The sequence below is a fragment of the Colossoma macropomum genome, unplaced genomic scaffold, assembly GCF_904425465.1.
Source record: "Colossoma macropomum unplaced genomic scaffold, Colossoma_macropomum, whole genome shotgun sequence".
NCBI classification, from domain to species: Eukaryota; Metazoa; Chordata; class Actinopteri; order Characiformes; family Serrasalmidae; genus Colossoma; species Colossoma macropomum.
In genome coordinates this window covers 5,104,972-5,156,196 of record NW_023494796.1, presented here as the reverse complement: position 1 = coordinate 5,156,196, position 51,225 = coordinate 5,104,972, and the positions used below count along the sequence as shown (strand labels likewise).

Genomic DNA, 51,225 nt, shown 5'->3' with positions numbered 1-51,225 from the left:
ATTTATGAATGGTCGAAAAACGCACACGAAGGTAAGACTATAGCCTTACGTATTTTGGCAAATTTGGCACTATATCAAATGTACATATTACATAGGAATATGCAACATATTTTACAAAATACATCATGTGGAGGTATTATCCAACAAATTTTGATGCCTTAGAGTGAATTTTACGTATTTTGGCAAATTTGGCGCAATATTAAATGTACATTTTATGAAGGAATTTGAATTTTTTGGACAAAGTACATCATGTGCAGGCATTTTCTTTCAAATTTATATGCCTTGGAGTGAATTTTAAGGGAATTTATGAATGCTCAAAAAACGCACATGAAGGTAAGACTATAGCCTTGCGTATTTAGGCAAATTTGGCACTATATTGAATGTACATATTACATAGGAATATGCAAAATATTTTACAAAATACATCATGTGGAGGTATTATCCAACAAATTTTGATGCCTTGGAGTGAATTTCAAGGGAATTTATGAATGGTCGAAAAACGCACACGAAGGTAAGGCTATAGCCTTACGTATTTTGGCAAATTTGGCGCAATATTAAATGTACATTTTATGAAGGAATTTGAATTTTTTGGACAAAGTACATCATGTGCAGGCATTTTCTTTCAAATTTATATGCCTTGGAGTGAATTTTAAGGGAATTTATGAACGGTCAAAAAAAACACACGAAGGTAAGACTACAGCCTTACGTATTTTGGCAAATTTGGGACAATATTAAATGTACATTTTATGAAGGAATTTGAATTTTTTGGACAAAGTACATCATGTGCAGGCAGTTTCTTTCAATTTTATATGCCTTGGAGTGAATTTTAAGGGAATTCATGACCGGTCAAAAAACGCACACGAAGGTAAGACTATAGCCTTACGTACTTTGGCAAATTTGGCACTATATCGAATGTACATATTACGTAGGAATATGCAAAATATTTTACAAAATACATCATGTGCAGGCATTTTCTTTCAAATTTATATGCCTTGGAGTGAATTTTAAGGGAATTTATAAATGGTCGAAAAACGCACATGACGGTAAGACTGTAGCCTTGCGTATTTTGGCAAATTTGGCACTATATCAAACGTACATACTACATAGGAATATGCAACATATTTTACAAAATACATCATGTGGAGGTATTATCCAACAAATTTTGATGCCTTAGAGTGAATTTTAAGGGAATTTATGAATGCTCAAAAAATGCACATGAAGGTAAGACTATAGCCTTGCGTATTTTGGCAAATTTGGCACTATATTGAATGCACATATTACATAGGAATATGCAAAATATTTTACAAAATACATCATGTGGAGGTATTATCCAACAAATTTTGATGCCTTAGAGTGAATTTCAAGGGAATTTATGAATGGTCGAAAAACACACACGAAGGTAAGACTACAGCCTTACGTATTTTGGCAAATTTGGGACAATATTAAATGTACATTTTATGAAGGAATTTGAATTTTTTGGACAAAGTACATCATGTGCAGGCATTTTCTTTCAATTTTATATGCCTTGGAGTGAATTTTAAGGGAATTCATGACCGGTCAAAAAACGCACACGAAGGTAAGACTATAGCCTTATGTATTTTGGCAAATTTGGCACTATATCAAATGTACATATTACGTAGGAATATGCAAAATATTGTACAAAATACATCATGTGCCGGCATTTTCCATCAAAATTATATGCCTTAGAGTGAATTTCAAGGGAATTTATGAATGGTCAAAAAACACACACGAAGGTAAGACTATAGCCTTACGTATTTTGGCAAATTTGGCACTATATCGAATGTACATATTACATAGGAATATGCAAAATATTTTACAAAATACATCATGTGGAGGTATTATCCAACAAATTTTGATGCCTTATAGTGAATTTTAAGGGAATTTATGAATGCTCAAAAAACGCACTCGAAGGTAAGACTATAGCCTTGCGTATTTTGGCAAATTTGGCACTATATTGAATGTACATATTACATAGGAATATGCAAAATATTTTGCAAAATACATCATGTGGAGGTATTATCCAACAAATTTTGATGCCTTGGAGTGAATTTCAAGGGAATTTATGAATGGTCGAAAAACGCACACAAAGGTAAGACTATAGCCTTACGTATTTTGGCAAATTTGGCACAATATTAAATGTACATTTTATGAAGGAATTTGAATTTTTTGGACAAAGTACATCATGTGCAGGCATTTTCTTTCAAATTTATATGCCTTGGAGTGAATTTTAAGGGAATTTATGAATGGTCGAAAAACGCACACGAAGGTAAGACTATAGCCTTACGTATTTTGGCAAATTTGGCGCAATATTAAATGTACATTTTATGAAGGAATTTGAATGTTTTGGACAAAGTACATCATGTGCAGGCATTTTCTTTCAATTTTATATGCCTTGGAGTGAATTTTAAGGGAATTCATGAATGGTCAAAAAACGCACACGAAGGTAAGACTATAGCCTTATGTATTTTGGCAAATTTGGCACTATATCAAATGTACATATTACATAGGAATATGCAAAATATTGTACAAAATACATCATGTGCAGGCATTTTCCATCAAATTTATATGCCTTAGAGTGAATTTCAAGGGAATTTATGAATGGTCGAAAAACGCACATGAAGGTAAGACTATAGCCTTACGTATTTTGGCAAATTTGGCACTATATCAAATGTACATATTACATAGGAATATGCAAAATATTGTACAAAATACATCATGTACAGGCATTTTCCATCAAAATTATATGCCTTAGAGTGAATTTCAAGGGAATTTATGAATGGTCGAAGAACGCACACGAAGGTAAGACTATAGCCTTACGTATTTTGGCAAATTTGGCACTATATCAAACATACATACTACATAGGAATATGCAACATATTTTACAAAATACATCATGTGGAGGTATTATCCAACAAATTTTGATGCCTTAGAGTGAATTTTAAGGGAATTTATGAATGCTCAAAAAACGCACATGAAGGAAAGACTATAGCCTTGCGTATTTTGGCAAATTTGGCACTATATTGAATGTACATATCACATAGGACTATGCAAAATATTTTGCAAAATACATCATGTGGAGGTATTATCCAACAAATTTTGATGCCTTGGAGTGAATTTCAAGGGAATTTATGAATGGTCGAAAAACGCACACGAAGGTAAGACTATAGCCTTACGTATTTTGGCAAATTTGGCGCAATATTAAATGTACATTTTATGAAGGAATTTGAATTTTTTGGACAAAGTACATCATGTGCAGGCATTTTCTTTCAAATTTATATGCCTTGGAGTGAATTTTAAGGGAATTTATGAACGGTCAAAAAACACACACGAAGGTAAGACTATATAGCCTTACGTATTTTGGCAAATTTGGCACAATATTAAATGTACATTTCATGAAGAAATTTGAATTTTTTCCACAAAATACATCATGTGGTGGCATTTTCCTTCAAATTTATATGCTTTAGAGTGAAATTTAAGGGAATTCATGACCGGTCAAAAAACGCACATGAAGGTAAGACTATAGCCTTACGTATTTTGGCAAATTTGGCACTATATCAAATGCACATATTACATAGGAATATGCAAAATATTGTACAAAATACATCATGTGGAGGTATTATCCAACAAATTTTGATGCCTTAGAGTGAATTTTAAGGGAATTTATGAATGGTCGAAAACGCACACAAAGGTAAGACTATAGCCTTACGTATTTTGGCAAATTTGGCGCAATATTAAATGTACATTTTATGAAGGAATTTGAATTTTTTGGACAAAGTACATCATGTGCAGGCATTTTCTTTCAATTTTATATGCCTTGGAGTGAATTTTAAGGGAATTCATGACCGGTCAAAAAACGCACACGAAGGTAAGACTATAGCCTTATGTATTTTGGCAAATTTGGCACTATATCAAACGTACATACTACATAGGAATATGCAACATATTTTACAAAATACATCATGTGGAGGTATTATCCAACAAATTTTGATGCCTTGGAGTGAATTTCAAGGGAATTTATGAATGGTCGAAAAACGTACACGAAGGTAAGGCTATAGCCTTACGTATTTTGGCAAATTTGGCGCAATATTAAATGTACATTTTATGAAGGAATTTGAATTTTTTGGACAAAGTACATCATGTGCAGGCATTTTCTTTCAAATTTATATGCCTTGGAGTGAATTTTAAGGGAATTTATGAACGGTCAAAAAACACACACGAAGGTAAGACTATATAGCCTTACGTATTTTGGCAAATTTGGCACAATATTAAATGTACATTTCATGAAGAAATTTGAATTTTTTCCACAAAATACATCATGTGGTGGCATTTTCCTTCAAATTTATATGCTTTAGAGTGAAATTTAAGGGAATTCATGACCGGTCAAAAAACGCACATGAAGGTAAGACTATAGCCTTACGTATTTTGGCAAATTTGGCACTATATCAAATGCACATATTACATAGGAATATGCAAAATATTGTACAAAATACATCATGTGGAGGTATTATCCAACAAATTTTGATGCCTTAGAGTGAATTTTAAGGGAATTTATGAATGGTCGAAAAACGCACACAAAGGTAAGACTATAGCCTTACGTATTTTGGCAAATTTGGCGCAATATTAAATGTACATTTTATGAAGGAATTTGAATTTTTTGGACAAAGTACATCATGTGCAGGCATTTTCTTTCAATTTTATATGCCTTGGAGTGAATTTTAAGGGAATTCATGACCGGTCAAAAAACGCACACGAAGGTAAGACTATAGCCTTATGTATTTTGGCAAATTTGGCACTATATCAAATGTACATATTACATAGGAATATGCAAAATATTGTACAAAATACATCATGTGCCGGCATTTTCCATCAAATTTATATGCCTTAGAGTGAATTTCAAGGGAATTTATGAATGGTCAAAAAACGCACACGAAGGTAAGACTATAGCCTTACGTATTTTGGCAAATTTGGCACTATATCGAATGTACATATTACGTAGGAATATGCAAAATATTTTACAAAATACATCATGTGCAGGCATTTTCTTTCAAATTTATATGCCTTGGAGTGAATTTTAAGGGAATTTATGAATGGTCAAAAAACGCACATGACGATAAGACTGTAGCCTTGCGTATTTTGGCAAATTTGGCACTATATCAAACGTACATACTACATAGGAATATGCAACATATTTTACAAAATACATCATGTGGAGGTATTATCCAACAAATTTTGATGCCTTAGAGTGAATTTTAAGGGAATTTATGAATGCTCAAAAAACGCACATGAAGGTAAGACTATAGCCTTGCGTATTTTGGCAAATTTGGCACTGTATTGAATGTACATATTACATAAGAATATGCAAAATATTTTACAAAATACATCATGTGGAGGTATTATCCAACAAATTTTGATGCCTTGGAGTGAATTTCAAGGGAATTTATGAATGGTCGAAAAACGTACACGAAGGTAAGGCTATAGCCTTACGTATTTTGGCAAATTTGGCGCAATATTAAATGTACATTTTATGAAGGAATTTGAATTTTTTGGACAAAGTACATCATGTGCAGGCATTTTCTTTCAAATTTATATGCCTTGGAGTGAATTTTAAGGGAATTTATGAACGGTCAAAAAACACACACGAAGGTAAGACTATATAGCCTTACGTATTTTGGCAAATTTGGCACAATATTAAATGTACATTTCATGAAGAAATTTGAATTTTTTCCACAAAATACATCATGTGGTGGCATTTTCCTTCAAATTTATATGCTTTAGAGTGAAATTTAAGGGAATTCATGACCGGTCAAAAAACGCACATGAAGGTAAGACTATAGCCTTACGTATTTTGGCAAATTTGGCACTATATCAAATGCACATATTACATAGGAATATGCAAAATATTGTACAAAATACATCATGTGGAGGTATTATCCAACAAATTTTGATGCCTTAGAGTGAATTTTAAGGGAATTTATGAATGGTCGAAAAACGCACACAAAGGTAAGACTATATAGCCTTACGTATTTTGGCAAATTTGGCGCAATATTAAATGTACATTTTATGAAGGAATTTGAATTTTTTGGACAAAGTACATCATGTGCAGGCATTTTCTTTCAATTTTATATGCCTTGGAGTGAATTTTAAGGGAATTCATGACCGGTCAAAAAACGCACACGAAGGTAAGACTATAGCCTTATGTATTTTGGCAAATTTGGCACTATATCAAATGTACATATTACATAGGAATATGCAAAATATTGTACAAAATACATCATGTGCCGGCATTTTCCATCAAATTTATATGCCTTAGAGTGAATTTCAAGGGAATTTATGAATGGTCAAAAAACGCACACGAAGGTAAGACTATAGCCTTACGTATTTTGGCAAATTTGGCACTATATCGAATGTACATATTACGTAGGAATATGCAAAATATTTTACAAAATACATCATGTGCAGGCATTTTCTTTCAAATTTATATGCCTTGGAGTGAATTTAAGGGAATTTATGAATGGTCAAAAAACGCACATGACGATAAGACTGTAGCCTTGCGTATTTTGGCAAATTTGGCACTATATCAAACGTACATACTACATAGGAATATGCAACATATTTTACAAAATACATCATGTGGAGGTATTATCCAACAAATTTTGATGCCTTAGAGTGAATTTTAAGGGAATTTATGAATGCTCAAAAAACGCACATGAAGGTAAGACTATAGCCTTGCGTATTTTGGCAAATTTGGCACTGTATTGAATGTACATATTACATAAGAATATGCAAAATATTTTACAAAATACATCATGTGGAGGTATTATCCAACAAATTTTGATGCCTTGGAGTGAATTTCAAGGGAATTTATGAATGGTCGAAAAACGTACACGAAGGTAAGGCTATAGCCTTACGTATTTTGGCAAATTTGGCGCAATATTAAATGTACATTTTATGAAGGAATTTGAATTTTTTGGACAAAGTACATCATGTGCAGGCATTTTCTTTCAAATTTATATGCCTTGGAGTGAATTTTAAGGGAATTTATGAACGGTCAAAAAACACACACGAAGGTAAGACTATATAGCCTTACGTATTTTGGCAAATTTGGCACTATATCAAATGTACATATTACATAGGAATATGCAAAATATTGTACAAAATACATCATGTGCCGGCATTTTCCATCAAAATTATATGCCTTAGAGTGAATTTCAAGGGAATTTATGAATGGTCAAAAAACACACACGAAGGTAAGACTATAGCCTTATGTATTTTGGCAAATTTGGCACTATATCGTATATACATATTACATAGGAATATGCAAAATATTTTACAAAATACATCATGTGGAGGTATTATCCAACAAATTTTGATGCCTTATAGTGAATTTTAAGGGAATTTATGAATGCTCAAAAAACGCACTCGAAGGTAAGACTATAGCCTTGCGTATTTTGGCAAATTTGGCACTATATTGAATGTACATATTACATAGGAATATGCAAAATATTTTGCAAAATACATCATGTGGAGGTATTATCCAACAAATTTTGATGCCTTGGAGTGAATTTCAAGGGAATTTATGAATGGTCGAAAAACGCACACAAAGGTAAGACTATAGCCTTACGTATTTTGGCAAATTTGGCACAATATTAAATGTACATTTTATGAAGGAATTTGAATTTTTTGGACAAAGTACATCATGTGCAGGCATTTTCTTTCAAATTTATATGCCTTGGAGTGAATTTTAAGGGAATTCATGACCGGTCAAAAAACGCACACGAAGGTAAGACTATAGCCTTATGTATTTTGGCAAATTTGGCACTATATCAAATGTACATATTACATAGGAATATGCAAAATATTGTACAAAATACATCATGTGCCGGCATTTTCCATCAAAATTATATGCCTTAGAGTGAATTTCAAGGGAATTTATGAATGGTCAAAAAACGCACACGAAGGTAAGACTATAGCCTTACGTATTTTGGCAAATTTGGCACTATATCAAACGTACATACTACATAGGAATATGCAACATATTTTACAAAATACATCATGTGGAGGTATTATCCAACAAATTTTGATGCCTTAGAGTGAATTTTAAGGGAATTTATGAATGCTCAAAAAACGCACTCGAAGGTAAGACTATAGCCTTGCGTATTTTGGCAAATTTGGCACAATATTGAATGTACATATCACATAGGACTATGCAAAATATTTTGCAAAATACATCATGTGGAGGTATTATCCAACAAATTTTGATGCCTTGGAGTGAATTTCAAGGGAATTTATGAATGGTCGAAAAACGCACACGAAGGTAAGGCTATAGCCTTACGTATTTTGGCAAATTTGGCGCAATATTAAATGTACATTTTATGAAGGAATTTGAATTTTTTGGACAAAGTACATCATGTGCAGGCATTTTCTTTCAAATTTATATGCCTTGGAGTGAATTTTAAGGGAATTTATGAACGGTCAAAAAACACACACGAAGGTAAGACTATAGCCTTACGTATTTTGGCAAATTTGGCACAATATTAAATGTACATTTCATGAAGAAATTTGAATTTTTTCCACAAAATACATCATGTGGTGGCATTTTCCTTCAAATTTATATGCTTTAGAGTGAAATTTAAGGGAATTCATGACCGGTCAAAAAACGCACATGAAGGTAAGACTATAGCCTTATGTATTTTGGCAAATTTGGCACTATATCAAATGCACATATTACATAGGAATATGCAAAATATTGTACAAAATACATCATGTGGAGGTATTATCCAACAAATTTTGATGCCTTAGAGTGAATTTTAAGGGAATTTATGAATGGTCGAAAAACACACACAAAGGTAGGACTATATATAGCCTTACGTATTTTGGCAAATTTGGCGCAATATTAAATGTACATTTTATGAAGGAATTTGAATTTTTTGGACAAAGTACATCATGTGCAGGCATTTTCTTTCAATTTTATATGCCTTGGAGTGAATTTTAAGGGAATTCATGACCGGTCAAAAAACGCACACGAAGGTAAGACTATAGCCTTATGTATTTTGGCAAATTTGGCACTATATCAAATGTACATATTGCATAGGAATATGCAAAATATTGTACAAAATACATCATGTGCCGGCATTTTCCATCAAATTTATATGCCTTGGAGTGAATTTTAAGGGAATTTATGAATGGTCAAAAAACGCACATGACGGTAAGACTGTAGCCTTGCGTATTTTGGCAAATTTGGCACTATATCAAACGTACATACTACATAGGAATATGCAACATATTTTACAAAATACATCATGTGGAGGTATTATCCAACAAATTTTGATGCCTTAGAGTGAATTTTAAGGGAATTTATGAATGCTCAAAAAACGCACATGAAGGTAAGACTATAGCCTTACGTATTTTGGCAAATTTGGCGCAATATTAAATGTACATTTTATGAAGGAATTTGAATTTTTTGGACAAAGTACATCATGTGCAGGCATTTTCTTTCAAATTTATATGCCTTGGAGTGAATTTTAAGGGAATTTATGAACGGTCAAAAAACACACACGAAGGTAAGACTACAGCCTTACGTATTTTGGCAAATTTGGGACAATATTAAATGTACATTTTATGAAGGAATTTGAATTTTTTGGACAAAGTACATCATGTGCAGGCATTTTCTTTCAATTTTATATGCCTTGGAGTGAATTTTAAGGGAATTCATGACCGGTCAAAAAACGCACATGAAGGTAAGACTATATAGCCTTATGTATTTTGGCAAATTTGGCACTATATCAAATGCACATATTACATAGGAATATGCAAAATATTGTACAAAATACATCATGTGCCGGCATTTTCCATCAAATTTATATGCCTTAGAGTGAATTTCAAGGGAATTTATGAATGGTCAAAAAACGCACACGAAAGTAAGACTATAGCCTTACGTATTTTGGCAAATTTGGCACTATATCGAATGTACATATTACGTAGGAATATGCAAAATATTTTACAAAATACATCATGTGCAGGCATTTTCTTTCAAATTTATATGCCTTGGAGTGAATTTTAAGGGAATTTATGAATGGTCAAAAAACGCACATGACGGTAAGACTGTAGCCTTGCGTATTTTGGCAAATTTGGCACTATATCAAACGTACATACTACATAGGAATATGCAACATATTTTACAAAATACATCATGTGGAGGTATTATCCAACAAATTTTGATGCCTTAGAGTGAATTTTAAGGGAATTTATGAATGCTCAAAAAACGCACTCGAAGGTAAGACTATAGCCTTGCGTATTTTGGCAAATTTGGCACAATATTGAATGTACATATCACATAGGACTATGCAAAATATTTTGCAAAATACATCATGTGGAGGTATTATCCAACAAATTTTGATGCCTTGGAGTGAATTTCAAGGGAATTTATGAATGGTCGAAAAACGCACACGAAGGTAAGGCTATAGCCTTACGTATTTTGGCAAATTTGGCGCAATATTAAATGTACATTTTATGAAGGAATTTGAATTTTTTGGACAAAGTACATCATGTGCAGGCATTTTCTTTCAAATTTATATGCCTTGGAGTGAATTTTAAGGGAATTTATGAACGGTCAAAAAACACACACGAAGGTAAGACTATAGCCTTACGTATTTTGGCAAATTTGGCACAATATTAAATGTACATTTCATGAAGAAATTTGAATTTTTTCCACAAAATACATCATGTGGTGGCATTTTCCTTCAAATTTATATGCTTTAGAGTGAAATTTAAGGGAATTCATGACCGGTCAAAAAACGCACATGAAGGTAAGACTATAGCCTTACGTATTTTGGCAAATTTGGCACTATATCAAATGCACATATTACATAGGAATATGCAAAATATTGTACAAAATACATCATGTGGAGGTATTATCCAACAAATTTTGATGCCTTAGAGTGAATTTTAAGGGAATTTATGAATGGTCGAAAAACACACACAAAGGTAAGACTATATATAGCCTTACGTATTTTGGCAAATTTGGCGCAATATTAAATGTACATTTTATGAAGGAATTTGAATTTTTTGGACAAAGTACATCATGTGCAGGCATTTTCTTTCAAATTTATATGCCTTGGAGTGAATTTTAAGGGAATTTATGAACGGTCAAAAAACACACACGAAGGTAAGACTATAGCCTTACGTATTTTGGCAAATTTGGCACAATATTAAATGTACATTTCATGAAGAAATTTGAATTTTTTCCACAAAATACATCATGTGGTGGCATTTTCCTTCAAATTTATATGCTTTAGAGTGAAATTTAAGGGAATTCATGACCGGTCAAAAAACGCACATGAAGGTAAGACTATAGCCTTACGTATTTTGGCAAATTTGGCACTATATCAAATGCACATATTACATAGGAATATGCAAAATATTGTACAAAATACATCATGTGGAGGTATTATCCAACAAATTTTGATGCCTTAGAGTGAATTTTAAGGGAATTTATGAATGGTCGAAAAACACACACAAAGGTAAGACTATATATAGCCTTACGTATTTTGGCAAATTTGGCGCAATATTAAATGTACATTTTATGAAGGAATTTGAATTTTTTGGACAAAGTACATCATGTGCAGGCATTTTCTTTCAAATTTATATGCCTTGGAGTGAATTTTAAGGGAATTTATGAATGGTCAAAAAACGCACATGACGGTAAGACTGTAGCCTTGCGTATTTTGGCAAATTTGGCACAATATCAAACGTACATACTACATAGGAATATGCAACATATTTTACAAAATACATCATGTGGAGGTATTATCCAACAAATTTTGATGCCTTAGAGTGAATTTTAAGGGAATTTATGAATGCTCAAAAAATGCACATGAAGGTAAGACTATAGCCTTGCGTATTTTGGCAAATTTGGCACTATATTGAATGTACATATTACATAGGAATATGCAAAATATTTTATAAAATACATCATGTGGAGGTATTATCCAACAAATTTTGATGCCTTGGAGTGAATTTCAAGGGAATTTATGAATGGTCGAAAAACACACTCAAAGGTAAGGCTACAGCCTTACGTATTTTGGCAAACTTGGGACAATATTAAATGTACATTTTATGAAGGAATTTGAATTTTTTGGACAAAGTACATCATGTGCAGGCATTTTCTTTCAATTTTATATGCCTTGGAGTGAATTTTAAGGGAATTCATGACCGGTCAAAAAACGCACACGAAGGTAAGCCTTATGTATTTTGGCAAATTTGGCACTATATCAAATGTACATATTACATAGGAATATGCAAAATATTGTACAAAATACATCATGTGCCGGCATTTTCCATCAAAATTATATGCCTTAGAGTGAATTTCAAGGGAATTTATGAATGGTCAAAAAACGCACACGAAGGTAAGACTATAGCCTTACGTATTTTGGCAAATTTGGCACTATATCAAACGTAGATACTACATAGGAATATGCAACATATTTTACAAAATACATCATGTGGAGGTATTATCCAACAAATTTTGATGCCTTAGAGTGAATTTTAAGGGAATTTATGAATGCTCAAAAAACGCACTCGAAGGTAAGACTATAGCCTTGCGTATTTTGGCAAATTTGGCACTATATCGAATGTACATATTACATAGGAACATGCAATATATTTTGCAAAATACATCATGTGGAGGTATTATCCAACAAATTTTGATGCCTTGGAGTGAATTTCAAGGGAATTTATGAATGGTCGAAAAACGCACACAAAGGTAAGACTATAGCCTTACGTATTTTGGCAAATTTGGCGCAATATTAAATGTACATTTTATGAAGGAATTTGAATTTTTTGGACAAAGTACATCATGTGCAGGCATTTTCTTTCAAATTTATATGCCTTGGAGTGAATTTTAAGGGAATTTATGAACGGTCAAAAAACACACACGAAGGTAAGACTATAGCCTTACGTATTTTGGCAAATTTGGCACAATATCAAATGTACATATTACATAGGAATATGCAAAATATTTTGCAAAATACATCATGTGGACGTATTATCCAACAAATTTTGATGCCTTGGAGTGAATTTCAAGGGAATTTATGAATGGTCGAAAAACGCACACGAAGGTAAGATTATAGCCTTACGTATTTTGGCAAATTTGGCACTATATCGAATGTACATATTACATAAGAATATGCAAAATATTTTACAAAATACATCATGTGGTGGTATTTTCCAACAAATTTTGATGCCTTAGAGTGAATTTTAAGGGAATTTTGAACGGTCGAAAAACACACACGAAGGTAAGACTACAGCCTTACGTATTTTGGCAAATTTGGCACAATATTAAATGTACATTTCATGAAGAAATTTGAATTTTTTCCACAAAATACATCATGTGGTGGCATTTTCCTTCAAATTTATATGCTTTAGAGTGAAATTTAAGGGAATTCATGACCGGTCAAAAAACGCACATAAAGGTAAGACTATAGCCTTACGTATTTTGGCAAATTTGGCACTATATCAAACGTACATACTACATAGGAATATGCAACATATTTTACAAAATACATCATGTGGAGGTATTTTCCAACAAATTTTGATGCCTTAGAGTGAATTTCAAGGGAATTTATGAATGGTCGAGAAACGCACACGAAGGTAAGACTATAGCCTTACGTATTTTGGCAAATTTGGCACTATATCGAATGTACATATTACATAAGAATATGCAAAATATTTTACAAAATACATCATGTGGTGGTATTTTCCAACAAATTTTGATGCTTTGGAGTGAATTTTAAGGGAATTTTGAACGGTTGAAAAACACACACAAAGGTAAGACTACAGCCTTACGTATTTTGGCAAATTTGGCGCAATATTAAATGTACATTTTATGAAGGAATTTGAATTTTTTGGACAAAGTACATCATGTGCAGGCATTTTCCTTCAATTTTATATGCCTTAGAGTGAATTTCAAGGGAATTTATGAATGGTCAAAAAACGCACACGAAGGTAAGACTATAGCCTTACGTATTTTGGCAAATTTGGCACTATATCGAATGTACATATTACATAGGAATATGCAAAATATTGTACAAAATACATCATGTGGAGGTATTATCTAACAAATTTTGATGCCTTGGAGTGAATTTCAAGGGAATTTATGAATGGTCGAAAAACGCACACGAAGGTAAGACTACAGCCTTACGTATTTTGGCAAATTTGGCACTATATCAAATGTACATATTACATAGGAATATGCAAAATATTTTGCAAAATACATCATGTACAGGTATTATCCAACAAATTTTGATGCCTTAGAGTGAATTTTAAGGGAATTTATGAATGCTCAAAAAACGCACTCGAAGGTAAGACTATAGCCTTGCGTATTTTGGCAAATTTGGCACAATATTGAATGTACATATCACATAGGACTATGCAAAATATTTTGCAAAATACATCATGTGGAGGTATTATCCAACAAATTTTGATGCCTTGGAGTGAATTTCAAGGGAATTTATGAATGGTCGAAAAACGCACACGAAGGTAAGGCTATAGCCTTACGTATTTTGGCAAATTTGGCGCAATATTAAATGTACATTTTATGAAGGAATTTGAATTTTTTGGACAAAGTACATCATGTGCAGGCATTTTCTTTCAAATTTATATGCCTTGGAGTGAATTTTAAGGGAATTTATGAACGGTCAAAAAACGCACACGAAGGTAAGACTATAGCCTTACGTATTTTGGCAAATTTGGCACAATATTAAATGTACATTTCATGAAGAAATTTGAATTTTTTCCACAAAATACATCATGTGGTGGCATTTTCCTTCAAATTTATATGCTTTAGAGTGAAATTTAAGGGAATTCATGACCGGTCAAAAAACGCACATGAAGGTAAGACTATAGCCTTACGTATTTTGGCAAATTTGGCACTATATCAAATGCACATATTACATAGGAATATGCAAAATATTGTACAAAATACATCATGTGGAGGTATTATCCAACAAATTTTGATGCCTTAGAGTGAATTTTAAGGGAATTTATGAATGGTCGAAAAACACACACAAAGGTAGGACTATATATAGCCTTACGTATTTTGGCAAATTTGGCGCAATATTAAATGTACATTTTATGAAGGAATTTGAATTTTTTGGACAAAGTACATCATGTGCAGGCATTTTCTTTCAATTTTATATGCCTTGGAGTGAATTTTAAGGGAATTCATGACCGGTCAAAAAACGCACACGAAGGTAAGACTATAGCCTTATGTATTTTGGCAAATTTGGCACTATATCAAATGTACATATTACATAGGAATATGCAAAATATTGTACAAAATACATCATGTGCCGGCATTTTCCATCAAATTTATATGCCTTGGAGTGAATTTTAAGGGAATTTATGAATGGTCAAAAAACGCACATGACGGTAAGACTGTAGCCTTGCGTATTTTGGCAAATTTGGCACTATATCAAACGTACATACTACATAGGAATATGCAACATATTTTACAAAATACATCATGTGGAGGTATTATCCAACAAATTTTGATGCCTTAGAGTGAATTTTAAGGGAATTTATGAATGCTCAAAAAACGCACATGAAGGTAAGACTATAGCCTTACGTATTTTGGCAAATTTGGCGCAATATTAAATGTACATTTTATGAAGGAATTTGAATTTTTTGGACAAAGTACATCATGTGCAGGCATTTTCTTTCAAATTTATATGCCTTGGAGTGAATTTTAAGGGAATTTATGAACGGTCAAAAAACACACACGAAGGTAAGACTACAGCCTTACGTATTTTGGCAAATTTGGGACAATATTAAATGTACATTTTATGAAGGAATTTGAATTTTTTGGACAAAGTACATCATGTGCAGGCATTTTCTTTCAATTTTATATGCCTTGGAGTGAATTTTAAGGGAATTTATGAACGGTCAAAAAACGCACATGAAGGTAAGACTATATAGCCTTATGTATTTTGGCAAATTTGGCACTATATCAAATGTACATATTACATAGGAATATGCAAAATATTGTACAAAATACATCATGTGCAGGCATTTTCCATCAAATTTATATGCCTTAGAGTGAATTTCAAGGGAATTTATGAATGGTCAAAAAACGCACACGAAGGTAAGACTATAGCCTTACGTATTTTGGCAAATTTGGCACTATATCGAATGTACATATTACGTAGGAATATGCAAAATATTTTACAAAATACATCATGTGCAGGCATTTTCTTTCAAATTTATATGCCTTGGAGTGAATTTTAAGGGAATTTATGAATGGTCGAAAAAACGCACATGACGGTAAGACTGTAGCCTTGCGTATTTTGGCAAATTTGGCACTATATCAAACGTACATACTACATAGGAATATGCAACATATTTTACAAAATACATCATGTGGAGGTATTATCCAACAAATTTTGATGCCTTAGAGTGAATTTTAAGGGAATTTATGAATGCTCAAAAAACGCACATCGAAGGTAAGACTATAGCCTTGCGTATTTTGGCAAATTTGGCACTATATTGAATGTACATATTACATAGGAATATGCAAAATATTTTGCAAAATACATCATGTGGAGGTATTATCCAACAAATTTTGATGCCTTGGAGTGAATTTCAAGGGAATTTATGAATGGTCGAAAAACGCACACGAAGGTAAGACTATAGCCTTACGTATTTTGGCAAATTTGGCGCAATATATCAATGTACATTTTATGAAGGAATTTGCAAAATTTTTTGGACAAAGTACATCATGTGCAGGCATTTTCTTTCAAATTTATATGCCTTGGAGTGAATTTTAAGGGAATTTATGAACGGTCAAAAAACACACACGAAGGTAAGACTATAGCCTTACGTATTTTGGCAAATTTGGCACAATATTAAATGTACATTTCATGAAGAAATTTGAATTTTTTCCACAAAATACATCATGTGGTGGCATTTTCCTTCAAATTTATATGCTTTAGAGTGAAATTTAAGGGAATTCATGACCGGTCAAAAAACGCACATGAAGGTAAGACTATAGCCTTACGTATTTTGGCAAATTTGGCACTATATCAAATGCACATATTACATAGGAATATGCAAAATATTGTACAAAATACATCATGTGGAGGTATTTTCCAACAAATTTTGATGCCTTAGAGTGAATTTTAAGGGAATTTATGAATGGTCGAAAAACACACACGAAGGTAAGACTATAAGCCTTACGTATTTTGGCAAATTTGGCGCAATATTAAATGTACATTTCATGAAGGAATTTGAATTTTTTTGCACAAAGTACATCATGTGCAGGCATTTTCTTTCAATTTATATGCCTTGGAGTGAATTTAAGGGAATTCATGACCGGTCAAAAAACGCACACGAAGGTAAGACTATAGCCTTATGTATTTTGGCAAATTTGGCACTATATCAAATGTACATATTACATAGGAATATGCAAAATATTGTACAAAATACATCATGTGCAGGCATTTTCCATCAAATTTATATACCTTGGAGTGAATTTTAAGGGAATTTATGAATGGTCGAAAAACGCACATGACGGTAAGACTGTAGCCTTACATATTTTGGCAAATTTGGCACTATATCAAATGTACATATTACATAGGAATATGCAACATATTTTACAAAATACATCATGTGGAGGTATTATCCAACAAATTTTGATGCCTTAGAGTGAATTTTAAGGGAATTTATGAATGCTCAAAAAACGCACATGAAGGTAAGACTATAGCCTTACGTATTTTGGCAAATTTGGCGCAATATTAAATGTACATTTTATGAAGGAATTTGAATTTTTTGGACAAAGTACATCATGTGCAGGCATTTTCTTTCAAATTTATATGCCTTGGAGTGAATTTTAAGGGAATTTATGAACGGTCAAAAAACACACACGAAGGTAAGACTACAGCCTTACGTATTTTGGCAAATTTGGGCACAATATTAAATGTACATTTTCATGAAGGAATTTGAATTTTTTGACAAAAGTACATCATGTGCAGGCATTTTCCTTTCAAATTTATATGCCTTGGAGTGAATTTTAAGGGAATTCATGACCGGTCAAAAAACGCACATGAAGGTAAGACTATAGCCTTATGTATTTTGGCAAATTTGGCACTATATCAAATGTACATATTACATAGGAATATGCAAAATATTGTACAAAATACATCATGTGCCGGCATTTTCCATCAAATTTATATGCCTTAGAGTGAATTTCAAGGGAATTTATGAATGGTCAAAAAACGCACACGAAGGTAAGACTATAGCCTTACGTATTTTGGCAAATTTGGCACTATATCGAATGTACATATTACGTAGGAATATGCAAAATATTTTACAAAATACATCATGTGCAGGCATTTTCTTTCAAATTTATATGCCTTGGAGTGAATTTTAAGGGAATTTATGAATGGTCAAAAAACGCACATGACGGTAAGACTGTAGCCTTGCGTATTTTGGCAAATTTGGCACTATATCAAACGTACATACTACATAGGAATATGCAACATATTTTACAAAATACATCATGTGGAGGTATTATCCAACAAATTTTGATGCCTTAGAGTGAATTTTAAGGGAATTTATGAATGCTCAAAAAACGCACATGAAGGTAAGACTATAGCCTTGCGTATTTTGGCAAATTTGGCACTATATTGAATGTACATATTACATAGGAATATGCAAAATATTTTACAAAATACATCATGTGGAGGTATTATCCAACAAATTTTGATGCCTTGGAGTGAATTTCAAGGGAATTTATGAATGGTCGAAAAAACACACTCGAAGGTAAGACTACAGCCTTACGTATTTTGGCAAATTTGGCACAATATTAAATGTACATTTCATGAAGGAATTTGAATTTTTTGGACAAAGTACATCATGTGCAGGCATTTTCTTTCAAATTTATATGCCTTGGAGTGAATTTTAAGGGAATTCATGACCGGTCAAAAAACGCACACGAAGGTAAGCCTTACGTATTTTGGCAAATTCGGCACTATATTGAATGTACATATTACATAGGAATATGCAAAATATTTTACAAAATACATCATGTGCAGACATTTTTCATCAAATTTATATGCCTTAGAGTGAATTTCAAGGGAATTTATGAATGCTCAAAAAACGCACATGAAGGTAAGACTATAGCCTTACGTATTTTGGCAAATTTGGCACTATATCAAATGTACATATTACATAGGAATATGCAAAATATTGTACAAAATACATCATGTGCAGGCATTTTCTTTCAAATTTTGATGCCTTAGAGTGAATTTTAAGGGAATTTATGAATGCTCAAAAAAACGCACTCGAAGGTAAGACTATAGCCTTACGTATTTTGGCAAATTTGGCACTATATCGAATGTACATATTACATAGGAATATGCAAAATATTTTGCAAAATACATCATGTGGAGGTATTATCCAACAAATTTTGATGCCTTGGAGTGAATTTCAAGGGAATTTATGAATGGTCGAAAAACGCACACAAAGGTAAGACTATAGCCTTACGTATTTTGGCAAATTTGGCGCAATATTAAATGTACATTTTATGAAGGAATTTGAATTTTTTGGACAAAGTACATCATGTGCAGGCATTTTCTTTCAAATTTATATGCCTTGGAGTGAATTTTAAGGGAATTTATGAACGGTCAAAAAACACACACGAAGGTAAGACTATAGCCTTACGTATTTTGGCAAATTTGGCACAATATCAAATGTACATATTACATAGGAATATGCAAAATATTGTACAAAATACATCATGTGCAGGCATTTTCCATCAAATTTATATGCCTTAGAGTGAATTTCAAGGGAATTTATGAATGGTCAAAAAACGCACACGAAGGTAAGACTATAGCCTTACGTATTTTGGCAAATTTGGCACTATATCAAACGTACATATTACATAGGAATATGCAAAATATTTTACAAAATACATCATGTGGAGGTATTATCCAACAAATTTTGATGCCTTAGAGTGAATTTTAAGGGAATTTATGAATGCTCAAAAAACGCACACGAAGGTAAGACTATAGCCTTGCGTATTTTGGCAAATTTGGCACTATATCGAATGTACATATTACATAGGAACATGCAATATATTTTGCAAAATACATCATGTGGAGGTATTATCCAACAAATTTTGATGCCTTGGAGTGAATTTCAAGGGAATTTATGAATGGTCGAAAAACGCACACGAAGGTAAGACTATAGCCTTACGTATTTTGGCAAATTTGGCACTATATCAAATGTACATATTACATAGGAATATGCAAAATATTTTACAAAATACATCATGTGCAGACATTTTCCATCAAATTTTGATGCCTTAGAGTGAATTTCAAGGGAATTTATGAATGGTCGAAAAACGCACACGAAAGTAAGACTATAGCCTTACGTATTTTGGCAAATTTGGCACTATATCGAATGTACATATTACATAGGAATATGCAAAATATTTTGCAAAATACATCATGTGGAGGTATTATCCAACAAATTTTGATGCCTTGGAGTGAATTTTAAGGGAATTTATGAATGGTCGAAAAACGCACACGAAGGTAAGACTATAGCCTTACGTATTTTGGCAAATTTGGCACAATATTAAATGTACATTTCATGAAGAATTTGAATTTTTTGACAAAGTACATCATGTGCAGGCATTTTCCATCAAATTTATATGCCTTGGAGTGAATTTTAAGGGAATTTATGAATGGTCGAAAAACGCACACGAAGGTAAGACTATAGCCTTACGTATTTTGGCAAATTTGGCACTATATCAAACGTACATACTACATAGGAATATGCAACATATTTTACAAAATACATCATGTGGAGGTATTATCCAACAAATTTATATGCCTTAGAGTGAATTTTAAGGGAATTTATGAATGCTCAAAAAACGCACATGAAGGTAAGACTATAGCCTTGCGTATTTTGGCAAATTTGGCACTATATTGAATGTACATATTACATAGGAATATGCAAAATATTTTGCAAAATACATCATGTGGACGTATTATCCAACAAATTTTGATGCCTTGGAGTGAATTTCAAGGGAATTTATGAATGGTCGAAAAACGCACACGAAGGTAAGACTATAGCCTTACGTATTTTGGCAAATTTGGCACTATATCGAATGTACATATTACATAAGAATATGCAAAATATTTTACAAAATACATCATGTGGTGGTATTTTCCAACAAATTTTGATGCCTTAGAGTGAATTTCAAGGGAATTTATGAATGGTCGAAAAACGCACACGAAGGTAAGACTATAGCCTTACGTATTTTGGCAAATTTGGCACAATATTAAATGTACATTTCATGAAGAAATTTGAATTTTTTCCACAAAATACATCATGTGGTGGCATTTTCCTTCAAATTTATATGCTTTAGAGTGAAATTTAAGGGAATTCATGACCGGTCAAAAAACGCACATGAAGGTAAGACTATAGCCTTACGTATTTTGGCAAATTTGGCACTATATCAAACGTACATACTACATAGGAATATGCAACATATTTTACAAAATACATCATGTGGAGGTATTTTCCAACAAATTTTGATGCCTTAGAGTGAATTTCAAGGGAATTTATGAATGGTCGAAAAACGCACACGAAGGTAAGACTATAGCCTTACGTATTTTGGCAAATTTGGCACTATATCGAATGTACATATTACATAAGAATATGCAAAATATTTTACAAAATACATCATGTGGTGGTATTTTCTTTCAAATTTATATGCCTTGGAGTGAAATTTAAGGGAATTTATGAACGGTCAAAAAACACACACGAAGGTAAGACTATAGCCTTACGTATTTTGGCAAATTTGGCACTATATCAAATGTACATATTACATAGGAATATGCAAAGTATTTTGCAAAATACATCATGTGGAGGTATTATCCAACAAATTTTGATGCCTTGGAGTGAATTTCAAGGGAATTTATGAATGGTCGAAAAACGCACACGAAGGTAAGACTACAGCCTTACGTATTTTGGCAAATTTGGCACTATATCGAATGTACATATTACATAAGAATATGCAAAATATTTTACAAAATACATCATGTGGTGGTATTTTCCAACAAATTTTGATGCTTTGGAGTGAATTTTAAGGGAATTTTGAACGGTCGAAAAACACACACAAAGGTAAGACTACAGCCTTACGTATTTTGGCAAATTTGGCGCAATATTAAATGTACATTTTATGAAGGAATTTGAATTTTTTGGACAAAGTACATCATGTGCAGGCATTTTCCTTCAAATTTATATGCCTTAGAGTGAATTTCAAGGGAATTTATGAATGGTCAAAAAACGCACACGAAGGTAAGACTATAGCCTTACGTATTTTGGCAAATTTGGCACTATATCGAATGTACATATTACGTAGGAATATGCAAAATATTGTACAAAATACATCATGTGGAGGTATTATCTAACAAATTTTGATGCCTTGGAGTGAATTTCAAGGGAATTTATGAATGGTCGAAAAACGCACACGAAGGTAAGACTATAGCCTTACGTATTTTGGCAAATTTGGCACTATATCAAATGTACATATTACATAGGAATATGCAAAATATTTTGCAAAATACATCATGTACAGGTATTATCCAACAAATTTTGATGCCTTGGAGTGAATTTTAAGGGAATTTATGAATGGTCGAAAAACGCACACGAAGGTAAGACTATAGCCTTATGTATTTTGGCAAATTTGGCACTATATCGAATGTACATATTACATAGGAATATGCAAAATATTTTGAAAAATACATCATGTGGAGGTATTATCCAACAAATTTTGATGCCTTGGAGTGAATTTCAAGGGAATTTATGAATGGTCGAAAAACGCACACGAAAGTAAGACTATAGCCTTACGTATTTTGGCAAATTTGGCACTATATCGAATGTACATATTACATAAGAATCTGCAAAATATTTTACAAAATACATCATGTGGTGGCATTTTCCAACAAATTTTGATGCCTTAGAGTGAATTTCAAGGGAATTTTGAACGGTCGAAAAACACACACGAAGGTAAGACTACAGCCTTACGTATTTTGGCAAATTTGGCACAATATTAAATGTACATTTCATGAAGAAATTTGAATTTTTTCCACAAAATACATCATGTGGTGGCATTTTCCATCAAATTTATATGCTTTAGAGTGAAATTTAAGGGAATTTATGAATGGTCAAAAAACACACACGAAGGTAAGACTATAGCCTTACGTATTTTGGCAAATTTGGCACTATATCAAATGTACATATTACATAGGACTATGCAAAAATATTTTGCAAAATACATCATGTGGAGGTATTATCCAACAAATTTATATGCCTTGGAGTGAATTTCAAGGGAATTTATGAATGGTCGAAAAACGCACACGAAGGTAAGACTATAGCCTTACGTATTTTGGCAAATTTGGCACTATATCAAATGTACATATTACATAGGAATATGCAAAATATTTTACAAAATACACCATGTGCAGACATTTTCCATCAAATTTATATGCCTTAGAGTGAATTTCAAGGGAATTTATGAATGGTCGAAAAACGCACACGAAAGTAAGATTATAGCCTTACGTATTTTGGCAAATTTGGCACTATATCGAATGTACATATTACATAAGAATATGCAAAATATTTTGCAAAATACATCATGTGGAGGTATTATCCAACAAATTTTGATGCCTTAGAGTGAATTTTAAGGGAATTTATGAATGGTCGAAAAACGCACACAAAGGTAAGACTATAGCCTTGCGTATTTTGGCAAATTTGGCACTATATCGAATGTACATATTACATAGGACTATGCAAAATATTTTGCAAAATACATCATGTGGAGGTATTATCCAACAAATTTTGATGCCTTGGAGTGAATTTCAAGGGAATTTATGAATGGTCGAAAAACGCACACGAAGGTAAGACTATAGCCTTACGTATTTTGGCAAATTTGGCACTATATCGAATGTACATATTACATAAGAATATGCAAAATATTTTGCAAAATACATCATGTGGAGGTATTTCCAACAAATTTTGATGCCTTAGAGTGAATTTCAAGGGAATTTATGACGGTCAAAAAACGCACACGAAGGTAAGACTATAGCCTTACGTATTTTGGCAAATTTGGCACTATATCGAATGTACATATTACATAGGAATATGCAAAATATTTTGCAAAATACATCATGTGGAGGTATTATCCAACAAATTTTGATGCCTTGGAGTGAATTTCAAGGGAATTTTGAACGGTCGAAAAACGCACACGAAGGTAAGATTATAGCCTTACGTATTTTGGCAAATTTGGCACAATATTAAATGTACATTTCATGAAGAAATTTGAATTTTTTCCACAAAATACATCATATGGTGGCATTTTCCTTCAAATTTATATGCTTTAGAGTGAATTTAAGGGAATTCGTGACCGGTCAAAAAAACGCACATAAAGGTAAGAGTATATAGCCTTACGTATTTTGGCAAATTTGGCACAATATTAAATGTACATGTTATGAAGGAATTTGAATTTTTTGGACAAAGTACATCATGTGGAGGCATTTTCCTTCAAATTTATATGCTTTAGAGTGAAATTTAAAGGAATTCATGAACGGTCAAAAAAACGCACATGAAGGTAAGACTATAGCCTTACGTATTTTGGCAAATTTGGCACTATATCAAATGTACATATTACATAGGAATATGCAAAATATTGTACAAAATACATCATGTGCAGGCATTTTTCATCAAAATTATATGCCTTAGAGTGAATTTCAAGGGAATTTATGAATGGTCGAAAAACGCACACAAAGGTAAGACTATAGCCTTACATATTTTGGCAAATTTGGTGCAAAATTAAATGTACATTTTATGAAGGAATTTGAATTTTTTTTGGACAAAATACATCACGTGCAATATAACATACTCTACTAATGCTCATCGCCAACTAACTGTTGTTGTTATTCCTCTTCTTCTTAATAATATTAGGATTACTGAATCATGAAATAATAATCTAGCTAACTTAACATGAACAATTGCAATGTTTATAGCGGAGAGTTGTTTTTGAAATATGTTATTGATTACTAGTTACCCTTTTAAAATGTAATAAGTAATGAAGCTATTTCAACTACTTCATCAAAGTAATGTTACTCATTATATTTGATTGCTTTTGGTTTGGAGCATACTAGGCCTGGGCAATATCTAAAAATAATTAGCGCAATATTTTCTAGTTTAAAAAAAATATCGATAAGCTACTTCATGTGTTTTTATAATAAACGGTACTGCAAACATATTGCTCATGAGCTTCTTTAGGTTCACGGTGACTTGCTTGCTAATAGCGTGCCCAGCTGGAGAAACTTAGGACTGCAAGTGATTTCCAAAGCCGTGCCTGTTTGTTTTCTTCATTAAAAACAAGGTGTTTTCCATCATTACACTTAATCTGTACAGAAAATACCGCACACCAGCTGCAGACGAGGATCAGGGGAACTTTCTCTCCAGGTCAGAGTTAGGCTCTACACTAACTTCCAGTCATTTAAGCACATTTTTTCACTGGAACAAGTCATGTTGAGTTGAGCTGAAGCTCCAAAGCACATCGGCATTCATTTTCAGTTCCATCCATGTAAAAGTAAATTAAGGGGAATCTGTGCAGTAAAGCTAACATTACAGTACGTAGCAGAGAGAAACAACATGAGCAGTTTCTTAACAAACCTTTGAATGCCTTACATTCTGAATATGTCTAACATGTTATGAAGTTAGAATATGTCAGGAATGTGTCAGGCATTTTCAAACTAATTTAAAGTGTCTAGGAAAAAGTAAATGAATTTGAAGACTGGTAAGACTGGCAATTTCAATACAGAAATTTAAGGTGAATTTTATGCTTAGTTTGTACGGTAACATCTTGTTTTGACCGACCTGAGACTAATAACTAACAGACTAATTTTCTAATAATCGCAACATAATTTTCTGAATTGTAAACTTGTAAATTTGAGGGATAGACTTTGTTTCTTTGTAGACTTGGTAGGGTGCTGAGCCATAAGGCAAAGCTCTCTGTTTACTGGTTGGTCTGCATCCCGACCCTCACCTATGGTCATGAGCTGTGGGTAATAACCAAAAAGAATGAGATCGCAAATACAAGCGGCGGGAATGAGCTTTCTTCGTAGGGTGGTGGGCTACACTTGATAGGGTGAAGAGCTCGGTCATCCGGGAGGAGCTCAGAGTAGAGCCGCTAAGAGTAGAGCCACTACTCCTTCGCATTGAGAGGAGCCAACTGAGGTGGTTCGGGCACCTGATCCGGATGGTCGCCTGGGATTCCCTGCTGTCCCAACTGCTACCGCGACCCTATCTGGACTAAGCAGTTAACGATGATGATTATGATGAGGACTTTGTTTTCAAGAGGAGTTTGCAATATTTTTTATTCAAACACACCACATTGAGGTATTTTCCAAATTATTTAAGTATCTTTGAGTAAAACTTCAGAGAATTAAGAATGGTCAAAAATGCATGTGAAAATAAGAGTTATGAATTTTGGCAGCTTTTGTGCAAAAATTGGAGGTGAATTTTATGCTTAATTTGGATGGTAACTGCTTGTTTTGACAATTTCAAGAAAAAAACATTTCTTAGATATTGCACAGAAAGTATATTTCAAAGAGAAAATTGTAATATAATTCTTCAAAATTTCGAACAGCATCTTGAAATGAAAAATTTAGGGAAGTTAAGAATTGTCCAAAAATTCACATCAAAATTTGTGCGATTAAAAAATTTGGATGTTTACTGTTTTTACAGAGTGTGAAACTGTTCTATGATTTTGGCTTCATAGACATACAGGGTCTCTGAAGGAACAAAAAGAAGGAAAATACGATTTAAATAAAAATTTGTCAACGTTTCATAATCATGGGGCAAAGTGAAAAAATATTAAATATAAATATAAAATTTCAATTCTCTGTAAATAAGGCCAAACAAAATATCTAAGGACGTATTACGGCTGGTGACTTCAATTATTTCAGATATTAAACTTTCAGGGAGAAACGCAATACACAGGAGCACAAGACACAGTCAAGTATTCTTTATATGCAAGTTTTTATTGATTTGTCGCTTAATATACAGTTCAACAACCGTTCAGCAGGAATGAAAAGTCTCAAGATGCATACACAGGTTCAGTGAAATTTTTTTTACCCCCCCAAAATTCAGAGCCCACCCTTACTGTATCAATGTATTTACTACTGACAGCATTCTGACACTTTACACCATTAAATACATTCATCGTATCAAAATACCACTGTTTATCTCCTTGGTGTCGACGTCCAAGAGAAATGTGAAATGTAAACTTGCAGGTTACATTCAAGCAAAAGTTTTCAAGTTTTAAAGTTATTTGTACTTCATTCCTCATTCATAGATTTTAGATTATAAAAAATTGGCAGTTGAGCAAGGCAGTCGCTATACTTACACTTTTAAACACAGGACTCCCTTTATTCCACACGGCGCCGCTCAACGCGAGCTACAACTCTAGAAAAAGGCTCAGAAAAAGAAAAAAAATAATAACTAAAGGCTGAGATGTTTCCATCTTAGACCTTCATTCAGTCCCATCCGACCCACTTCACCCTCAACCACGTAACGTCATGGTACCATCTCTCCAAACGTGCCGACCAGTCCAACTCAAAAAGAAGCCCCTCTCCTCCAACTCCAGCGGGTTCCTCAGTTCCTCATCACCAGGAGGTGAAGAAGGGTCTTTTGCAGTGGAACGTCTGGGTGAAGGCATTGCCCAACTGGACCACACGTCCCTGGCCGCCTCCTCGGCTGCGTTCCACCACCACCCGCGGCATCTGGACCAGCTGGATGGGGCTCTTGCCGTCCTTCAGCGCCTGCGTGAGGTTCAGGATCTGCAGCAGGTGAAGGGGAGTTTATTTAAAAGGGATACACAGCACAAACGCTAGCAAGGCTAACAGGGCGCTAACAAGTACTGCTGTCAGCACACAATACTGTTCAAATGTTTCACGGTATCAGATGATATTTAAGTCAGCATTAATAAAGTTAATAAGTGAACAGTTGTAAATTTAACATTAATAGCATTTATTACTGCACTTAATAAAGGTGAAGTTTAACTCTAGTTCATATGTTTGCATCACTGAAGTTAATGAGCTCACGCTTTAATAAAGTTAATAAAGTGTAAAATAACATTTCTGGTGATGCATTTTATTAGAACCAAATTCCAGAAATTAACTGTATTATGCTAGACATTCATTTTATCTGAACTTCACTCTGGACGTTAATTTTATCTGAACTTCATTCTGGATGTTAATTTTAATAGAACTTCATTCTGGATGTTAATTTTAATAGAACTTCATTCTGGATGTTAATTTTATTAGAACCTCACTGCTCTAGATTTGAATCTCACTCTAGATGTTCATCATTTAAAACCAGCCAGATTGTTCACGTATTATTAGAAAAGTTTTATATATTTATTTCATACTCTTTTCTGGAACCACGTTGACTTTATATTATTGAAAATATCACCTATAACCTTGTTAACACAAACTTATGGACACGTAGCTTATATCTAACTTGGAGACCCCAATAAAAAAAAAACAAACAAAAACACGAACAAACAAAAACACGAGAGACCTCACCTGTCCCCTCATTACGGACATCTGCTTCTCAAACATGGTTTTGTCGAAGCCCTTATCGGTCTGCAAACAACGCAGATTAGGAGAGAGTACAGCACTTATAAACAAACAGGTCTGAGTTATGAACATTCTCGCTGATTTCAATACACATCCACCTCTAAAAGCTCCCTCACAGAAAGTTCCTACATGAAATGGTTATGAATTCACTGCCTGATGACTGAGACACTGTTTTCTGATAGTTCTGAGAACTTAAACTCCATTCATGGTGGACGGGATACATGCAGGGAGCTGTGAGGCAAAATAGTCCCCAAAGAAAACTTATTATTTCAGATTTTCCACTATTTTCCATCATCAACATTCCATATAAGCTCAGAAGACTCGTGTAGGTTCACTGGTGGTTCTGGATAGTAAATAAAATGTCTATATCTGTGTTGTAGTCATGGCGACTCCTGGTTCCTATCACCACCACTGTAAAGACATCTGAACCATTTCACACCAAACCACTCTGAATCACTCTGTTTACATCTCACACACTGAATTATGGGGGAATTCTGTAAACAAGAGAGGCGTGTGAATGAAGAAACAGCAGTAGACGAGCCTCTATAATCATGATACGAGTTCTGTTACATGATACACAAAGTGATACCCAGGAGAACGTAAAGCACAATCAGCACTGAGCTTTACAACAGGTGATACTGACATGCTAACTATAAAGAACACATTCACAAGCAGATAATGAGCGACAACCAGACAGAGAGAGAAAAAACAAAAAACAGGCTTTTAAGCCTAAACAATTAAGTAGGTTAAACGCCATTATAGTGAAGATGCTCTGGAATTCAGCTATGAATAGGCGTAGAGAAACCATTAGGTATACCAATCTAATATTTTTAGGTTCTTTACAGCCTTTAGGATCATTTTACAGCCTCTCTTTACCCCTTAGAATTAAACACACTGTTTTTGTTTCTGTGCCTTTAAGACTGATATATGCTAATGTGCTCAGTTCTGATTGGCTGCACTGTATTGTAACAAACAAAAAGCAGTCCAGGGCTGAAACACACCATTTAACTTCAGTGTGAGTGGGCGGGGCTAAACTGCTCCGATCAACATTATGACCACCTCCTTGTTTCAACGCTCCAGCAGCACTGCTATGTCTGATCCACTCACACCAGCGCAACACACACTAACACACCGCCACCACGTCAGTGTTACTGCAGTGCTGAGAATGATCCACCACCCAAATAGTACCTGCTCTGTGAGGGTCCATGGGGGTCCTGACCACTGAAGAACAGGGTAAAAGGGGGTAACAAAGTATCAGAGAAACAGATGGACTACAGTCTGTAACTGTAGAACTACAAAGTGCACCTATATAGTAAGTGGAGCTGATAAAATGGACAATGAGCGTAGAAACAAGGAGGTGGTCATAATGTTATGCCTGACCGGTGTATGTGGACTGTTAGGACTGGAGAGTCAACAGTGCACGTTGAAACTTTAATTTTAGTATGTGGTCTACATAATACACCAAACCGTTATATGGGCCCTTTAAGCTGTCTTAGAAACCTGCCGCAGAAACGAACGGCTTATTAATGCCCTAAACAAAACACTGTTTTAGCCATTAACTCTAATAGAGAACACAGCACTACATGTAAATATTATTTCAGTACACAATTTTAAATTAAATCTGGCTCATCTAGATTTCTATCAGTGTTCTTCTCCAATATGGGCCCAATATAGGATCAACATAAGATTACTCATTCATCACGATATCTGATTTCATCACTCTATCGAACCGTCCTACAGTCCTCTATGAGGCTTCTGCAGTGATGCGTACCTTAAAGAGCTCATAGAGGTCCTCACAGAGGTCCTGTACGAAGTTCATGTCGGAGATTCGGGACAGAACCAGTTCTCTGGTCTCCTGGGAGAACGGCACTTTGGCCTGAGGGAGCCACGCCCAGTGGAACGGGTCTATAATGCAGAGAAAGAGAAAACGAAACACACAGAGAGAGCAATGCTGTTTACTGAAAAGTCTAATCAAAATGATCAATAAGATTCAATGCAGTTCTTTCAATACGGTTTAATGAGTGAATGATTACAGGTATTATAATGCACTGATTCGTTATGAGGCGCTCAGCTGAAAGTGGAGATGAGAAACTGAAGCGCTTGTTTCATGGTGAAATTCAAATCTGAGATTATGATGGACTGATTTTTTTTTCCCCAAAGAATCATATCAAGTACTGAATTGTGGTGAAATGTGCCATTTCATGATTCACTGAATCACTTCCTAACGAATCAGAATCAAACTGTGATGAAATTAAGGACTTCATGATTTACTGAATCATTTTGTAATGAATCAGAATCAAACTGTGACTATATTTAAAACTTCATGATGCGCTGAATCGTTTCCGTAAAAATTAAATCAAATTAAATCAGTTTGAATCATGGTGAAATTTGCGATTACAGTGCACTGACTGGTTTCCTAAAGAATCATATGAAAACCTGTTTCCAAAGGAATCAAATATAAACAGGGCAAAATTTGAAATTATAATGTACCAAATCATATTTCTGCACATTGTAACACACAATTACTGCACATCTGCTGTTTATTTACATAATAAAAGTGGACATTTAATATTCTGTTTTTATTTTAAAATCAGCGATAAGCAATGTAAGCATTAATTGTGCACCAAAACACGTAGAAAAAATTATATGAAACCACCACAAAACTTTTATCTTCAAAATGGCAACTTCACAGGAGAAGGAACAATCATTCTTACATATAAACTGTATCAAAACTTTAAAAATGAGAAAAATGGAGAAACGAGGTTTAGTTCTGACAGTAAATGAGATACTCACAGGCTCTCCACTCGTCAGGGTGTTTGAAGGGAAAGGCGAGGCCGTTATCTATCGCTGCGATCTGAATCGCACAGTCTTTGGGTTCACTCCATTCACTTCCCTGAGAGAACAACAAACACGATAAGCAAAGCGACACCCAGAAGAACGTAAGGCACAATCAGCAGGTGACACTGACACGCTCACAATAAAGAACAAACACATTCACCAGCAGACAAGAGGGACAACCAGAGAGGAATGAAAAGAAAACTAAGCCTTTTAAGCCTAAACAAGAGAAAAAAAGCCAATAATCTCTTTAAAAAACACAGAAAATAAATACATAAAAAATGTTTTTACAGATTAAACAGATTAAATCTCATTATAGGAAATGCTCTGGAATTCAGCTATGGATAGCTTAACGGGAGCCATGAAATATTCCAATTTAATATTTTTATTAATTTGTTTTATACCTCTTTTATTTTCTTCCTGAGGTTCACTTCAAGACTGTTGTCCAGTCTCTCTTTTATCCCTTAGTATTAATCAGACTGTTTTTGTTACTGTGCCTTTAAGACAAACACTCCTTATAGCTTAAGTGTGTGTGGGTGGGGCTAAACTCCGTACATGGACTGTAAAGCTTGGTGAGTAAACAGTGCGTGTTAAAATTTTAACACTAACATGTTAAACTAACAGTAGATTAATGAATAAACACTGTGTTCATACACTAATTCACCGAGAACAACACCTGAGATACCATAGCAACAACCTTGCAACACCTTAAAAAACCACCTGGGATACCACAGTAACAACCTTGCAACACCTTAAAAAACACCTGGGATACCACAGCAACAATCCTGCAACACCTTAAAAAACCACCTGGGATACCACAGTAACAACCTTGCAACACCTTAAAAAACACCTGGGATACCATAGCAACGATCCTGCAACACCTTAAAAAACCACCTGGGATACCACAGCAATGAGCCTGCAACACCTTAAAAAACCACCTGGGATACCACAGCAATGAGCCTGCAACACCTTAAAAAACCATGTGGGATACCATAGCAACGACCCTGCGACACCTATAAAGACCACCTGGGATACCATAGCAACAAGCCTGCAACATCTTAGCAACCACCTGAGATACCATGGCAACAAGCCTGCAACACCTTAGCAACTACCTGAGATACCATAGCAACAAGCCTGCAACACCTTAGCAACCACCTGAGATACCATAGCAACAAGCCTGCAACACTTTAGCAACCTAAAAATAAAAATAAATAAAATGATGAAACTCTGGTTCACCCAGCTCGACGTGACAGGCTGTCATATTAACAGCATCATGTCTCTGTGACCTACACTGAGCTACAAAGTCATTTCACCCTGAAAGTGTCGGGAAACAACCTAAACTTAGATCCGTCACCTGACGCAGGTGTTTTGGTTCAAAAGATTCAGCACTTTTACTGAACTTCAGAACTCATACCGCTCTACCTGTCTGATACCAGCGAGCGAGGGTTCACTGTAATGTCACTCAATACCAGCTCCAAACAGGCCTAAAGGGAAACGACAGAGGAAGAACGAAGAGGAAAAAGAATAACGTACCTTCTCTGACGGAGCTTCATCTCCTGCCTTGTCATATTTGATCAGCCAGTTATCGTTTCCTCTGTCTGCAGAAACGAGGGAACACAGGAGTCATTAGAGTGAATGATACGGTCTTTGAAACAGTGAGCAGGTCAAATGCAGTATGTAGTAACAACAATAACAAAACAAACAATCGGATATCAAACTTAAATCAGAAAATCAGCATTACTGATCGAATGATGGATGCATGAGTTTTGGTTATTTTAAATGGACCAATATCCGAATCCCAAATCTATAGAAAAGACGCACCATCGTTCCATAGTGATCGCTCGTTCCATGCACCTGGCACAAAGCTTCTTCAACAGAACAGCTGCTTTTGTTTACAGAACAATTTAAATCCACCACCATCTTTATCCCTAACATGTCATGTGTAGTCTACACTCTGCAGTTGGCTCTGGTTAGCGAACCTTGGCACGGTCAGAGCGCAGGATTTGGAGGTTTGAAAGTCGAGGTGGGCGAGTCCACGCACAGCGGCGGAAACGAGTGAACAGACTGGCTTCGGTTAGGTTGCCTCAGCCCATCGTAGTTGGAGCAAAATACAGCTAAGAGGATGTTTACTACAGACGAGGCTCTAGAACTGCTACAACGGACACTACACAGTGTGCAACTCTTCACATTCTGAATCATTATTCAGGAGTCATGAGGTTTTTCTGTTAAAATTTAATTTTGATATCATGGTTTAACTTTTTTCTCCTACCTCCAGTAAAGCTGCAAAAAAATTGAGGTCCTTTTTGAAATATAATACGAAGAAATATTCATTTTGGTAGCTGAGCTTGTACTCTGTGCTATGGTGTGTGTGTGTGTGTGTATGTATGTATATATGTGTAAGACCCCACGCTAACATGGTAGTCATGATACACTGTGTCAATATGATATGATGCCATACGGTTACGCATTATTTGATACAGAGCGATACATTTTCATAGGATCCAATATGAAATAAAATATTCAAAACAATATGATATGAATCACAAAGAATGCAAATTGTGGTATTTCACATTGCAAGGTTTTGCTGCAGCAGCAGCACCAACAGTAACGGGTGGCTTTATTTTAACCGTTTTAAGTAATAACTATTTATTTTTCTTAAACATCATTTAAATTATACTTTAGGCATTTATTCATTTAATGTGGAAAATATATTCATGCTTATGTTTCCGCTCACACTGCACGCTACGCAGAATAAGAACGTAAACATATTACTGTATACAGAGGGGTCAATGAACCATGAGAGTGAATAGTGATCTCAGGTTAGTCAGGGGTCATGAAGCTCTAGCGTGTGCAGTACCTGTGTTTCTGATTACGTAGTCCAGAACCACGAGTCTCTCAAACTGAGACTGCAGCTGCTTCCTCATGTTCTCTGGAAGAGGCTCCGCCTCAAACTTACGCAGCCAATAATCAGCTTCCTGATAACCTTCAACAAAGAGCTGGAACGACCCAACCTACACACAGAGAGAGAGAGAGAGAGAGAGAGAGAGAGAGAGAGAGAGAGAGAGAGAGATAGAGAGAGATCTTTAACAATTTATGACATTCATATGATCCACACAGTCACTCTGACAGACTGTAATACACTACAGGAAGTGTAGGGGGGCGATATGGCTTCTACTGTTTCATTTAAAAAGCCTCTATAATGTTCATATGATCCACACAGTCACTCTGACAGACTGTAATACTCTACAGGAAGTGTAGGGGGCGATATGGCTTCTACTGTTTCATTTAAAAAGCTCTATAATGTTCATCTGATCCACACAGTCACTCTGACAGACTGTAAGAATAAATGGGTAATGAATGGCAGAACTATGTGGACCAAAGTTTGTACACCTTCCACTTATGTCACCATGATACACTAGGCAACACCCTGGCAACCATGAGAGATATCATGGCAACCACCTAGCAACTAGCATGGCTGCTATTCAAAACTTCCAGCAACACCCTAGCAACCACCTGGAATACCACCAATACTGTAGCACCTGCATTTCACTCAGCATTTTCCTAAGGAAATGCACTTTGGTTGCAAGTTGCAACCTTAACTACAATATCTCAACTGTTATTACTGTTAATATTAAGACAATTATGGGATGTAGAGAATGGAAAAAAAAGTTTTGAGACAATTGAAAGACAGTACGAATGCGAGCGTGTAAGAGAATGAGGGTGAGTGACAACGTGAACATGAGAAAAAAAAACTTGTTTTAAACAATGTTTAAAAATAATTGAGGTTTTCCTGTGACAGCCTTTTAAAGGACACTTCCTCTGGCAAAGCGCCCTTATCTGTCAGCTGGTGTTGGTGTTCAGATGAGCTACGAGTTTAGACAGAATTTAATGTCTAAACAGCAGAAAAGCAGCCAAAGCTTTCATGACCCAGTACAGGACAACTCCACCAATGGTGGTGATAGGAACCAGATGTCCACCTCTAAAAGCTCCCTCACAGACATTTATTACATGAAATGGTTATGAATGCATTGCCTGATGTCTGAGACATTGTTTTGAGAAGATTTTGGACTAATCCATTCATGGTGGAGGGATACATGCAGTCTCTAAAACAACCCAATTGTAGAGCAAAGCACTCTAAATGACTGTTTACACTCAATCACAAAATTATGCAGAAATTTAGAATTTGGGTGGAATTCCCCTTTAAAAGACCAAATGTCATGGAAAACTGATCGTAAACATTTTTTAATGTTCACTGCCTGGTCCTTATGTGCAATCTACACTGTAAAAAACAGCCTATTTTGTAATCAGTCATGGTTCTGAGGTCACAACTACAAAACACAACTGCCCATTCAGCCTACAGCAGTTTAGCCCCGCCCATCCACGCTGAAGTGAAATGGTCTCACCTTGGGGGGCAGACCGACCCGGTGGAACCGACGGCCCACTTTAGGAACTTTCTCCAGAGCGTATTTCTTCCCTCGAGACTTGGCCCGGTCGATCGCATTGTAGTGGAACGTCTCGCTGGCAAGAGAGACAACCTGCAAATGGAAAAGTGTGATTTATGCATTTATTTCCTCAACAGTGTTCATTTTTCTCTCTCACACACACAAATCAAATGTCCTACAGCTTTAGGAGACAGAATCACATTAACTTCATGTCACGACAAATGACACATTAAATTAGCCATATACAAATTAACTGCTAGCAATAAAATTTAAGTAAACTTCCCAAATTCATCTCCAACATACAGGTGGGAAAGATATAATGACACGATACGTCATGCAATTTTCACAATACAAAATATGCCATGATATTTTCTCAGACATCTGAACAGACAAAAAAGAACCAGTAGTGCTAATATTTACAACCCCATTTCCAAAAAAGTTGGGATGCTGTGCTGAATGTAAATAAAAATAGAATGCAATGATGCGTAAATCATTTAAACTCAGATATATCAGATGTCGAAACTGAGAAATTTTATTGTTTTTTGAAAAATATTTGTCCATTTTGAATTTGATGCCAACAACACGTTCCAAAAAAGTTGGGACGGGGGCCTGTTTACCACTGAGTTTCATCACCTCTTCTTTAACAACACTCTGTAAGTGTTTGTGAACTGAGGAGACACTGCTGTAGTTTAGAAAGTGAAATGTTTTCCTGTTCTTGTTTGATACAGGATTTCAGCTGCTCTTCAGTTCAGGGTCTCCTTTGTTGTGTTTTCCATTTCATAATGTGCCAAATGTTGTCAGTGGTGACAGGTCTGGACTGCTGCCAGTTTAGCACCTGGACTCTTTAAATACAGAGCAATGCTGCTGTAAAACATGCAGAATGTGGTTTGACTTTGTCTTTGCTGAAATAATCAAGGCCTTCCCTGAAAAAGACGTCGTCTGGATGGCAGCATATGTTACCAAAACATGTATATATCATTCAGCATTAATGGTGCCTTCACAGATGTGCAGGTCACCCATACTATGTGCACTAATGCCCCCCTAGACCATCATGAATAGTGGCTTTTGAACTGTGCATTGATAACAAGCTGAGTGGTCTTTAGCCTGGAGGACATTTCAAATGTTGATTCGTCAGACCACAGGACACTTTTCCACTTCCCCACAGGCCCAGAGAAGGTGGCGGCGTTTCTGGATCCTATTTATATCTGGTTTCTTCTTTGTGTTTTAGAGTTTTAACTTGCATTTGTGGATGCAGTGGTGAACTGTTTTCACAGACAGTGGTTTTCAGAAGTGTTTCTGAGCCCATGCAGTGATTTCCACTACAGAATAATGTCTGTTTTTAATGCAGTGCTGCCTGAGGGCCCAAAGATCATGGCCAGCAAATACTGGTTTTTGGCCTTGTCCCTTACATACAGAGATTTCTCCGAATTCTCTGACTCTTTTAATGATATTATGTACTGTAGATGATGAAAAGCAAAAGTTCTTTGCTATTTTATGTTGAGGAACGTTATTCTTGAATTGTTGCACTATTTGATGGTGCAGTCTTTCACAGAGTGGTGAACCCTTTAATCTTTACTTCTGAAAGACTCCGCCTCTCTGAGATGCTCTTTCATACCCAATCATGTTACTGACCTGTTGTCAATCAACCACCTGGTGTTTTTTTTAGCATTATACAATTTTACCAGCCCTTTGTTGCCCCCGTCCCAACTTTTTTGGAACGTGTTGTTGGCATCAAATACAAAGTGGGCCAATAAAAAAAAAAAATTTAAAATTAAAAAGGGTCTTGAATGATTTGCACATCACTGCATTTTGTTTGTCTTTCCATTTTGCACAGCGTCCCAACTTTTTTAGAAATGCGGTTGTAAAAAAATACTATCAAAAACTGTCAACACAATGTTTTTTAATCAATATGTGGAACTAAATCCAGTTAAACAGGACTAATTTTGCTCTCTTTGAAACAGGCAGCTGGTCAGATGTTCAAGCTCTGATAAAATGTTCAGAAAAACATAGTTTATCATGATAAATATATACAGGTCATATTGCCCAGCCCTTTTCCAAAGTCACCACAAACCTGTTTAATTCTTAAAATTGGCCATTTTCAGATGTTTCTTTAGAGGCATCAGCTCTGCATAAAAGACTTTAAACTCTTACATTACCCACAGTTCAGTCACCTAAAGCTCAAACACACCCAGCCAAGCTGTTCAGTCATAAAGAACACAGTTTTAATGAAATAATTTAAAAATAAAATGCTGAATTTAAAAGTTATTTTTATTTTGAATCTGCATGATTCCATCTAAAACAGAAATCCGAAACCGAATGCTATGGTTGATGTGCGATTAAAAATCTGAAATTCAATTTCTAACAAGCATTTTTCTATTGATTTTCACATTTTTAGATCCATTTTGAAATAACATCCAGATTTCTTGCAGGCAAAAGCAGCCAAACACCAAATCTCTTCCTGCCCCCACCTCCCCCAACCCCTACCCGAACCTCACTGGCCATTTCATCAGAAATGACCAACCAGGTACACTTTCAGTTACTGACTGTAGCTCATCTATTGTATAGACTCAAAAAATAACATTCAAATTCAGACATTTGGATTTAAATTAACTAATTCTAACAGCCTGAATGTAACTATTTTTGCCTGCTGCAGAAACACTGTCTTATCTGAGATAGCGGCTGTTCAGCGACCGCGCCAAAAGGAGGAACCTGTCCTGAAGCTCACCTTGGTTTTAGGGACGATCTCCAGGCCGAGTTTTTGGTCGACGAGCGAGGCGGCGGCCTCGGAGAGGTAGCCCTGATTGGGCACGAGGCAGCCCCGGCCGAAGCAGCAGGGGCAGCACACCTTGTGGAAGTATTTGGTCCATTTAGGGTTCAGGTGGCCGTAAGGCTCCTCCGATTTTGGTTTAAACACACCAACGATTTTCTGAAAAAGACAGAAAAAAAGAGAGAAAGTGCCCAGATTACACATTTATGTCTTTTTTAAATGAAAAAGCAAGTAATTTTTGCAGCAAACTATTAAAAATAGCATTTGTCTGAATAAAATAAATAGTAAAGAGGCATGTGTGAACATTTGGACACCATACTGTGTCAGGACTGGCAGATATCACAGCCTGCAAACGCTTTTGTATCCAGCTAAGAGTCTTTCTGTTCTTATTTTAGGAGGTTTTACTTTTACCTTGACTCACTGTCACATTACCAAAACTTGCTGATATTTGGTGCAATCCATTCTTCCATCTAGCCATGGAATGCTCCTGTGTCACTGGCTGCCACACAACACCAAAGCATAACAGATCCACCCCAGTGCTTAACAGTAGGCACGGTGTTCCTTTTCATCAAATGCTGCTGCTGCTTTTTTCTCTCCAAATGTACCTTTGGTGATTATGCCAGAGTTATATCTTTGCTCCATCAGTCCACAGCACTTGTTTGCCTCTAGTTCATCCAGATGTTGTTTCGCAAACATCAGGTGTTGACCTTAGTGATGAAAATCAACAGGGGACCCTGAATGGTGGAACCAACTAAGCACTGGCCCTGTCATCAAGAGATGGTGCATTCGATAGCGAGTTCAATTGTGCGTTTGGTCCCCGCAGGTGCTGCACCAATCTGTCGCCAGGAGCCCAAGACAGCATAATTGCCTCTCTCTCTCTGGGTGGGTAGGATGATCCAACCCCCCCCCCCAAACAACGCTAGCCAACATAGGCATTTGTTAACTAACGAACTGAGACATTGCTTTTTATACGTTATATTTTTTTAAATATTGCCGTAGTTTTCATACACTGCAGTGTACCTTATTACCGTGATACCACCCAAGCCTACTTTGACCGTCAAATGTGAGATGCAAACATGAAATTCGAGGAAGTCTCACCCCTTTAGGGTCTTTAACGAAGTAGCTCCCGCTGGAACCCTGCGAGATCCTCTCAGGAAACACGCCACTCTCGATGGCCTGCTCCGCCCGCTGCACTATCTCTCCAAACACAGGGTCTTCTGGGAAATGGTTAAAATCTCCACTGCTGTTACCTACAGAGACACAGAGACAGCAGTAAGTCAAGGCATCACCTAATAACCACATAAAGAAATCTAAAAGACGGCCCCCTGAGGCGAGACATCCCACCTTTCCCTCTTATTTTCTCTCCTGTTCAAACGAGGAGACCAAACCTAACGTCAACACAGATACTGAGCAGCTATATGATCTAACGTACAATGAATCAGGCCTGTGTGTTTAACTGGGACTGTACACGGTCGTGAATAGAGTGGAGTGAGTGAGGCTGGACCGGAGGTGTACAGTTACACTGAGTGGAAAGTGACCCAGTGCCAGCACAACAAACTCTCTCTTTCAGGTGGGGCGAGTTTAAGTGCATTAATAAAGCAAACCGACCGGCATTAAACATTGAACGCAAAGCACTCTTCCATTCATACTCTCTCGCCTGCTTTTTCAGCTTTCGCACTGGTGCTACGTGAAGTAGAGACGGAAAAACGGACCATGTTTTTGTTATCGAGATATACAACACGGTTTTCTGAGCATATCGTACATCCATCCGCACTTAAAGTACACCTGACATCTGCACGTTTCTACAAATCACGAGATTTCAGCTGATGGTCATTATTTAAATAATTGCAATTTAATTGTCTTTTCTTGTTCAATGTTTGCAACTTTTAAAACTAAAGTGGTCAGACTGGCTGACTACCCAGATCTGTCAGCTAAGAGCAGAAGGCTGAGGCTGCAGTGGGTGCAGGCTGACCAACTGGACAGCTGAAGGCTGTAAAACGTAGCCTGGTCTGATGGATCTGGATTTCTGCTGAGGCTCACAGACGGTAGAATTTTTTTTTTTTACCCCAAGTCCTATTATTTTCTTTTGCCACCAAACTAGCAACCACTTACCAACCCCTATACCATAGCAACCACCTAGCAACACCTTAGCAACCACCCTGTACACCTGGCAACACATTAGCGACTACCTAGAAATACCTTATCATCCACCCTGTACATCTGGCAACGCCTAGCAACACATTAGCAACACATTACAGACTGCTTAGCAACACACTGGAGACTGCTTAGCACCACCTTAGCAAACCTATCCCTCTACTACTCTATCTAGAACTCTATCAATCTATTTATCTTTAATTTTTACATTTTTTTTATTTTACGTTATTTTTTGCTCTGAAAGCCCCTTCAGGAAATGCATATTTAGCTACTCATTATTTCTTGTGTTTGTCTATTATTAATTACTTCCATGCTTAAGTTACTTGTGATATCACAGATAACGTTCACTTCAACACACACACACACACACACACACACACACACACACACACACACTACTGCAGGTATAGCTGACACTACTCGATTAAACAATGGCCACCAATCCAGCTCCTAAACCAAATGTTATGTTGCCATTTTGGGCATATTTTGGCTTTGAGCCAGACAACTTGGGGCAGCCAGTGAATCTGGATGAGGCAATTTGTCACACTTGTAGGAAAAAAGGAAACCAGACAGATACAATTTGTTTTCACTGCAGTAAGAAAAACTTACAATTTTAAATTTAACAGGAGTCAAATCATGCAAAAACATCTGCAGACAGCGATGACGGGAAGGGTCTGCTTAAAAACAAAACTAAATGAAAAACATCTGCTTTCAGTCATTAAGTAACCGAGTCTGCTCATAATGTCTTCATGATAAATGATGTCAGGACCGGTTTGGATTCCTAATGTGTGCATTTTCACTCAGTAAACACTTAAACTGCTCTAACTCCTCTACGTTTGAGAGGACAGAGCTGGAGCGTGTGAGTGTAGTGACCTCACTGACCCGTCCACGTCTGCACTCCAGCCCGGAGTGCAGAGAGCAGATCCAGGTGTACCTCTGCAACGGTAGCGCTCGCTAACATAACCTGCTGCGCACTTCCTCTCACTCGGAGAGAGATAAGGCCACAGAAACAGCTACGACACTCAAACCCTCAAAACACCCGGCCTTCAAATAACGGCCACAGAAAACTGAGGAAACACAAACCACAACCAGCAGAAAAAAGATTTACATCATTTTCAGGAGGTTGTTGATGAACAAATACATAAACAGTCAGCCATGCTTAGGGTTTTCAATCTGAATCGGGTTAATGATGAACTCGGATATTTGAACTGCCAGAAGCATCAGATCTGTAACCCTGAGAGCAGCAGACCTCTGACAGCACTGCTGAGACAGGAGAGGTGAGGGAATTCAAGTTCACCTCCATGTGCAACGAACAAGCGCAGCGTCAGCCCCCTTCGCTCAGGAACTGCCTCAGACTGAACTGATACGGTCGTCTCGAATCGTGAGAATCTCTAGCCACAAGAAGTCTGCACTGAGTGCAGCGTGCAGAGCAGCAGCTGCTGCTAACGCTAACAGACAACAGCGATGGGCCTGATAAGAGACCAGGTTCATAAAAGCGCCAAACGTGTTAATTTGAGTGGCTTTTCTGATTCCTAATGTTTTAAATTAAATTAAGTGAACATTCTTTCTATATACACTGTGTATTAGAGCTGGGGATGTGGCAAACTGGAATATCGCAATATTTAAGGAAGTTTTTTATGGTACACGATATGTTATTTGATTTTATATATATATATACTTAGACACACACACACACACACACACACATATATATAGATACATTTATTTATTTATTTATTTATTTGACATCTTGAAAGTTGTGCCACTTCGTAAAAACACTTTGAAAAACTTACATAAAATATATTTTTTTGTGTTTAACGTGAGACCAAATATTCTCAAGAGGAATCTGGACTCTGACCAGCCAACACACTCTACAGAGTGTGTGTGTGTGTGTGGGTGTGTTCTTGTATTGCTGTACTTCACTCTGATAGGACTATATGAAATTTTTGTAAGGACATTCTGCTGGTCCTCACTCGAGCATGTGTTGTTTTCACCACAATTACTTTTTTTTATTTGAAAACTAAAAGAGCAGAAAAATTGCTTTTTGGACACTGAGGTTAAGGTTAAGGTTAGGGTTAGGTTTAGGTGTAGGTGTAGTATTATTTAGCTACAGTAACACAAAAATCAATAGAAACCTATGGACATCCTCATATGTGTGTGTGTGTGTGTGTGTGCTATGAAAACAAAATCTTGTATCTCCAAAAAGGGAACTTTATAGAAGAAGGAAAAATGTTCTCAATGTTTAATAGAGAAATGATTTGCTCCTAACAGCTTTCGAACATTTATATTGGTCCATTTATCGTGAAATGTAAAGTCAGAATGTGAGGGGCTGCCATTTTACATTGTCAAAAATAGTTAAACACACACACGTTTTATATATATATATATATATATATATATGTATATACATATATATATATATATATATATACACACACATATATATATACACACATATATATATATACACACATATATATATATACACACACATATATATATATATATATATATACATATATACACACATATATGTATATATATATATATATATATATATATATATATATATATACACACATATATATATATATACACACATATATATATATATACACACATATATATATATGTTAGTGTGTAACCAATAACAGCATTGGTCACTGAATGCTGTGAGGATCCTGACCAATCACAGCCCAGGCATTCAGCGGGTTAAACTAATGTATGTAATCTTGGTCAGTAATTTAAAGGTAATGCAGGTCAGTCTTTAACTACGTCAGATTGAGGTTCACTGTCCAGTTTAATCGAATCAACACTGCAGCGCAGCAGCGTAGCGGCTGCTCCACACTGTGAGGCTCTGCTCGCTTTTCTGCTGGACCTGCAGAGCTCCTGATGTCAAAGGAGCTGGAAACGCGGTCGCCATGGAAACGGATGCAGCCCATTTCTCCCCCATCTCACTCACACTCACACTCACACTCACACACTCACACTCACACACACACACACACACACACACTCACACACACACACACTCACACTCACACTCACAGAGAGAATAGAATCATATTACATCACAAAAGAGGTTCTGAAATATCACCACGTTCTGTTTCTGACATACGGCTCAGCAGATCAACACCCGGCATAATACGGGCGCAGCCTAGTCAGAGAAAAGAGGGCGGGACTCCAGCAGCAGACACACCCATCAACTGTCTCTTTAACGGCACTGTCTCGACTCGCTCTCAGACGCTTTATCCTCAACTTTTTTAGCATTAGGTACTGAAACCGAGCCTGTACTGCAGTGGGCTGCACCAGCAGGCGGCTAACTACATTAGCATTAGCATAGCTCAGCAGGTCACAGCTCAAAGCACCACAGAACAATTCTGTTTTTATCTTTCGGTCACTTCAACACCAGACATTCAACTTTGTGCTCTCAGACATCAGCTTTTATCCTATGAACAGGATTTCAGCTGGAACTGAGCCTGTATGGCAGCGGGAGGCCTTGCATGCTCATGTTAGCTTAGCCTAGCAGGCTACAGCTTAAAACCCTACAGAACAGGTTTGATTTGGGCTCCAACACCGATCAGTCCACTTTGCTCTCGCTGTTAAAAGCCTTTATCGTCTATAATTGTGATATCAGAGCAGCAGTTAGTCAAACTGAACCTGCACTGGGGTGTTTGGATCTCTTTAGCTGAGCTAAGTTAACTAGGAGAGAAGAGCTGGCTAACACTGGCTTAGCCTGGAGGCTACAGCTCCAAATACCAGAGAACAGGTTTAATTTCGCCGCTTGACTCCACTTCCTCAGATGAGTCACTATCATCTGCACTTCTGTCAGTGAAGCTTCTGTCAGTCAGAATCAAAGCTGTTCTGTGGAGAGCAGAGCTGGCAGCATGCTAGCTAAGCTAATGCTAACAGCTACTCTCTCCTGGTTATCAGCACTGTTTAACATTTAGAATTTGGTGTTGGATCGAAGCTTTAACGTTTACTGAATGGTGGACTTTAAATCGCGCTCTGTTTAATGTATTTGGAGTCTGAGTGAGTGAACCGAACTTATTTGAGTGTTTTTGGGTTTGAAATAATGACAAAATATAAACGTAGAACCAGTTAGTGAACAGCTACGTCATTACATCATCCTACTGGACGATTCTGTGGCCCTGAACGCGGTTGAGATAGCCACATCGAGAAAACCTGCTGGGCCTAGCTTTTAAACACTGTGTCCACTCACTGTCCACTCTATTAGACACTCCTACCTTGTCGGTCCACCTTGTAGATGTGAAGTCAGAGACGATAGCTCATCTGCTGCTGCACAGTTTGTGTTGGTCATCCTCTAGTCCTTCATCAGTGGTCACAGGACGCTGCCCACAGGACGCTGCCCACAGGACGCTGCCCACAGGACGCTGTTGGCTGGATATTTTTGGTTGGTGGACTATTCTCAGTCCAGCAGTGACACTGAGGTGTTTAAAAACTCCAGCAGCACTGCTGTGTCTGATCTACTCGCACCAGCACAACACACTAACACACCACCACCACATCAGTGTTACTGCAGTGCTGAGAATGATCCACCACCCAAATAGTACCTGCTCTGTGAGGGTCCATGGGGGTCCTGACCACTGAAGAACAGGGTAAAAGGGGGCTAATAAAGTATCAGAGAAACAGATGGACTACAGTCTGTAACTGTAGAACTACAGAGTGCACCTATATAGTAAGTGGAGCTGATAAAATGGACAATGAGTGTAGAAACAAGGAGGCAGTCATGATGATATGACTGATCGGTGCAGAAGAAACTTTCGGCTCTGCGGTTCAATCAATCAATCAATAAATAAATAAATGAGGCCTTAGGTATGAGGTCACTGCTAATGTCCACAATTATGGAGGCTGAAAACAAAAACAATACGTCAAAATGCAGCATTTTAACGTGAGCTTTTTCCATCCAGGCCAAACTGGGTCTTTTTTCTTTTCAGTGTCTTTGAATTTACGCAAATAAATATTTTTACAGCATGATGTATGTTTACATACCAAACAGAGCTACTTCTGCAGGCATTCACACCTTATGTGTTGCTGCCAGCATGAGATTCGAAAAGTGTCACATTCAGGCATGTAGTCACACTCGTTTGGGGCAAGTTGTCACTCAGTAACAGGGCTGAACGATTTGAGGAGAATATCTAACGGCGATTTTACTGACTAATGTTTTAGTGATTTAAATTGCGATTATGTTCTATAAATTAAGATCCAGCCTGTAATTTCAGCCAATAAGACCAGAACATCCACATTCTCTGGCCTGAGGCTTGACCCCCTGATTGCAGTGTGCCAGTAAGTGGTTGTGTCACAACACGTGGAGGTTTGGTTGCTTCCAATTTGTCTAACTGTGGCTCCACAGCAGAATCAGATTTGCAGCAGTTAAATTCTGGCACCTCAGGCACCATTTAAGGTGGAACGGGATGTTGTGGCTCCCAAGATGTTTTGATTCTTATTGATAGGACAAAATGGCTCTTCTAAACATTTGGGTTGCGGCCCCTGGTCTAACTCATCGTCAGTCAGTTCACGAGCTTTGGGTTAATAGGTTAATGATGATGCAGACCAAAAATCGCAGCTGATACGGTTTGAAAACTGCGCTCTCAAACTGCAATTTCAATATAAATCAGATTCACCTTTCAGCCCCACATGGTAACACTCAGCAGCACCAACAGGCAGGAAGTAGAACGAAGCACCCAGAGGACTGAGAACCTCTCAGACACCTGCTCTTTAACAAGGAGTTAACAAGAGACTGAGACAACGCGCCCCACAAGAGTGACGAGCAGCCTTATAATTCGATGTGTATACAGCAACCATACAGCTGCACCAACTCTGCCTTATTAAAGCAACATTTTTAAATATATACAGCATAAACGCTTTTTACACTGTGTATTTGTTCGAATAAAAAGAAACGTTTTCAAGCCCTGAGGAGGAACTTCACAAAGCAGGATTCCTCACTTTTGCCAGGCAGCTTAAAAACAGAGTCGTTCAGAGTCGTTCGGTGTGAAATGCTCCGTTCTAGACACTTACTTCACTGTGGTGGTGATAGGAACCAGACGTCCACCTCTAAAAGCTCCCTCACAGAAAGTTACTACATGAAATGGTTATGAATTCACTGCCTGCTGACTGAGACACAGTTTTATGATAGTTTTCAGAACATTTTCACCTTGAACTCCACTGATGGTGGAGGGATACATAATAATATGCAGGGTGTTGTGAGGCAAAATAGTCCCTAAAGAAAACTTCCCACTACTTTACCATCATCAACATCACATATAAACACTCAAAGGACACGTGTGGGTTCACTGGTGGTAAAATGGCTATACTTGCATTGACCCCTGGTTCCTATCACCACCACTGTAAAGACATCTGGACCATTTCACACCGAATCCTCTTTAAACGACCCTGTTTACATCTTAACGGAATTTTGGAAAAGTGGTGGAACTCCCCTTTAATACACCTGCCCCACAAAAGAGACAAGGAACCCTATAATGCACAAACACACATCATGAATATGGACACCTTCGGCGTATTTAAGCACCTTTATAAAGGAAACGGTACAAACACCTGTTTTTAGATTGTATTGGAAAGATTGGTATAAAATCAATAAGCGAGAATAATCAATAAATCTTAAAAACTCGGTTATAGTAGTTTTTCTAGCCTCATTCCTCCTAATCAGGGTCTACTGTTCACACAATAAATAAACAGACCACGATTTTTAAGTTAGTCCTATCCATCAGCTGCTTGTTCGAATTTCCCCGTTCCACCTTAAATGGTGCAGCTGTCACATTCTGGACTTCGCTTCACTGCAGAGCGTCAGAATATAACAGCAGCATCATTTAAGGTGGAACAGAGAAAATTCGAACAAAATGCTAGAATGTAAATATTACATCATTTAAGGTGGAACGGGGAAATTCGAACAGTGCGCCAGAAAGTGAAAGTTACATCATTTAAGGTGGAACGGAGAAAAACCGAACAGAGTGCTAGAATGTAAACGTTGCCTCATTTAAGGTGGAACGGGGAAATTCAAACAGGGCGCCAGAAAGTTAAGGTTACATCATTTAAGGTGGAACGGAGAAAAATCGTACAGAGTGCTAGAATGTAAACATTGCATCATTTAAGGTGGAACGGAGAAAATTCGAACAGGGCGCCAGAATGTAACAGCTGTACCAGTTAAGGTGGAACGGGGAAATTCTAGAAAGAAGCTGGCTAATCAGTGAACTGACTCTACTATCGCGGTTCTCGGCTAATCGATATCGGCCCCAGGCCCGTGTCTGGTGCTCCTCACCCGGGGAGGCCAGCGCCTCTCTGTCCGATGAGGAGCTCCTGCCGCCCCGCCTGCTCCTCCGCTCTCTCCCCGGAGACGGCGCGTCCTGCTCCGGCAGCAGCAGCAGCGCCTCCTCCCCGCACAGCTCCGGCTCCAGCAGCGCGGCGTCGCTCTCCTCCGCGGCCGCCACTCGAGCGGCTCCGCCCGGCCTGAGCGCCGCCAGACCCGCCGCCTCCGCCATCCCCGCTCCCGCTCCTCCTCCGGTCACACTCACGCGGACAGGTTCCGGATCCAGCACGAGCGCCGCTCACCGCCTCATCTTCACCGCGAGCCCGCGAGCCTCCGTCCGTCTGTCTGACCCGTTTATTGGTTTGTTTGTTGGTTTGGTTATTTGTGGCTCTACTCGCGCGGCTCCGTCACTCTAACCGGACACATCATCGTTCACGAGCTGCTTCCGCTCTTCATGCGCACGCGCAGCTCTCCTGACGTCAAGGGACCGCGCGCACAATTCATTTTAATTTTATCCGCAACGCATTTAAGAAAAAATACAAAATTATTTACAAAAATAAACTGCATTAAATCTGAACTTTAATCTGATTTAATATCAGTACATTAATACATTCATATCATTGTTATTATTATTATTATTATTATTTTTATTATTATTATTATTATTGATTTGTAAGGTGAAAAACAAACCTGGGGACAAATTTTGTTATTTCAGAAATCCTTAAATCACTCGCGAAAGTGTTTTGTTTTATTTATTTTTTTAAATAACGTGAATAATTCTTTATTTTATTTGCGAAAGCAACTCACAAAAACACATTTACAAAAATAAATTTTTAAAAATAAATGAATTGCATTCACACTGAATTTTCATAACGTTTTAATTGGACTTCATTGCCTTTATATTATCTGTTTATATGTTTAGTTCATACTTTATTTGTTTTAGTTGACGTTTTTTGCTATTTTGGTCATTTATGAATCATTTTACCTGTTTTCTTATGTGGTAGTTGTTGTGAATTCATAAGTAAATCAATAACAAACAAAAATGAAAAAGTGAGCTTTTACTGCCAGAACTGGTGAGAATACACATCTGGGAACAACTCGTTAAACGGTGGGTGCTGGATTCTTTCCGAAATCCGCCGCTAACAAGAGTACAGCTCTCTGAGCCCCGCCCCCAAATTCCTGTAGTGTATTTTCCTTTAACATCTGGATTAAAATCGATAACACAAGCAAAACGAGTTGGCTACTGAATCGCTGACGTAGCTGAAGGAACTGTTACCGTATGTAACGGCGACTCACATCTACATACTTTTAAGCCGAACTAACTTACAGTGCAGCAGTGTGTTAACGACAGGCTTACTGTGCATCAGACACTGTCTGTGTTTACATGCAGAGATTTTCTCCAATCTGATTGAATACATTCTGATTAGCGATGAAGACTGAGGTGTTTATTCTCACTCTACTCAACACTCTACTGAAAATCTGTTTACATGCTCACTACAACGAATCAGATCCAAAATGACGCGCATGCGCAGAGAACCGCTTAGTGTAGACGTTACCATGACAACCAGCATCACGTGAGTCCAGTCAGAGTGAGATGAGCAGCAGTGAGCAGTGCTTGTGTTTTTAATCCCTTTAAAATGATGTCAGACTCAGGAAAACGTCCTTCACATGTCCTTATTAAAGAAGGCCAAGAGGAAGACGTCGTGTTCTGAGACACATAAGCTGGACGTCTGTCCCACCGCCGTCTTTTAAAGATCAGAGCATAAACTTCGTCTCCTCTGCAGACCAGTTTCTGCTCCGCCATGCTGAACGGTATAAACTTTCACTGTGACGTGACGAACATGATCAGAACGGACTTAAACTTTCCGATAGGGAATGTAATCAGATACAGGTGTTTACATGGCTATTATTCTTCTATTTAACGGATTATTTACAGGATTACCCACCTCGATCAGTCAGATAGAAACTGTATTCTGAATGGGCTCAATCAGTCTAGTGTGTTCCGACTGAGGTGTTTACATGGACATATTCTATCCTGATTGCACTATTAGTTGGATTATCAACAGATTATTAGGCTGCATGTCAATGTGGCTACTATCGATGAGCGCAGCAGTGCCCCCTACTGTGAGCTCCGCATTTATGAGGCACTGGATTGGTTTAGAAGTTTCACTCTCAGTCTTTGTTCACTCTACTTTCCCCCCCAAATTCAGCCCAAAGTTTCCCCAGAGGTTCTAGATACGAGATCACATCCAGACCTGCGGCGCTACTGAGGCTCAAACATGCTTACAGGAGAAATCAACAAGCAGGCCGAGACCACGTCAGCTCCCTATGGAACCTCTGAACATCAGACAGTTACGTTTATGGTTCTTCAGCGGTTCTTTGGTAAAGGCAATGGTTCTGTGTTGAACCACAAACACTCAAAGAACACTTTGCATGCTTAACTTGTTCTTAGAACTGTAATAAGGGTCTCCAGATTGATGGAGAATGTATTGTATATGGTTCTGTGTAGAACCTTTTTGAAAATGGTTCTTTATAGCACCAAAAAGGGTTCTGCTATTGCTACAAGCTTGACATGTTAACAACCGCCAAACCCTTTTTGGTGCTATGTAGAACCATATACAACACATTCTCCATCAATCTGATAAAACATTTAGGTATGGAAATTGTTCTATATAGAACTATATAGAACATTGCCTTTACCAAAGAACCCTTGGAGAACCATCTTTTATAAGTGTTTAATTGAGATTAGCGATGCCACTTTCTCTGCTAGCAGCAGACACACATAGCTATTAGCTACTAACGTGTAGCCCAAACAAAGATAGCATGGAAAGGAAACCGAGTGAGACGAGATTAGCAGGACTACCTTCACCGCTGTCCCGCTAATCACTGTTAGCGTAGCCACGAAATCAGTCGATGTGTCCAAACAGCCACATGTTTAATCATTAGGGGGGGTTTTGAGACAGTCCAGCTAAAGCTTCTCATATTTAAGAGCGAAACATTCCCGAATGT

General features: G+C 36.7%; 1 protein-coding gene across 1 annotated transcript; it reads right to left on the bottom strand.

Annotated features, from left to right (window-relative positions):
- Nucleotides 1-27,113: 27,113 nt before the first annotated feature.
- pi4k2b (phosphatidylinositol 4-kinase type 2 beta) lies at nt 27,114-48,665 on the bottom strand. The gene is made up of 10 exons (XM_036583665.1): nt 48,229-48,665; nt 39,876-40,027; nt 38,736-38,936; nt 35,972-36,103; nt 34,426-34,579; nt 33,102-33,166; nt 31,527-31,626; nt 30,505-30,638; nt 28,680-28,739; nt 27,114-27,932 (listed from the first exon to the last, which is right to left on the bottom strand). The coding sequence occupies exons 1-10, from the start codon at nt 48,446-48,448 to the stop codon at nt 27,759-27,761; spliced, it is 1,392 nt and encodes a 463-aa protein (XP_036439558.1). The 5' UTR covers nt 48,449-48,665; the 3' UTR covers nt 27,114-27,758.
- Between the last annotated feature and the right edge of the window lie 2,560 nt (nt 48,666-51,225).

Coding starts and splice junctions, on each gene's coding strand:
- pi4k2b (XM_036583665.1), bottom strand. CDS start 48,448: ATGGCGGAGGCGGCGGGTCTGGCGGCGCTCAGGCCGGGCGGAGCCGCT. Junction 38,937..39,875: donor TCGTTAAAGACCCTAAAGGG/GTGAGACTTCCT, acceptor TGTCTTTTTCAG/AAAATCGTTGGTGTGTTTAA. Junction 27,933..28,679: donor TGTCCGTAATGAGGGGACAG/GTGAGGTCTCTC, acceptor CACCTGCTGCAG/ATCCTGAACCTCACGCAGGC.